The 72089-nt window shown below is 35.8% G+C and overlaps 3 protein-coding genes and 1 pseudogene across 6 annotated transcripts; 1 reads left to right on the forward strand and 3 right to left on the reverse strand.

The window, feature by feature from the left end:
* The first annotated feature begins 1372 nt into the window (after positions 1–1372).
* Positions 1373–9067, forward strand: LOC115953775 (glutamate dehydrogenase 1). Of its 3 annotated transcripts, none has more exons than XM_031071573.1 (10): positions 1373–1495; positions 4849–5006; positions 5749–5862; positions 6245–6466; positions 6593–6667; positions 7030–7146; positions 7526–7776; positions 8068–8143; positions 8227–8313; positions 8599–9067. In XM_031071573.1, the coding sequence occupies exons 2-10, from the start codon at positions 4899–4901 to the stop codon at positions 8782–8784; spliced, it is 1236 nt and encodes a 411-aa protein (XP_030927433.1). In that variant the 5' UTR covers positions 1373–1495; positions 4849–4898; the 3' UTR covers positions 8785–9067. The 3 variants fall into 3 exon arrangements, with proteins under 3 accessions (XP_030927433.1, XP_030927431.1, XP_030927432.1); XM_031071571.1 differs by having other exon boundaries at positions 1407–1495; positions 4853–5006; XM_031071572.1 differs by having other exon boundaries at positions 1412–1495; positions 4882–5006.
* A 285-nt stretch (positions 9068–9352) lies between these two features.
* LOC115951326 (putative H/ACA ribonucleoprotein complex subunit 1-like protein 1) lies at positions 9353–12770 on the reverse strand. Its single transcript, XM_031068527.1, has 4 exons — positions 12422–12770; positions 12164–12312; positions 11966–12081; positions 9353–9829 (listed from the first exon to the last, which is right to left on the reverse strand). The coding sequence occupies exons 1-4, from the start codon at positions 12582–12584 to the stop codon at positions 9661–9663; spliced, it is 597 nt and encodes a 198-aa protein (XP_030924387.1). The 5' UTR covers positions 12585–12770; the 3' UTR covers positions 9353–9660.
* Positions 12771–17771: 5001 nt separating this feature from the next.
* On the reverse strand, positions 17772–29045 carry LOC115952710 (casein kinase 1-like protein HD16). 2 transcript variants are annotated; one of them, XM_031069925.1, is made up of 17 exons: positions 28673–29045; positions 27413–27859; positions 26901–27017; positions 26548–26621; positions 26338–26407; positions 26206–26261; positions 25880–25951; positions 25664–25758; positions 24780–24846; positions 24579–24708; positions 24265–24483; positions 24013–24143; positions 21602–21776; positions 21415–21505; positions 19758–19915; positions 18595–18783; positions 17772–18176 (listed from the first exon to the last, which is right to left on the reverse strand). In XM_031069925.1, the coding sequence occupies exons 2-17, from the start codon at positions 27821–27823 to the stop codon at positions 18117–18119; spliced, it is 2115 nt and encodes a 704-aa protein (XP_030925785.1). In that variant the 5' UTR covers positions 27824–27859; positions 28673–29045; the 3' UTR covers positions 17772–18116. The 2 variants fall into 2 exon arrangements, with proteins under 2 accessions (XP_030925785.1, XP_030925784.1); XM_031069924.1 differs by having other exon boundaries at positions 27413–27890; positions 28673–29044.
* Positions 29046–51222: 22177 nt separating this feature from the next.
* On the reverse strand, positions 51223–55501 carry LOC115951717 (annotated as a pseudogene).
* Between the last annotated feature and the right edge of the window lie 16588 nt (positions 55502–72089).

The following is a 72089-nucleotide window of genomic DNA, read 5'->3' on the forward strand; positions in this document are numbered from 1 at the left end:
TTCAATACTTGTGGTCAGGTCAGCAAAGGAGAGTATGATCTAATTTTAAAAAAGTTGCTTGAAGAGCTTTCATCTTTACCGTAATCTTTTTGGCTGACAAAACCTTAGAAAAAGCAAAAAAGCAAAGATTTGAATAACCCAATGAGATATAAATATATAATTTTTTTTTTTTTTTTGGAGAAAGAATAACCCAATGATAACTAAAGGACAAAACTAGATTTTTAGGTGTTGTACATTTAATTTCTCCAATAAAATTGGTCTGTTAAAAATAATACTATCAATGGTATTTAATAGTATTACAATTTTATGACACAAAATTTATAAACTAATCACAAATAAAGAAAAAGGTTTTTTATTATTATTTTTTTTTTATAAGTGTTAAAATTTAAAGTTTAAACTCTAAATATTTTCATTTAAAACATCAAAAAAAATCCATTGACATCCCTTTAAATTTGATTGTGAAACTTGTATAACACCTCATAATTGTACTTATTAAATCTTTTTTTGTGACATTGTACTTATTAAATCTAGGTACTACCTAAATTTTTTATAAATGAAACATATCTCTCTTTTGTTCCAATAAGAATACACGGATACGGGGTGAGTAGGCACAAACATACAAGTAGGCATTCAAATTGAAGCCCTACAAATATGAAATACCCACCATAATATTAATAACAAGATTCATCAAAAAAAAAAAAAAAAGATTCAAATTTGAAAGCAACGTCTTATTTTATTTTTGAGAATCAAATCAACGACTAAAAGATAAGATTTTATGGCAAGTACTTATAATAATTAACACATTGGCCTTTCATCAACTTTTCCAAATGATGGTATAGTTTTGTATGGGAATCGCGTTGGATTGCACGTAGTTGTATACCCATTTGTGTTGCTAGTGGTTTCTAGTTTGCATTTCCACATCTGATTATTCTCACTTTTCTTTCCCTTGACCGATTGAGAGTATGCAAGTGTGCCACAAGTCGTATCAATAAATTCACAAAACTCTCACTTTTTTATGGGTTCTTAGAGACGTCATAGCAGTCAGTTTTATTTTCAATTTATTTTGATTTTTTAATTCAAACCAGCCAATTATTATTTTTGGTAAAAGACACTTACCATCATGCCAAAGAATGTGTGACAAATGACAATGCTAATTAATGGAAGATGAGTTTGATGCTGTGTGGTAAAGGGTACCATATTCTTTTGAGAAACACGACATGTTGGAGTGTGACGTTGAGGTATTCCATCATCCACTGTTGCTCTTTATAATGCCTGCAAGATTCTGAATTTACATTTAACAGGGTTTTGGAGCTCTCTTGGATTCCTCAGGAATTCGATTCTGATTCCTCGTCTACTTCTCTACTTATATATATATATATATATATATATATTCCTAGATTCGGTGCTATATTAACTTGTATCTTGTGTTTGCTTGCTTCAAGCCCCCCATCACATTCATCATTTGCTGCCAAATTTAGATTGAAGTTCTATCTAGGTACGAAACTTTTGTAACAATCCTCTCTCATGTCTTATTCTATATGATTTTTTCTTTTACAATCGAGGCTTGGTGATCATGTTGTCTCTTTGTGTTTGTTTTTGTTAATGTATATAGGTCCATTTTTATTTAAAATTTTCATGTCTTTGAGCTTCATAAACACTTTTTGAAGCTTTTCCAGAGTGGCACCCTTTGGTGACCTTTGTGAGGAGACTGCTGCTTGGCCCTTCTCAATTACCAAGGGCCAGAGTCCCAAAGATTTGTGACCTTTCGGGGACACTTTTGTTTCATCGATCCTAGACTTTACATCTAAGGAACATGTAATAATTTAGTTTTTTTGGATTCAAGCTTTTGGGTTTGAAATTAGCAACAACATTGTGGCCCCCCCCCCATTTTCTCTGTTGCACTCTGACATTTCCAGTAGACTAGTTCCACCTCTAAATTCTTTTTTAAAGGATGAAAAATTAGAATTACTGCTCACGAATACTACATGATATTTAGTTTTAGGTAATGAGTTTTTTTTTTTTTTTTGAGAGAAAGGTGATGAGTAATTTAATATCGTTATTATTTAATTTCTTTCATATGATTTTAGTCGCAATATCTACCCTAATTCTAACTAGGTATGTTTATGGATTAGGATTTGGGTCAGACTAGCATTATCTATAAATATTTCAAATGTATGTTGAACTTCCCTTTTTAAATTTTTTTTATCAGAAAAAGATTGTAACTCAAATGCCTAAAGCTTAAGGGTATAGATATATTTTTCTTTTCTTTTATGCTCAAATGAAAGGAGAGTATAAATATCAAAGAAAGGTTAAAATCACTTCAAGCGCAATACATTTTTTAGAGATAAATCAAAAAAAAATTAAATAAATAAAATTAGAGTGAAAAAAATAGAGCTGGGCTGGGCCAACTTGAGCACTTAGTGAACCCTATTTGACCCAAGTCCGGAGAATTTAGGCTTGAAGTGAACCTTATTCGAGTCAAAGCCCAAAACTAACATGATTCAAAGGGTTTGCTTGGTAACGTAGGAATTCAGTTCTAGATAGTCTTTTACTAAATAATTTATTAGAATTTTAGCTCTAGTAAATTCATTACGTATTCCCCCAATTTGTTTTACGAAAGATTACTTCTTCTTCTCTTTTCTTTTCTTTTTTTTAATTTTTTTTTTATGATTATTAAAATTTAATTGTTATAATAGGAGAGAGGGAGTTTTGAACCTTGAAGATTTTTATTGAAAATAGTAAGAAGTAACAGTTGAGATAAAAAAAAATAAAAAATAAAAAATCTTGGCACAAAATATTACTTTTTAACCACTAATTCTTAATTATTGTTCTGAATTTTAGTATATTTTATGGCTAGAATGTACAAATCAGATTTTTATTGCTAGTATTTTATTGCATGCCTACTAATTGTAAAATCTTCTTAATACATTCCCTTTTCCCCTTCTTCTTTTTTTTGTTAAATTTTTAAAATTTGCATCTGCTAGCCTGTACATATACGTTTCATAAATGCCACCTCCTTTCCTAGGTAAAGTATACCTTTTAATTTAATTATGGTAAATAATAAATATTTATATATTTTTAAGTGGGAGTGATCCTTTTGCAAAAAGCAAATTACCAACTCATGATTTAAAAAATTATTGGAATAAATGACTACTTAAACTTAGGTCATCCTTGTTTCTCCACAAAAAAAAAAACTTTGGTCATCCTTGTCTTCTTTATTATGTTTCTTTTTCTTCGATTCTATTGTAAAAGAGAAATCACCCCTTTAGGAAATTAACGAACGTAATATAGTGTGTGTATGTGTATATATATATATATATATATATATATATATATAGCTTAAGTTTGAATGTCCCTTTATATTTATAACCTATAATAGTCAAGTTACAACAACAACAATAAAGTTTTGAGATCAAGATTTTTGGGATTAGCTATAGATCTTTAACATATTAATTAAAGTTAGTAATATGTATTATTTTCATCCATTCTATTCTAAGTATAGTGGTTAGAGAAGTCCATTTTACTTTCTTTCAATTACTTGTAGATAGCAAAAAAGAAAGAAAGAAAGAAAGAAAGAAAAAAGTATCAGGTTTACAGTATATCAAATTATATTACGCCACTAGTTGGAAATCTAGAAAAAAGACTGCAATTACATACTTATTAATCACCTGACCTGGAAGTAAGATCACATTCCTTGAGATGAAGACTTGAAAATCGAAATTCTCACGTTTCCCTTGTGCCACATGTGTATATATCCATTTGCAAGATAGAAATCGAGTCAGAACAACGTTTTTTAGTTAGCACAAATGTATTGAATAATACAAGTAATTCTTCTGCTTTGTGATCTTTCGCATAACTTCATAAACTTAATCACTAACATTGGGTTAGATTGATTAAAATATATACTATAGTTCCATATTATTCTCTACATGCATTTAATATTGTTATTAAGATTCTAGAAACATTGCATGTGGTACTTGCCTGCAGGGAACAAATTGATCTATGTGAAATCCTATGGTCAATTTCCTAGTCCTCTTCAAACAGTGTCTTCTTAGATCTTCCTTTTGACATTACATCTTTTTGTTCTCTCTCCCTTCATTGGAATTCCCTTATCTGTTTAATTTTCTAACGGTTATTAAAATGTAATTCTTGTAGTAGATAATTCATTAGAATGGTCTGTCACTATATATATGATTGTCCTTAAGGAAAGATATAGAACCTATGATGTCGTTAAGGAAATATACAGAACCTGAATATTATTTTTAGATTAAATATATGGCTACAATTTTTCTCAAAAAAAAAAAATATATATATATATATATATGGCTACAATAGTTTTACAATTATATCAATTTTGGATGACAAGACATTTGAGGCTTTTTAGCTTTGCTTCTTTTCCACTAGGATTGTAGGATACTTTGATAAAATGTCTTTGGTATCAGTTCAGAGAAATAAAAAGTGAACTTCATACAAACCAAGAAAAAAACAAACAAACAAACAAATATCTTCGTCAAATAGTAGTCTTTTATAATTCTAATGGAAACAATATAGTTTGACGTTGCCACTAAAAATGTTCTGCTCACCAAAATTGTGTCTTGTAAGTGCAAACTATTGCCAATGTTGTCTAGTAACTTTTGCTTAGACACTGTAGGAGGCAACAGCACGTCTCATACGTTTCCTTAGAGAATTATGTTTTCATTTTTTCTCTTATTTTATTCTGCAGCATGTTCCACATTAATGATAAGTGATATATTATTAAGATATTATTAATTAATTAATTATTGTCTTTTATTGACTTGGAGTAAGTGATATATAAATTGATCTATCTTCCTTATTTGCATTTACAAGACAGAGACCTGTCTTCTGTGTTTGGCTCTACAGACAGTTTTCAGACAACCATGAATGCATTAGTTGCAACCAACAGAAACTTTAAGCTGGCAGCTCGGCTTTTGGGTTTGGACTCCAAGCTTGAAAAAAGCTTACTAATTCCTTTTAGAGAAATCAAGGTGATTGAAGCTCTCTATATATTCTCCTAATACAGTTTTCCTCTGATGTTACATATTTTTCAAAATGTAGTTGCTATGTAGTTAGAAAACATACGAAAAGGATCGAGAGAATTCAAGAAAATTTTCATTTTCATTTATAGTGTGATTTTAGTGTCAACAACCCAGATGGTTTGCTCATTCAACCACTTCATATCTTTTTTAATTAGATGTCAAGATTAACTCCAGTATTCACTTCTTTTCTTTCACTTAGAATTCAAACTTACTGTTTTTTCTTCCTCAAATAAGTACAATATGTCAAGTGGGGATAGGATTTAAAAACGTTCGGTTAGTTATTTCAGCTGCATCCTTCATGCTGATTTTAGAAGCTAGGAGGCATTAAATGCTTAAATTTCCAAGACTCTCTAACCTTTTTATTTAATTGTTGTTTCTTAGTTCAGGAAGCCAACGGATAGACCATACAATCATAAATAAACTAATCAAGTCCGCATACATACTGTTCTTATCTTTAAGTACTGCTACACTAATCATGCAGGGAAAGTGTTCATAATTTGATAAATCATTTATTTAGATTCCTCTTTGACTGGTGGGAGTTTATTATATCCTCATGTCATGTTTGGATGACCATGAGGCTGATTTGATTAGATTAAATGTTAATCACTTGCTCAGTTTTCCCACATGTATAACGTTTGATTTAGTTTGTTTGACTCTGATTCTTTTCACTGCTTTTGAGCAAAAATTGCAGGTTGAGTGTACCATACCCAAAGACGATGGCACTCTGGCATCTTTTGTTGGGTTCAGGGTTCAGCATGATAATGCTAGAGGCCCCATGAAGGGAGGCATCAGATACCACCCAGAGGTAATTTACATTCTGATGTTTGAAATCTTTTGAAACTAGAGTTGTAAGGAGTTTCTTTTCATAGGAATGTCATTATTTTGATTAAACAAAAAGCAGTTTTTATGTATTCTTATCATGATTAGTAATTAAGGAATCAAAATATAAATATTCAATAAGGTGACAACAACTTCTCGTTTCTTTTCCTCATTTTAAGTTTTTCCAATATACTGTAAGTTTTTCCAATATGCAGCATTAAGTAGAAATGTCAAAAAAATCCACAGAGGACTTGAATCAATTGTTAAAGTCAAATTTCAGTCCACTTCTGTCCGGGAGTTGACGATACTTCTTGCCACTTATTTTCCTATTTTGGATTTCAATTTGAATAATTCTATGGATGATACAGGTTGACCCTGATGAAGTAAATGCTTTAGCACAATTGATGACTTGGAAGACAGCAGTAGCTAACATCCCATATGGCGGGGCAAAAGGGGGCATAGGATGTGATCCAGGGGAATTAAGCATCTCTGAGCTAGAAAGACTTACTAGAGTTTTCACCCAAAAGATACATGATCTTATTGGAATTCACACGGATGTTCCAGCACCTGATATGGGAACAGGTCCACAGGTCATGCAAAAATTCATTAAATCTGTTCTTTTTATTTTTAACAAGTGGAATAATTGTGCGTCAGGCTTGACATTGTAATGAATTTTGACTGATTTTGGCACTTCCATCTGCTTTGGGGTTAAACAGACTATGGCATGGATACTAGATGAGTACTCAAAATTTCATGGCTACTCACCAGCAGTAGTGACAGGAAAACCTACTGTAAGTATATATATATATAAAGAGAGAGAGAGAGAAATCCAACTCTGCATCCAATTGTGGCTATATTCTTATAGACTCCTAACTTGCCTGATGGCATGAACACAAGTTTCTTCTGTTCAAGGGGAGATTTTGGAGTTTTTCTGGTTATGTTTTTTCAATCCATTCTTAAATATTACCTTCTGAGGTTTTATATAACACATGCACTACAAAAATAATTTCATGTACCATAATAGCTCCCAAGTGCAAGGATAATTATGTGAAATCACTGTGATTTATTCTGTTTCTATAGACTTTAGGTTCAGCACATGATTTAAATGTCCTAAGGCCTTTTTTTTTTATATTACCCTTTTGGTCTAAATTAGGACCTTGGTGGATCTCTAGGCAGAGATGCAGCTACAGGACGAGGGGTGCTCTTTGCAACAGAGGCACTTCTCAATGAGCATGGGAAGAGCATCTCTGGACAACGATTTGTCATACAGGTGCAGCTTCCATACCATACTACTATCCTTTATCATTTATGCTGTGGAGTGATGCTCACATTTAAAATTGAACTTCTGTTGTGAATTGTAGTAATTCATGAACAAGGTTCACAACAACAACAATAATCAAGTTTTAATAACCTTTTATAGTAATAAGTAATAAATAACAAAGTGCTGCAAATGAGCTCTAACTCAACTAGCACCTCCTGCTCCTTATAAGTTCTAGGTGGAAGGTGAGGTCGTGTGTATAGCTTAAGAATAAAAGATAAAAATAAATACCAAGTACCATCTAGGTTGTTCATATTACAAGAGAATGTATCATAAATTCTTTCACAATTTTTTGTTATCATCTAAGCCATCATCATATATTTCCTCTTAGGGTTTTGGAAATGTGGGATCTTGGGCTGCCCAACTGATTAGTGAGAATGGTGGGAAAATTGTTGCTGTAAGTGACATCACTGGAGCCATAAAGAACAGCAAAGGACTTGATATCCCAAGCCTACTCAACCATGCCAAAGAAAACCGAGGAGTCAAAGGTTTCAAGGGTGCTGATCCAATTGATCCCAATACAATATTGATTGAAGACTGTGACATTCTCATTCCAGCTGCTCTTGGAGGTGTTATCAACAGGTTGTTTTCCTACCCATATCTATGTTCACAGAAGATCTTGTTTCTAATTGATTTTGAACTAAAGTGTAACATTGTTTGAATTGGAGAAGAGAAAAAGATTTCCCTCAACCTATATCTACCCAAAATTTTCAGCATCCTTATAATTTCCATATCTACTCGGCTTAATGACTTTTCATCCAGGATACAGAAAGTTCAACCTTCACTCATTACTTTGCCTTTCATAATTGCTATTAGCTTTTTTGGTTGGATATTAATGATGATCATTGCCTAACTTTTGGTAAATGATTGAAGGGACAATGCAAATGAAATTAAAGCCAAATTTATTATTGAAGCAGCTAACCATCCAACTGACCCAGAGGCTGATGAGGTCAGTGCAGTTTATGAAATTTAAAAAACTACAAGAACAACAATGAAAAGGAAAACCTTGTAATTCATAGCAATACCTTGCAGATATTGTCAAAGAAAGGCGTTGTTATCCTTCCAGACATATATGCAAACTCAGGAGGTGTTACTGTTAGTTACTTTGAGTGGGTTCAGGTAGTATTTTTATTTTCCTGTTTTACACTTTATTAGTCCTGGGCAGTTTCCTTACAGGTTGTCACCTACTATTATTTAGTTTACAGAATTTTTTTCATTATTTGCATGTTCATTCTTAAAGAAAAGAGCATACAGATTCAGCAATTTGTGGAGTTTACTCTACAACCATGAATTAACAAAAACACATTTTTCTCCTTTATTTTAGTTAAACATAAAACTGCCATTGACAAATATGTTGGGTTGGTTAATGTAGTTATATTTACTGGGTGGATTTATTAATTGCAGAACATCCAAGGATTCATGTGGGACGAGGAGAAAGTGAACAATGAGCTGAAAACTTACATGACAAGAGGTTTCAGAGATGTGAAGGAGATGTGCAAGACCCACAACTGTGATCTTCGTATGGGAGCCTTTACCCTCGGAGTTAATCGGGTTGCAAGGGCTACTGTTCTTAGGGGTTGGGAAGCCTGAGTTAATTGGTTTACTTTTCAAATAAAGGCTCCAATGATTCTCAACCATATTCCTGTTGAGATCCTTTCGGTATTCCTCTTGAGCGTGTGATTTTACAAAGGGCTTTGTTGTTTACATGCATTCAATAACACTACAGAGTTCAGAGTTTTTTTTTTTTTTTTTGTTTTTTTTTACTAGTTGTATAAGTTTTTCGTTCTTCATTTTAATGTCAGCTTAAGGCTGACAGACTGGTCAGAGTAACAGCAACTCTCTCATTTTATAGCAATAAATCCTAAATTTGAAGCAATACCAGGCACAATGACTTATAATTTTTCTAATGGCTATTCCCAATAATTCTAAACAGCTTCTCCGTTAATACTAGAACAATAAAAAAGAATGTAGTATACCAAAAGGTTTTTTTTTTTTTTTTTGGGAGGAAAAAAACAAGAGTATTGGTGGAGAGAAAGTCCAAAGAAAACCATTAAGTCCTATTAAGACGCACTCAAAATAAACATAGGTTTCTCTCCAAAAAGAAAGGGTGGTTCATCACTAAATGAATGCATATTATAATTACCAAGGAGCACGGATATAGAAGAGAGTTTAATCTTATGCCACACAATGAAGATATTCTGAACATAATGGATTGCAACAAATGCATGCCAAAACTGGACCACTAATCAAATCTAAGGAACATTGACTAAATCACAATTATAATATTCTTGAACTAAATTGCTTCTAGGTACCAACTGCAATTAGAAAAAGGATTACAAATATTCCAATAACATCCAAAAGCCAATGCTAAAATCATCATTTCAAATTTTGACTCTTTTTGGCCCAATGCTTCTTAAAATGACAACGCAAACGAGAAGAGCACTAACAATATTACACATTGGTGTTCTAAAATCTTCCTCTGCCCCTGAAGCCACCAGCACGGCCACCACCTCGAGGAGGACCTCTGCCACCCCTTGGACCACCCCTTCCACGGAAACCTCCTCCACGACCACCACCTCCTCTACCACCACCTCTGCCTCCACGACCGCCTCTACCACCAGCTTGTGCCTGTCCCCTAAAACATCAAGCCACTATTGTCAGATCTCAACAACATGCACAAAATTAACAAAATCTCATGTGAACCATGCAACAACTCCAAACAGATATCACCAATTGTGTTCAAAAGCATGAGTGTACATTCAAGCGATTTAATATAACTCTCCATTCATCCAGTAGTTGGGGAGGCATTCAAAGTGGTGAGCAATTCATATATGATGTGATAATCAATTAACATCTTAATAAAGATAATATTAAGAATCAAGTTGCAGGACTGAATACAAGCACTTGTTGCAGCAAATCAAGAATGAATAAACTGTGCTATAATCAACAGCTGCAAGCAATCAAAATCTTCAACAGTAACAATTGGAGAAAAATGAGTGAAAATATAGTTTGGAGTGAAAATTGCATGAATAGCAGCCAAGGGCTCATTGTGGGTGAAAGTGTATAACTGGAAATAGTGTATCCTAACCAGCAAAAGCATACAAAATGCCTGTGCCACACACATATCCCCAATTGGACAAAGGTACAGTTCCAACACTAGTGACACATCAGACAACAATTGAAATACACACTAATGCATTATCAACACCCCAGTGGCCCAGCAAAGATCTGTATATTTTTTCTTACTGAATATTTTTAGTGTAAAGAGTATTGCTACAATTGATGGATATTTCAAAGGTTAAAATATAGGATAGTAAAGCATTTAACACTAAACCCTCATTTGCTATGCTAAGCTAAATGGAGAGAGAGAGGAGATTGAGGTTGAGGTGGAGGATAAAAAAAACAATGTCATTAATACATGCTAAAAAGCCTAAAATCATGGGAAGCTGTAGGTTAACTATCTAAAAAACGATTTAATATTGTCAATCATGTCTATCCCAACTTCCAAGCCAAATGTTGTTTGTTTATTGGTAAGTTACACGTTGAACCCATGACTTCACTCTCTAGCCTAATCTTACAAGGGAAGGAGGTGACATTTTAGCTAGAGCTCATTGGCAGCTTCCAAGCCTAATATTATTTTAAAATCATTGGAAGTTCCTCTTTATGACATGTTACTAACCATCGATAACTTTCATGGAAAATGCAGTAGATAGGTGGACCCAGTTTCAACAAGTGTATAACAAGCATCCAGTACAATAGCATATATCTAAAAAGTAAATGTTATGAAGGTGTGAAGATGGTACGGATAGTAGGATGCCTTGAAGGTGTCATGGAACAAACAATTATATAAAGCATACATAAAAACCAGAAAAATCCTATCACTTATTTAATCTATCAAAATTAGATGCAAAAATGAGTCCCTTTGCAGGCAAATCCCAAGATATAACAAGCTCATTGTGTAAGCATTTACATGCCAAACAAACCACCATCACTGGCAAAACAAGAAGTAGTAGTCAAGCTTTTAAAAGAGCAACTCAAGAGGCATATCTATTGCTTGAAACTCAAAAAGTGTATAAAATGATACTATATATATATATATATATATAAAGTGAATAAATGATAGACTCATTTAATGAAACTGTAGCACTTAGGCTAGTTTTGCTTTAATGGGAAAATCTAATATAGCATTTCATCAAATCAACTGACCAGACATAACCCTCTGAACATTGACTAGTGTCTTCCTACAAGCTTACATTAAAGCCCAGGCCCTAGCATCTTCCTTCTATGGTGCCGTATGTAAAAAATCAAAATAGACTTATTCCTTTCTTACATATGCTCAGTACAAAGCCTGGTTTCAAATTGCAATGCCTTCATGGCCACCCAACCCCCACCCCCTAAAATAACAAGATTTTAAAAACATAAAACAAAAAACGCTCACTTTGAGTGTTTATTCTTTTTAATGTGAGGTCAATCTTTCATTTTTGCACTTCTAGTGGGATCATATACTAAGTTTCTTCAGTACACACACACACACACACACACAAACTATCAATGATATTCTGAATTGGACAATAGGCTTGTGGACATTCTTATGTAAGACTTAATTCATATCTCTAAGAAAAAAAGTAGTACATTTCTTACACAAAAGTTTTTTTTTTTTTTAATAACCAACAAATCCAAGCTATGAAAAACACCATAGTCATCCGCTGTCAGTCTCACAACCAATATATGCAATTTTCATAAAAGAAAGTGGGCAAGTATAAGAACATACTTAGGCTGTGTGAGAAATCTTGAAAGAGGCAAAAGCTTAGCAGGGTCAATGTAGAATTTATCCCCGGCAGCATATGAAGTTGCCACAATGCCTTCCATCATCTTAATTGAAAATAACTGTCAAAACCATACCACATGTCAAAAACAAACACAAAAAAAAGCAACTTTCCCAAATGAAGAGAAGAAGGTCAGAACTGACAGATTCATTGATGGGGCCAAAGATTTCATCAACTTTGCCAATCTGGGTCTTGTTGTGCAGATATATTGGAGCATTGAAAAAGGGTATCTTCTCATTTGTGAGCTTTGTCACTGCATCACCCTCACATGCATGAATAAATGACGAGACCTCTGCACACGCACAAACAAACAAAAAAAAAAAAAAAACCATTACGTTATTTACTCCTAAAGCTTCATTATTTCAACAAAACACAAACCATAACCATGAAACGAAACAGACCTACGACTTCAGAAGGTGGGCCCTCGTCACGAAAGCCACCGCCTCCACCACGACCACCAAAACGGCCACCTCTAAAACCGCCGCCGCGACCTCCGTCTCGACCACCTCTAAAACCACCGCCACCGCCGCCGCGCCCACGGCCCCCGCCTCTCGGTGGTCTCATGGTTCAGTGATTAAGCAGAGAGAGTGAGTAGTGAGTGTGGCTCCTGAGTTATATACGATAGAGAGGGAGAGGCGCAGTCTCGCAGAATGGGGACTTATGGAGTCATGGGAGAGAAGGGTTTAGGGTTTTAAATGTATGCCTAACTGTTTCAATATTTGAAATGACTCAACTACCCCCCTCATGAAACCCATCACTAGAAATTACTCCTCATTTGACACGGTTCGTAAATCCAACGCCAAAATTTTTTATGAGTTGAGCACTGGGTATAAAAATTCTCCAGTTGCTATTTTATCTCTTTAATCCTTAAAATTATGTTCCATCCGAGTTTGTAATAGCTATTGTAATGGTATAGTTATTCATGTGTAATATCAATTCGGTCATTTGGTTGCATCTTTATTATATGGATTAATTATTATATTAAAATAATTATTCTTTAAATGGAAGAATAGTCATTCCTCTTTAAAATGGATGTAATAACTATTTCTTAGTGCATATAATAGGTTTTAAAATTAATATATTTCTAAAAATATAAAGTTTCCTTATACATCATCTTTTACAAGCTTTCCATATGTAACAACCAAATTTATGAATAGTAATAGTTATTCCATTACAATGTCTTCTATTCCAGTAATAAAGATTACTGTTCCTAATGTAATCTACATTCAATGTACCAAACGTACCCCTATTTTGTATCATCAAACACTATTTTATCTATTTTACCAATTCATTTTAGAATTCACCCTACATTTTAGTTTTTATTTTTACATACAATCCAATAAAATAATATAAATCACCTAATAAAATAATAAAATATATTATTTTCTCTTTCTTTTCTCCTACTATCTTTTTCTCTTCACACAAAACCACAAGATTAAAATAATATATTTTTCTTTACCACCAATGAACAGTAATAGGTTGTATATATGCAACCTTTCTAGTCATAGTTTACAATTTTTTTTGGGCGTAAATGCACTTTTAGTCCCTACATTTTGACGTTTTTCCATTTTAGTCCCTACATTTTATTTTTTCCACTTTTAGTCCCTAAAATCAATTAACGCGTTCCATTTTGGTCATTTCCGTTAGCCCACTACCAGAATTTGCTTAGGTGGCAGCCGGAGGGATTAAAATAATAATTAAAATGCCACATCACCATGACACTTCAACATATAAATTTAAAAAATTAATTTATTAATTTTAAAAAAATTTAAAAACATAAAAATACATCAATTTGAATCAAACACACAAAAAACCCAGAATTGTGGTGACTTTTTTTCTCTCTCTTAATTCTCTCATCTCCTCTCTCTCTCTCTCTCATGTTGCTCTCTCTTCTTTTCAAACCCATTCTCTTCAAGGCTGAAACCCATGGTCATGAACACCATCACTAGAGCCACCTATGGCCGGACCCACTATCATAGTCCACTGCAAGCTACCACCCACTCTTATTATTTCTCTTCCCTCTCTTCCTTCTCTCTCTCATTACAAATCAGCAGATGGTGTCGAGATTGGTGTTTAGGGTTTGGTTGTTTGAAGATCGGCATTTGGGGCGTGGAGATCTGCCTTTGCCGTAGTGGAGATCGGCGTTTAGGGTTTCTATAGGGCGTGCAGATCAGCGTCGGCATGGTGGAGATCGACGGGTTGTGGAGGTTATGGGCCGTGTGGGTTGTGTGGTGGAAGTTTTGGGATGTGTGGGTCATATGGTAGAGGTGGGTTGTGTGGCGGTGGTGTGGTGGCAGTTTCTGGGTTTGGTTGGAAGTTTCTGAAAAAGCAACCCATGGTCTCCACCAAGCAAAACCCAAACCCACAACAAACAAAACCCAGACCCACGGCGAGCAAACCCACGACAAACCAACAGCGAGCAAACGACGAGCAAAATACATGCAAATGGCGAGCAAACCGAAAACCACCAACCCAGATCGCAACCACCGAAGCACAAGACCAACACTCTAAAACCCAGATCGCAAACCGAAAATCACCAACCCAACTACCACCCAAATCGGCCAGCCACCACCATTGAAACCCAAATCGCAACCCACTGACCAAAATCTTAACCCACCGGCCAAATTCTTAACCCACTACACCCAAATCACAAGACCCACTGATCCACAGCCCCTCCAATCCACTGCCAAAAAATCGAGAGAGAGAGTCCAAGAAAGAATAAAGAAGAAAGAAGAGTGAGAGAAGATGATTTTCTGGGTTGTAAGTTGATGGCTGATGACGGATGTTCTTGGTTTGATTTTCTGATGTATTTTTATGTTTTAAAATTTGTTTTTATGTTTTTTAATTTTGTTAAAATTAATAAATTAATTTTTTAAATTTTTATGCTGATGTGTCATTGGTGATGTGGCATTTTTATTATTATTTTAACCCCTCCGGCTGCCACATAAGCAAATTCCGGTAATGGGCTAACGGAAAGGACCAAAATGGAACGTGTTAATTGATTTTAGGGACTAAAAGTGGAAAAAATAAAATGTAGGGACTAAAATGGAAAAACGTCAAAATGTAGGGACTAAAAGTGCATTTACGCCTTTTTTTTTATGTTTACAAACCTGGATGGAGTGGGTTTTGGGTGCCTTGAGTTGTAAAATAACAACTGGGGGGTGTTTACACCCAATGCTAATGCTTAAATGTTGCATATATGTAACTTCATTGGTCACAAGATGTAAACTTAAAAACTAATATTTTATTAACTCTCTCACTTTTCTGTCTTCTCTCTATTTCACTCTTCACCATGTCTCCCTCTTCTCTCTATTTCACTCTTCTCTGTCTCTCCCTCTACTCTCTCTATTTCTTCCTTCTCCATTTCTCCATCTTCTCTCTATTCTCTTTGTTTCTCTCTAATCTATCTTTTCTTGTCTGACACATTTTTGGTTGGATAAAATCGGTGGTGGCTAGGTTTCAGGGGTGGAGATTCAGTGGTTGCTGGGTTGGTTTTGGTGGTGGAGTTAAATTGGTGGGTGGGTTTTGGTGGTGGGTCTTGTTGATGGTGGGTTTCATTGATGGTGGGTTTTGGTGATGGTGGGTTTCAATGGTGGTTGGATTTTAGAGGTGGCAATTCTGTGGTTGTTGGGTTGGGTTTCGGTGGTGGAGTTAAATCGATGGCTAGGTTTTGGTGGTGGGTCATTGTGATAGGTCTCAATGATGGTGGATTTTGGTGACGGTGGGTTTCAGTGGTGGGTTGTTTGGTGGTTGTTATGGGTTGTGCAACGGATGTGGGTTATGGGTTTGGCAAGGTCTTTATGTCTCGTCACTCTCCCTCTCTGTGATTCTGGTGGTTGTGTTGGATTCCAGGTTGTGGTGGTTGGTTTTGATTGTTGTACTAGTGGTGATTGTTGTGAAGAGATAGAAGAGAAGAGAGAGAAACAAATTTTTTATATTATTTGATTGTATAGTTTATATTATTTTAATGAGTTGTATGTAAAAATAGAAATTGGAATGTAGAGTGAGTTGTAAAATAGATAAAGTGGTATGTGAGGATGCAAATATAACTTCTTCTTCTTTTTACATCCCGGATGCTAATGCTTAGTGATTAACGTAAATAGATTTGTGTTAAAATAGGTCAAATAAGAAATTAATCAACTTCATGTCAACCTGTTTAACTCATTGTTAGTGATTTCATCCGTGAAGGCAAATCTCTCTCACTCTCTCTGTTTTGTTTTGTGTGTTTGTGTTTTTTTTTTTGTGTGTATTGTATTATGGGTTTTGACATGGCTCTCTAAAGGATTAACGGTAGAAAGTGCTGCCCTATAATAATAATAATAATAATAATCTTGATTGGTTTCCCAAACATTGATGTTAATAGAGCAATGTGTAACAAGTGGGGTGTCTCATTGATGTAATCAAATTTTAGCTTGATACTAAGCATGTGTTTTAAGGGCAACCTCAAAGGCTTATGTTGGTTTTAACTTTTTAAGTTTGGACTCAATTTTGCTAACAAATGAAGAAGAGCCCAATAGAGCTCAAACAACAAGTTTGGGTTCGAACAATGTTTGTAGGCTTAACTTGAGTTAAAACTTGAACTTTTTATTTTTTATTGTTAGGTCGTGTTTGGTCATTCATTACTTGGCTCAACTCAACTCAATTAAAGCCCTAAATTTAGGTGACCTCTAAAGAAATTAGGCTCTTTAATTATCAAGATTAATTATTGTTTTGTGAGAATAATTAATTAGTTTTAATAATTACAAATTGCTAATTATTCTATAAGGTTAATCCTATGCATGCATGTCAACCAATTAAAAAAACAAAGTCAAGAGTCAAGTTTCTCCCAAATATCTAAGACTCCGGAAATTAGTCCCGGTGGGTTGTGCTGAATAAAATTAGCATATGTTACAGACACAAATTGAGCACACTATAGTCAAATTCCTCGGAATCAAGAACAGACTATGATTTCTCAAAAAAAGAAAAAAAGAACAGACTATGAGAAGCGGGCTAAAGATGACTCAACAATGTTCCTAGCGCATTCCTCGGGCTATCTTTGGACACTGGGTTGCTTTCTCAATAGATGCCTCGGTTTCAATTGGATTGGATTTTTATTGGCTTCTTTCTTTGTATTTTTGGTCCATATCATGCGCTATTGTATCTACTTTTTTTTTCTTATACACTTACCCAGAAGAAGAAAAAAATTCACATTAATTTCACGTGTGCCCATATGTCAATATGTGGGATTTCTAAACTTTCCTGTTTTTATTTTGGCTGCTTGAGAGACACAAGGGCAGCCAAACTTTAAACCATACCCAAACTTTTCAGGGCAGCCCTATTTGGAAAAATCCAACACCCAACCCCACCACCTCCCCCCACCACCACCCCCCAAAATTTTTTTTTTTTTTTTGGAGACCTTAGCAACTAGAAGAGCAGTTCAGTTTGTTCCTGAAGTGGATTTCAATCATTCTCTTTTGAAGGGGACTCAGATTTATTATAAACTCTGACATATTCTCTTCTTTTTTTTTAATCATTTAATTCAGGACACTTCGTCTTTTTCTAGCTCTCTTTAGAGTTTTTGCTTCTGTGATACAATTAGACAAAGTAATGTTGTTGCTCATGCCTCAATTAAGAGCAAGTTTTTTTTTTTTTTTTGGGTGCTTTCAGTTTAAATGGAATCTGTCCTCCAGACATAAATATACATAATGTTGTTGTAGCTGATTTACCAACGCCTTAATATTGGTTGATCTTTCTCTCAATAAGAAAATGCAGTGATGCAAATGGGATTTGTTTCCCATTTTAAAATAATTTAAAAGCACATTGGCCGTTATGAAACACAACTTTGGCAGCAATTGCCATATATATGTTTTTGGCAAACCGTTGTTACCCCAGTAGACCAGATTGGTTAAGGGTACTTTGCTTTCCAACTCTCAATTCTATTTTCTTTTTCCTTTCATTTTTACATTCATCTATGAAGAAGATTTTATATAAGGAGCCTCGATTTTCTTTAACCTGTATGAGAAATCTAACCCGCCCATTCCCATATCAAGCCTGCATAAACCCTCTCAGCCTTCAAAATTCTTCTTTGGGGTGACACCAATTATACACCTCCACAACTTAACACACAGTCCTTCCATAACATATTGAAGCGATGTACAGATTTTTGGACCATTTCTCCTGCAAAAAGTGTTTATATATATATAAGTGAGCAGTCATTATTGCACAACAGGAGAAAAACAAACAGATAAATAAAGCAGAAAAATATGACAAAATATACAATAAAACCACATTAAATCAATTACTCATTTATGAAATATCTTAGGCATGGAAGCACCCTTGTTTGTTTCTATTTCCGTTTTAATTTTCTAATTTCCATTTTCCTTTTCCCTTAAGCAGAATAGCTACTCAATAATGCAGAGACTGCTGAGCAAATCATCTAAACCATCAGTTTTAACAAGCAGTCATTAAATGAATGAGCAACAATCATGTTGGAGTCTAATTAAAGCACACAAACCTCCCTTTGACAAGGGAGCACGCTCAAGCACCCAACCCATTGAACTACTTTTATGTGGGGACAATAAGGGCATGCACCTACCTTTACATGGGTGCTTGGGAAGGCAGAGGTACGCAGAGTTTCTTGAGTTTCATCCATTGTTTTACGTTTTGGTATGCTTAGTATAAAAGCAGCTTGATCAGCAGTGGCAGCCATGGATGTTATCCTGTAACCACTTTCCCATCGCCGATGAATTCCTTCACTTGGATACAAAAAATCAAGCTCCACAACCTTGCACCAATAAATCAACAGACGGGGAAGAGATGGATCAGCTATGTTCAAAAGAAACATAAAAGCTTGGTGTTCATACATTCATCGAGGCTTGAAAAGACATACGGGTAATATTGATTTGAATTGACAGCAAAATTTCAAATTCCATATCATTCCAGTTGACACAGTATTTAACATAGCGATACCAAAACCAGTACAGGAAACCCCTTAGTTTCATATCAGTTCAAATCCCACTCAGTACCAGACAATACTGGCCAGTTTGTGTAGTTCAGGCCATTTTTTTTTTTTTTTTTAATAAAACCTTATTCTTTTTTCTTTTTCTTCTTTTGAAACTTCAGTTTCCCATGTTGTTGGAGATTTTGGCAACAGAAATGAGGGAGGCTGGGAGTCCAAGAGCCGATGGACACCACAGAATTGTAAGGAAGATATGATTGGAAGGTGAAGTAGGATGGGCACCAGGATGTGATGCCATTGCGCACACAAACCCATCCATGGGGAGGCTGCTAACAGAGGATAGAGAGAGAGAGCAGTGAATAGTGATAAAAGGATGGAAATAAGGAAGAGGATAGACTGGTAAAAAAAAAAAAGAGTGGAAGAGATAAGAAAAGGAGATTTTAGTAGAGAGAAAATAAGGAAAATAGTGAAAGAATTTAAAAGAAAACGATCAGTTGGAGAGAAAAGATGTTATGGTCAGAGAGAAAGAGGGAAAAAAAATTGGGTCACTATATTAGAGAGAGGGCGAGGGGAGACAAGGGAGAGAACCAAGATTTTTTTTTTTTAAAAATAAAGTAAAAGTGGGGAAAAAGAGTTGAGGTTTCTTTAGATTTTGAATTTGTGAGCCTAAATAAGTTTTAGGGGCCTTGTTTAAAATAACAAGTTTTGTGAACTTTTAGAATCATAAGATATGATATGGAAAGCTCTAAATGGTCACCAGATCAAAATTTAAAACTTCGATGATAGTAACTTAGTCATACCTGATCAGAATATCCCGCATTCCTGGACATTACAACACCCCAGCGACTGCCAGCGGTTGTCATGGATGTGACATGGAAACCTTCTTTCCACTTCTTATTTATCCACTTGAAAGGAAAAGATTCACTCACTTTGTAAGATTGCTGAGTGTAAGGAGTTCCTGCAAAATATCGGAAACCCATGAGATAAAAAAAGGTATGCCTACTAAATCAGTCATTTAAGGAAAAGAATAACACTGCAAACAAGAAATGAGTTTCCATGATCAACTTTGGGTTTGGCAACTGACAGGACCCAGCATGCCTTGCATCCAAACTAACATCTTCTAGAAGCATAAACAAACATCATAATAGATATTTAGAAGTTTGTTATACAGTAGTCATCATAAAAACTAATTCACAATATCAAGTTGCTGCATCAATTTCAGTGACAACAAAGTTAAGAAATGAAGTGTTGTAGTGCAGTCCTTTAGGTGGAAACATGGGATGGAAATTGGCAATCAAAAAATGCTTGAGATTCAAGCCCTGGAAGTAATAGATAATTTCAATATATCTTGTTGGGATTAATAAATAAATATATGGAGCTGATTATACAAATTAGAGCTGTAGCAGACTTGACTCCTACAAACAATGGCTTGGAGGAAACAAACTTGGTATCTCTACTATACGATCATTAACTAAAATATGTCTACGTTTAACTAATCGGCAGGCTTGGGGAATAGTTGAGGCCAAACTGAATCAAAATTGGGCTTTGACACCAAACTTCTCCTTAAGAGGATGTATGATGCGACCAGACAGGGGGATACATGTTACACCACGATTCTGAATCAGAAGAGAGAGAATAGTTACAAATTCTGTGAAACCACAAAGGGCCATGCCTCAGACTAATCATAAGCCCCAAAACAAGCTGAGAAGCAAGACTTGCAGAATTTATATTGCTAGCTACTCGGTAGCAAAAACCCAAGCAAAAGCACCAAGTCAAAATTTCTGCAAAGAGGTATAAATTAAATATTTGCTGACATAGAATTTGCATGAAATCACTGAAGAATATTTTTGGGTGCTGTATGTCTAACATACACCCATCAAAACATGAATTTAGACAAGGTGACATTCTATAAGATGATAAGACTAAGCACACCTAAAGGTATAACGTTTTAGGCTATCATGAAACAAGATAAAATAGGCGTAATAAAATGAGAATGATGCTTAAAGATACACCGAACAAGACAAGACATGAAACTGAAGACAATAAAGGAGAAACCACTTGATATGCCTTGGGCATGTGAAACAAAGACAGAAATTGCTCCATTGACTATTGATTAGTCAATAAGTAGCATAAAATTGACATTGATAAGAAATGAAAATTGAGAAAGAGCATGCGTGTGCGTCACGCGCGCACACAAAAGAAACCACTTGATATGGCTCGGCCATGTGCAACAAAGACGGTGATTACACCATTCACTAGTGATACAGTCTAGGTTGACGGCTAAGTAAATCAGTAGCATAAAACTCACATAGACAATAATTGACAGACAATAAATGGAAATTAAGAAGGAAGACTGCGAGCACAGGAGTGCACACACAATCTTTAAATTCAGCTATACCCATAGTTCCATACATACAAATAATATACAGTTCTATGACAGCGTAGATAGTTACTAACCTTTGGACATAACAACCAAGGAGCTCCCATTAGCTGCACCAGCGATTGAACTGATATAGAAATTCTTTTCCCATTGTTCCATAATCCAGTCCTGATGAGAATCCAAACAGAATAATAAAGATCCATAAATCTATTATTGTAGAAGCACTCAGAAAAGATGATAGATCAATGCTTTTAAAATAACAACCTTATGCAGGAAGACTGCTGACAGTTCATAAACCTGGGAAGAGAAACCCGTTCCAGCATCCATTATTAGGGCCCAGAGATTTGTTGCTGAGGCCACACAGCTGATATATAATCCATCTTCATTCCCCTTGTCTACATGCTGATGCAACCTTGTATCTGCTACATTGTAATGATATCTGCAATTGAAGAAATTTTTTTATTTAATGCCATGTAAAAGAATCACTGAACCAGCTAATGCATTCAAACCCCAACAAGCATTCACATATGCGAAGTACACCATTTTCCAAGACAAAATTGCTCATGCCTAAACAAGCATGTTTCTATGCACATATCAGATCACATGGATCTACTACATGCATGCATGTACAAACATATTTGACAATAAACAAATGCAAGGGAAAAAGAAAAACAACACAGAGGTCTTCCTAAAAATACAATATGCGTTAAATTCATCACATAATTTGCTTAAAAGTTGAATAACTAGATAACCAACAATCTTTCATAAGAAATCTTTAGTTACAAAAAGTTACTCCTAAGCAAAAGACAAGAGAAATACTAATATTCTCTATAATCATTATCACTACCCTACAACCTGCACCATGTGCGTGTATGATTTGAATTTTTTCACTAATATTTTGATTTTAGAATTTTTACATTATTGACCTCATTTTTATAAACATGACAAAGTAGCACTTTTCCCAAAAGCTTTAGATGTTATTAGAGGGTGAATTTAATCATTTAACCATTATTCTAACACATGAAAATTTTAACTTTTTAAATGGGAGGTAGAGCAAAAACAAGATTCAAACGTAGAAACACCTAGTCTATTACCATGATAAACTACCACTTGTCCCTAAAGCTTAGGCTTTTAGTAGAGGGTGAATTTAATCATTTAACCTTTGTTCTAACTATATATATATATATATATTAGTTTCAGTACTTATAACTACTTGATTAAGTGTATAGGTTTGGATTGTGATTTTTGCTTTTCCTTTTAAATGTAAGCTTGTAAGAAAGCTTGTGTAAAACCTCCTGCAAGATAGGAGGTGACCCTTTTTTGTCATTTTCTTTGCTATCCAGAACCTTACAGCACTTTTCAAACTCTTTTTTTTTTTTTTTTTTTTTTTGCAAATTAGTATATAAACTTAATTGCTTACTTCAAACATTAGGAACTTGCATGGGGATGGGAAGCATTGATCAGTATTTAATGATGGCATATCTGTTTGTAGACACTCTTACCTGTTTAAAGTTAGTAGGTCTAAAAATTAATTCAAAAGGCACAACCTATGAAGTCTTGTAAGATATATCATATGTAAGGTACACCCAGAAAGTAAGAAATAGATATTAGAGGGCATAAGCATAGTATTACAACTCAATCATCCAACAACCAGTTACAGAATTCTCCTAAGCAAAACTATTCAATATTAATTTACATTGAATATAATATTTAGTGTTAAGCGTTAATTTGTATGTGGGACAACATGAGGGCTCTAAAGACAAGACATTTGTGCAATGTTGACTTAGCCACTTGGCATAATATTATGCTACTCTAGGCTCAGGATTGAACTTTTTTTTTTTTTGATAAGTAATATTATTTTAAGCTTTGACTATTATATCTAATAATGATCAAAAAGATCATTTTTTCACTGAAAGAACCAAGCGGAATCATTGATAATGAGGAGATATAACTTTAATGAGATATCTAATGAGAAGTTAATAACAATAATTTTTAATGCATTTAATTATAATATTAATTGAGTTTCTCTATAATAAATTAATATATATATATATATATATAAAGGAAAAAAGACGTGGTGGAAGTAAGCCTAAACACAACCAAATGGCATAATTTTGACAATGCTAGGGTTTCTAGAATTGAAATTTCTCTAAGATTCAGCTTTAATATATTAAATAAGATGAGTTGCTTTACCCCTCTCTATTGCAAAAAAATGTCCACCGTTACCGAGAACAAATTCAGATGGTTTGACATCATATAATTGTTCTAGAACATTTTGCCATTACATGTCATGGAGTATCAAAACCCTTCAAATTGCAAGCAACAAACACTGGAAACAAGAGCTTATACAGGTATTATACAACAGTCTATTAATTAGGTGCATTAAATGAAGTAAAATTCGGGAAAGTTCCAACAAGAAAAACCAACTTGAAAAGAAAATATAGTGACAGAAAAAGGTACAATACTAATGAAATATAGTGGAAAGTGGAAGGACAAAGAGGTACTTAAAATATCAAAGTAATAACGTATATTACCACAATGCAGGAATTTCAGTCCAGAACTTTAACACATGTTGAAAGTAAAGAAAACAGAAACATTCAATTACAGAAAAGAAAAACAAAATTGACTTATCAAAAACAGAAAAGGGATAAGGATAATAGGCATGTAAAATTTACCTTTGCTTCATGGGACGACGTGCATTATACACTGAAATCCACTGGGTAGCAGGACTACCTAATCTTACTTTCTTCTTTGGTTGCTCATCTTCTTCCAAATTTATAAGCAATCTAGCCCGCTTTTGCCCAACCTATTTATATAAAAGACATTAGAAAATAGGTAAGAAACAAAATGTGCAATCTAACTCAATAATATATGTATGAATTTATGGGTGCATGCGTGTGTGTGTGTGCTGTAAGGATGGCAATAACCTTAAGAGCTCCATCAATTCTAATTGGTCTTAACGGCGTGCATGGCTCAATCAGGCTTTCAAAAAAAGATATCAGCTTGGAATAATTTGGCTCCTCATCGAATTTCATATTCGTAACAGCTTCAAGGAACTGCTTGAAAGGGGGTGGACAAAAGCAGCACATCAGCTCTGGAGAAGTAGCCATCTTTTTCTTACAAACAAGAAAACTCTTGTTATCTCCCTGTAAATTTCAAAACAAACAAAAAGGGGTAAAAAGGATATCAGATTAAGCAAAACCTAAAGATGAACTTGTCCAAGCAACACCACCAAATTTACCTGATATCCCTGCCAAGGTAACCTTCCTCTAATGAGAAATATCAACGTATAGGCTAATGATTCGAGATCATCCCTTCGACTTCCTGTCCGACCTAAATGAGCATGTACACTTGCATACCTTATTGTTCCCCTGCCAAAAGAGGTATGCATTCAATATATAATGTTGAGCACATATGAGTAAATATTATGAAACCAACAAACCTGAATATGTCAGGCCTCTGATCATATTCAACATGCTGACCTGACGATGCATCTTTCCATCTGGATGCTGAAACAGAAGCGTGTTAATGGCCCCAGAAATGAATACTCCATTAGAGAAGATAAAATGAAGAAAGGAAAAGAAAGGAAATTACTTTTCCTTGTTTAGTCATTGCAAGAAACTGCAGAGAAAATAAAGAGAATAAAACGAACTTTTAACGATTTCCTTTCTTACCTAACTTTCTATCACGTTATGTTTGGTTGAGAGGAAAATGAATAGAACAGAAAACAATGGGAGGAAAGGAAAGTAAATATTTGTTTGGTTGAAGAAAAAGTAAGGAAAGAAAGGAAGTTCATGGGGGTAACATTTCCCTAGGACCCACAATTTTTTCACCTTTTGAATTCCACCAAATTTGGACAGAAATGAAGATAAGAGAAACAAACTTACTTGATTAATTTACATTGTTACCCTCCCCAAATGCTACCAAATGTCATAATTTTGTTATTGGGTATATAACTGTCAAATTAATATTTATGCCTAACTTTCCTTTTTCAACCCAAACCCAGAAAAGTAAACTCATTTTCTTTTCTTTCCCCCTTCTTTTCTTTTAATCATACTAAAAAAATATATAAAATCATTTCTTGTTTCCTTTCTTCTCCACTGACCATATTTTTTTTCTTTTCCTCTTCCTGGAGAATTTTGTTTTGGTTTGGTTGGGGGGGGGGGGGGGTAGGCACAGGGAGAATGTTGATGTATTTTCCTCACTTTCTTTTCTTTTTTCTTCCCCTTGACAAAAACTCACAGGGTCAAGGAATTCACCCAAGGTTGACATTTGGGGTAAACACACAATAGGAGGGATGAAAGACATCAAACAAGGACAACATACCCAAACCAAGATCTATAAGATATAGTTTCTTCTCATCAGGTGTTCCGGGTTGACCAAGTAAAAAGTTCTCTGGCTTCACATCTCCATGCACAAACCTAGTTCAAGGACAAGGCAAATCATTATAAATGCAAATTAGTTGTGACTTTGACCGATACAGGGGAAAATATGGTGAGCATAAGAAAAAGTGAAAGCATGAGAATTATCAACAGGACTTACCCCTTCAAGTGAAGCTTCTCAAGAATTGATATAGCCTCCACAGCAATGCAGGCAGCCATATTTGGTGACATCCTGTTGCAGATAGTAACAAATTAAAAGTAAAATTTTTGTAAAAGTTAACAATATATATATATATATATATATAGAATAAACGAAATATATTCTTGCTTAGTTCCACTTATTATTTTCCAGCTTATTTGACTAAGTGCATCCTTTTTCTAATTACAGTTCTACTTTTATCCAGTTCATTTATTTGTAAGCTAAATAAGACATCCAAGCAAACACACATGTTCATTGGAAGGTAAGAGAGAGAGTTTATATCTTACGATTGACCAAAAGAATTCCAAACATCCCAGAGACTAGGCCCAAGTATGTCCATGACCTGAAATTTATTAATGTCCATCAGATACAACAAGTTCAGAATTCCTGATGATAAGGAGCTCCAGATCAAATCTCACCAGAATGTAAAAATCTCCTTGGCGACCCTTGTAATGAACCCAAGGAATTCCATAACATCCATTTAGAGTACTTTTTAATATCCCAAAGAAAAAAAAAAAAAAAAAGCAAAAAGAAAATAGGCAAGAATCAGATAATTAATTCAAAACATTTAAAGCTTAACAAATATAGCCTTGATAAGCATATCCAAATGATAAAGACACACAACTTACTTATACACTTGCCACTCATAAGGAGGGCCATAATTGCAGCCTTTACTATTTCGGTGCTCAAACTTCAATGCAACCTGTGAAAAGTACCTTTAAGCCATCACGTCTCATGTGATTCACTTGTTAAAATCCTATAAATAAAACATAAAATCTTATTACACTCCCTATTGCACACTCCATACACACTGCCTGTTGAAATTGTATTTTTAAAACACGATTTCAGTCAAAACTGTGAAATCCAGTTTTAAAAACACAATTTCAGTCCATGTGGCAGAGTATGTACAGTGAATGTGTAATAAGGAGCGTGTGACTATAATTACTCTAAATAAAAATGAGATTGAAGTCTCAAGTCATACCTCAGTCACGTCAGCATCAGTGCCACCACTTACCCTTCTGCCAACATAGACCTGGCCAAAACCACCCTTACCCAGCTTCCTTTCTATCTTATATACAGGAGAATTACCTACTTTCACCTGCACCCAACAGAACCACCATCTTAATAGCGATACACCTTTGAATGAACAACTAGACAATGAGAAATACATTGATTGGAAACTATCTTAATAAGGGTATTGATATCTAAGCTAACAGAATTATCTGCAGAGTGACATGGCACAACAATCGTTGGTTTAATTTTAAAAACAAACATCAACACCATCTCATTAATTTTAAATAGCCCATTCCAAGTCAGTATGATGAGTGGAGTAATGATAGATAGAGAGACACAAGCATTATCAGACGGTAATAGTCATCTAAAGAGAGTATAATCAGAAAAAAAAAAAAAAAAAAGTCATAACAGAAAACCATATTACTGCTATGTTCAAGACACTTCAAAAGATATTGATTAAACCAAGTAAACCAGACATACCCTCTCAGGTACAGGAGTTGTGCTTGCTTCTTCCTCAACCCCCATTACTTTGTCAGCGCTTCCACCCTCCATTCCAATATCTATATCCGCCACTACCTCAACTTGATTATAAAGGGGTTCTGCAGCCCCTAGAGCAACAGCTTCAGGAAGAACCTCACAGGGTTCTGGGTCTAAATCTATCAACCTAATGCCTCGGCCTCTAGCTGCTGCAGTTGGCCTAGTTGGTACTGCCGGTGAAGGCCCTTTTGCTAAAGCGGCATTACCACCACCTCTTCCTCTTCCAGCAGCTCTCCTCCTGGTCCTGTTTTGAGCAGGCAGTAACCAATTATCTCCTTGATCAATCGGCTGTGGGGCAGGGTAAAGATCATCAACTCGTTTTGATCTTCGGGCTCCGCTTCTCAACTCCGGCATCCTCACCCCATGCAAATCACATTCCACTCAGTTCACCTAAATGGCAAAATCCCCTCACTTAGATCATCTGCAGCCAAAAAGATCACCTTATACTACCAAAATTAAAAGAATGTATACAAGGAAAGCTGTTTAAACAACAAAAAAAAAAAAAAAAAAAAAAAAAAAAAAATCAACTTTCCCTTTTCCATATAAACCAACATAGACACAATATTTTTTTTTTTTTTTTGGTTATGAAGTTAAATAATTTTAAATCTTGAAACTTTAACGTAACCTTTGCAGGAAAATCACATTACATCAATTTTTTTCCCCATAATGATGTAATAGTTTTTCAACTACAACAATTACAGTGAATGCATAGATTTTTTTTTAATTAAAAAAAAAAAAACCTACTTAAAGAGGCAAAAAAAATAGAAGGAAAAAAAAGTTGTCTCAGTTGCTGTGTCATGTAGAAGATCAGAGATTAACAGAAAGAAAAATTGCGTACTGAAAAAGCAATAGATAATAAAGAAAGATACTATTTTTGTTAAAACAGAAATTCACCCCCAAAATCTTAATTTGTTTCCCTCAATAACAAAGCCAATGCACTTAAATGCATATATAAACAAATATATGCAAAAATGGACGTACACATTAGCTTATTAAACCAAATTCAACCACAACAAAAATAAATAAATAAATTTTGATCAGTGACATGAATTACAGTGCGCAGGCTTAAAATCTTCAAACCGATCATTGATCTCAACAAAAAAATTAAACATTTTGAAAACAATTTCAAACCGATCACTATCATATAATATCAAAGCTCAACAGCGAAAGCAAAAAAAAATAAAATAAAGCAAAAGCACTCACAGATCGATCTCCGGAAAGAGGAAAAGCAGAAGGATCGGAAGCGAATCGATTCAAGAAAAAGCGATCGATCGCGTTCGGATCTTCATCTTCATCTTCTGCTGCTGCTGCTGCCTCAGTGAAAAGCACACAAACATGTTCTTATGACAAGCGAGAAAATATGGATATTATTAGGTGAGGATTTTTATGTGAGAAAGAAGGAAAGAAAGAGAGAAAGTGATAATGTGTTATTATTTGTGAGAAAAAAATAAAATACAATACATATAAATAGGCATTTATTTATATTTATTATTGTTTGTGATTATGGGGCAATGGTGGTGTGGGTGTTGGTGGTGCCAGTCTTCTTTGTGTTGCGTTGTTGTTGTATCTGTGCGTGTCTTTTTTCTATCTCTCTCTATTTTATCTCCTCTCTTATACCATATGTTTATATTTATTTTATATTATGCGGAAAACATGAGGCATGTAATTGCAAATGTGGCCTTGTAATAACCAAAGGGATATCTCTATTTCTCTCTCTTTCTTTTTTTTTTTTTTTTTTTTTCAACTACTATATAAATTTTGGTGTATTTGTCTTTGCCATATATTTTTCACCTACTCAAATTTGCAACTTTTTTATTCATGGTAAAAAAGAAAAAAAATTTCCCATTTTGGCCAACTTCTTTTTATTAGATTTGGCCTACCCTTTTGGCTTTTTTTTTTTTCTATAATATAAGTCAAGGATAGTCAACGGTACATTATCTTGGTGCCTTTCATCATAATAAAAAAATAAATAGCATTGCAGCTTCCTTTTTGCCTTTTTTATTTATTTATTTTATTTACTGACATATACTTGCTAGATATATTTGTTTTTACTATGATTTTTTCTTGGACTTAGCATGATATGAAACCAAAAGGAAAAAAAAAAAAAAAAGCTTGGTGTGGAAAAAAAAGTTAACACTAATTTGTTAGTCAAACCATAATTAAGGATGATTGGATATTGCACGCTCATCGGCTACAAGATATGTCCAACTTTCCTTTTTAACAATGATAAAGCGTTATACAAAGAAACGTTCCAAACCCAAAACAGCTATATCATCTTATATTCTACGTTTCTCAAAAAAAAAAAAATCTTATATTCTACGGATCGACCAAAAAAAAAAAAAAAAACTATCAAAGTGAATTATTCAATTTCTTTTTTATAAATACGATTGCTTTTCAATTTATGATTTCCACTTCATGATGATTGTTATTAATCATCAATCAAAGATATCAATTAGAGTACGTTTAGTATACTGAATGAAGATTACAATAAGAATTGTAATCTTTATTACGAGAAATAAAATATGTTGTAATGTAATTATTAAACTTATTCATTAGTTTGGTTGTGAGTTATAACATTAAAATAAAACTTAACATTTATTTTAGGGAATTTCTTACTCATACAATTATATTTCCTTAAAAATTTTTATTTTTAAATTTAAAAGAGATATGTGTTATTTTTATGATTTTTTATTTTTATAATTGTTAGATATATATATGGAAAGTTTGATTATTTGAAATATATTAAGTTTTGAAATTATTGCACTTACTAAGGAATAACTAATACAACCTTTTAAAGATGAATAGTTATTCCTCATTTTGAAGAATAGCTATTCATAAGGAATGATTATTCTTTGTAATAAAAACATAACCAAACTAAAACATAACCAAACCATAAAAATAATTATTACATTACAACACCTATTATAGTCTACCAAACATACCCTTAGTGTTTTGTGTAGGCAAGGTTCAAACTTCAAACTTCAAATCTATTATTTAACTTCAAAAGACTTATCCTTTCTTTTTTTTGCACTTTTTAATCTTTTTGTATGTGAAGAGTTTTGTGTTTTAGTAATAATGTCTTGCTCCTAGAAAAATAAGAGTTCAAATTTCCCTATCTCAACTTGTTGTAGGAAAAAAAAAAAGACTTTTTAAAATAAGTTTTGATCAAAAGTCATACAAAAGTTATCCATAATCTGATAATCAATTGGTATAGATTGACTTTTCAAACAATAATCGGAATTCTATGGACATGTTATACAAAATGATTCAACTTTTGTTGTATATTCATATCCTTAAAAAAATGTAAAGGAAAAATGTTATATTTCTTATTTCTTTTTACCTTTTTGGATCTTTTCTACTACCTAGTATTGTTGTAAATTATTTTTATTTTCAATCATTCAAAACATTCTCAATTTTATGAAAAATGAGGAAAATTTTTGATGATGAAAAAAATCAACAGTTGAGTTCCTTGTCGTAGCGGATGGACGATGCTGTGAAGGGAGTCATCTTTGTAGATGAGAAACCTGCAAAATGAACTGAGTGAAAGGGTAACACGTCAGTGTGGCGTCAGCCAAACCGCCTCCGACACTTAAGTCAGTAAGGGAGAAAGATTCTAGAGAGAAAATGAGTACAGAGTGATTTCGTAGATTATTTGTGTGTAATTAGGCGTACCTTGGGTTTCTGTTATCTTCTCTTTTATAGTGGTATGTCTCATTAATGGGCAATAATGTGTTGCATTTATGCTCAATGGCTAATGTGTTATAAAATCTCTGTTTAGAGGGCATAACTCATTCTGTGACTGTTGGTCCATCAATTACATTTTGTCATCAATGATTGTAATAAATGTGTAACATCTTCTCTGGGTGAATGACGACCTTCTTATAATGACGACCATAAATTTCTGGTTCATCAGCTGCCCCCTTGTTCGTTATCTTGTCTTTTAGACGAGATAAGAACAAATTCGTCTAACGCTTCGTATTCTGTGTGTTGCGCATTTATGACGATTTGATGTTTGGGTGGTTGAGCGCCATATGTACGGCTAGGATGTGTTCAACGTGCGAACATGTTTTGGTTTTCCCGTGTGAGTTTTGGAAACTTGTTTTGTGCTTTTCCCTCCTCTTTCCATCCTTCTGTATTTTTCCTTATTCAGTTCTTTGTTCTAGGGTTTGTTTCTGCGAGCTTCCTTTCTCTATTCTGCGTTTCCTGGTAAGTCCTTCGTGCTTCTTCTTCTTTTTTTATTCTTCCATGGTAGACTATTCTACCATTAGAGCGGATTGTCCTTCCATAGCCTTCTTTTTTGCTCATTTGGGTAGTTTGCTTGAGTTTGTAGAGGGGGAGTGTCTTAAAGGGATTAGTTCTTTCATAGGAAAGGACTATCCGTATACTTTTGCTTTTTCTTCCTTGTTTCCTTTAGTTTCCCATTCTACTGAGGTAGCTAGATTGTTGAGGATGTCCAAGGTAAGGTCAAGTGACCTGGAGACGGGGCTATCATTGTTTGATGATCATGTGGTCTCGAGGGCCACTTCTATTTCTACCCCCTATAAAGATTGGAATATCTCGTGTTCTCTCTCAGAGAAGGACAAGAAACGGATTAGGGACAGATTTCAGTTCCCTGATTCTGTAAAAATTAGGATCCCAAGTGACGAGGAAAGAGCTTGTCACTCATATGCTAATGAGGTTTGTTTCTACGAGGCCAATTTTACCAGTGGCCTTTGCTTCCCTGTTCATCCCTTCGTCAATGATCTTTTTTCCTATTTGCATCTTGCTTCAGTGCAGTTGGTGCCTAACTCTTGACGAATCCTTGTTTCTTGTATGGTGGTATGGATGTCTGCCAATGAGGGTGATGTCATTAGGAGGGATGGATTCCTCCATTTTTATCGTTTAAGTAAGTCTAAGGACCCCGCTATTATGAGTTTAAGCCGTGCGATAGGGCTTCTAAGTTAATACTCGATTACCCATTTGGAAACCAAATTTCTTTTTTGTTTTTGGAGTGGTTGGGAGTTCATCCCTGGTGAGGTCTTAGACGAAGCCCCCAACTTTTTTCATAGGTGGGGAGTTCTTGTGTCTGGTGCGTCTTCTTCATCTTTTTAGTTGTTTTCTCTTTTTTTGGGAGTAACGGTGATAGGTGACTTACTTGTATCCTTGTTTTGTAGTTGCCCAGCATCCTTGTCTAAACAAGAGATATCAGCTGCATGTGGAAAAAGTAAAGGAATATTTGGAGACCGTCAAGGATTTTGACGAGCTCGTCTCTCCTCAGTTTTTATTTCTTCACTTTTTAGGTCCAGAACTGTCTACTAAGGTTCGGAGAGACTTGGAAGTTGTGAAAAAGAGTAAGTGCTCCTCTTCCTTTGGCTTTTTATTTATTTATTTATTTTTTTTTATAACCTTTTCTTCGTCCTTTCAGGAATGATGACTAAGTTTAGTAAGCAAAAATTAGCCGAAGTTCAAGAAAAGAAGGCCAAGGGAGGAACCGTTAGTGGCCTCCTGTCCAAGAAGAAAACTGGTGAGGTGGTTAAGCAAGAACCTTTGAAAACACCTTCTCCTGCCAAGCATCCTGCCTCTCCCACTTCGTCACTAGAGATGATTGTCTTTGGTGGAGAGGACGTTAGGAAGAAGAAGTCAGGTGGTAAATCTTTCCTTCATACTTTCTGGGATGATGCTGATGCAAAGGCTTTGAAGGCTCATGAGGCACTCTTTGTGGACGATCTGAGTCCCTTGATGGCGAAGTCGTCTAATGAGGTTATGTCATCTCACATTCAAAAGCTTGTACAAGTGAGCGTTGTAGGCCTTCTTTACTTCTTCTTTTCCTTTGCTATATTTCTGCCAAGGGAGGTTCTTTGCAGGCTTTGGGTGAATCTATGTTCGTCTTTGGGAAGTTTTTGGACTTGGAAAAGAAGGTGGCTACGTCTGAGCCTTTGATCAAGTCTTTATCTGTTGAGATTGAGACGTTCAAGAACAAGGTTGCCATCCTTACTATTGAAGCTGAGAATGACAAGGAGCGCGTGGCGACCCTGGAGAAGCTTATAAGTGGAGAAGGACTTTTGCAAGCTAAAGGACAAGCGGATCAGCGACCTAGAGTTGAAGCTACAGAATGTTGGGGCCACAGCGGTACAAGATTTTAAGGACTCTGACGAGTACTCTGATGATTTATGCAAGTACTACATGGAGGGCTTTGATCTTCTTGTGAAGTGGATGGCAAAGCATCACTCTAGCTTGGACCTCTCTGGCTTTGCTGTTGAGGACGTTGAAAAAGAGCTTATGTCTGATTGTCCTTCTAAGGCCACCGCAGAGAATGTGACAAAGGAAGCCATAAACGTTGCAGAAGGAGTGAAAGAGGCTATTGTTGTAACCCCTGCAGACCCTGTCCCTGAAGATCAGTAACCTTTTTTTTTTTTTTTTCTACTTTCTTTTTCTTTTTATTTTCTTGCAAGGCAAGAACAATATTTCTTTTTGGGCCGGTTGTTTTGGGCAACTAAACAATTCCTTTGATGATGGTAGATAGGTTTATGGACTTCCTGCTATTAGCTGTAGTAGACAACTCCTTTATGCTTGGACAATCTTTTGTGATGATGTTAGTTGAGACTACCTTTATGTTTAGCTTGCACTTGAGCAGCTTTTCCGTACTTAGCTTGTATATGACAGCTTTTTATTGAGTCATATTCGAATGACGGTCTTAGTTGTGTTTGAACAACTTAGTATATATATATATATATATTTTAGGCTGTGTTTAGACAGCTTTTTGTTGAGTTATGTTTGAAAGACAATCTTAGTTGTCTTTGAACAACTTAGTCTTTTTCAGCTGTGTTTGAACAGCTTTTTATTGAGTCATGTTTGAATGACGATATTAGTTGTGTTTGAACAACTTAGTATTTTTTCGCTGTGTTTGAACAGCTTTTTATTGGGTCATGTTTGAATAACGATGTTAGTTGTGTTTAAATAACTCAGTATTTTTTAGCTATGTTTGAACAGCTTTTTATTGGGTCATATTTGAATGACGATGTTAGTTGTGTTTGAACAACTCAGTATTTTTCAATTGTGTTTGAACAGCTTTTTCTTGAGTCATGTTTGAATGACGATGTTAGTTGTGTTTGAACAACTTAGTATTTTTGAGTTATGTTTGAACAACTTTTTATTGAGTCATGTTTGAATGACGATGTTAGTTGTGTTTGAACAACTTAGTATTTTTTAGCTGTTTTGAGCTGTGTTTGAACAGCTTTTTATTGAGTCATGTTTGAATGACAATGTTAGTTGTGTTTGAACAATTTAGTATTTCTTAGCTGTGTTTGAACAGCTTTTTATTGAGTCATATTTGAATGACGATGTTAGTTGTGTTTGAACAACTTAGTATTTTTTAGTTGTGTTTGAACAGCTTTTTATTGAGTCATGTTTGAATGACGATGTTAGTTGTGTTTGAACAACTTAGTATTTTTCAGCTCTGGAACAACTTTTCATTGAGTCATGTTTGAATGACGATGTTAGTTGTGTTTGAACAACTTAGTATTTTTCAGCTGTGTTTGAACAGCTTTTTATTGAGTCATGTTTGAATGACGATATTAGTTATGTTTGAACAACTTAGTATTTTTCAGCTGTGTTTGACAACTTTTTATTGAGTCATGTTTGAATGACAATGTTAGTTATGTTTAAACAACTTAGTATTTTTAGCTGTGTTTGAACAACTTTTTATTGGATCATGTTTGAATGATGATATTGCGCTCTACTCGTGACTTAGAGTCATGGTATTGGAACGTCTTTTAGGTTAACCGTTTTTGTTTCGCCTTGAACGACAATTATATTGGTTGTATTTTAACAACTCTAGTTTAGTCGAATTTGGTAGTTGTGTATCAACAACTTTGATGGCTTATGACGTCGTTAGTTATGCGTGAATCGCTCTTAATTTGAAATATTAATGATGGAGAGATCCTTGAGACGTCTCCCAAGGACAACTCCTAAGTGTTGCACACGTTTTGATAGTGATAGGGCATGAATAATTGTTGTTAAATACGCATTGACAAGTCATTGATGAATACGCATGGATAATGCTTTCATGTATTATTGATCTTATGAATGACGAAAGTAATGGTTGTCCTATGTACTTATATGAAGATTAAGCAACTTGGAAATGTAAAGCATTCCTTATTGGTAGTATTTCTTCAAGTGTTCTATGTTCCATGGTTAAGGCAATTCTTAGCCGTCTAAAGACTTCAGGTACTAGGAGCCTTCTATAGAATGACAGATTACCTCGTAGGGCTCCTAGGCTGGTCCAAGTTTTCCTTGAGATGGGTCTTTTGTTGCTTGTGACACCTTCCTAAGGACAAGGTCTCCTGTGTTGAATCTTCTCACCTTGACCTTTCTGTTATAGTATATGGCCATTGCTTCCTTGTGTTTGGCCATTCGCTTCATAGCTTCTTCTTTGACTTCGTTAATTAGGTCCAGATTGCTATTAAGCTCCTGTTGATTTTTCTGGTCTTCATATGTTTTGACTCGGTAGCTCGTCAGTCCTACTTCCACCAGTATGACGGCCTCAGTGCCAAATGTCAGTCTGAATGGTGTTTATCTTGTTGGAACCCTTGTGGTCGTCCTATATGCCTAAATGACATTTTGTAGTTCTTCAGGCCATGCTCCCTTTGCCCCCTCAAGCCTAGTTTTGATAATTTTGAGCAAGTATCTATTCGTCACTTCTGTCTAGTCGTTAGCCTGAGGATGTCTTGGAGAAGAATAGTGATTCTTGACTTTAAGTCTTGGTAAAATTTTTGAAACTTAGGGTTGTCAAATTGCTTTCCATTGTCTGATATTATGACACGTGGGACTCCAAACCTGCAAATGATGTTTTTCCACACAAAGCTTGTGATTTTAACCTCTGTTATTGTCGTCACTGGTTTTGCTTCTACCCATTTTGTGAAGTAATCAATTGCCACGACCAGAAATTTGAGTTGCTTCTTCCTTAAAGGGAATGGACCCATAATATCAATTCCTCATCAGGCGAAGGGCCATGGTGAGGATATGGGTGTCATCGTCTCTCCTGGTCTCGTCTGGACATTTACGAAGCGTTGACACTTGTCGCATGCTCTAACGATGTTGTACGCATCTTTTTGTAAAGTTGGCCAGTAATATCTTGCTTTTAGCGTCTATCCTACTAACGACCTTGCCCTAACATGGTTTCCACAGATTCTCTCGTGTATCTCGTGGAGTATGTAATCTGTTTCTTCTGAACTGGCGCATCTCAGATATGGAAGTGAATACCCTCATCTGTACAACATGTTGTCAATAATGATGAAGCGAGCTGCCCTGATCTGTATCTTCCTTGCCTTCGTCTTATCTTCGGGGAGCCATCCTTCTTTCAAGTAACAGACGATGGGAATCATCCACTCGTCTTGCTCTTTTATCTTCATAACTTGCTCACCTTCTGTGCTCGGCTACCCCCTTATTTCTACACATAGTTCGAAGGTTACATTGTAATCATTTGACGATGCTAATCTTGCTAGAAAGTCAGCTTTTGAATTTTTGGCTCGAGAGATTTGCACAAAGTCTAGATTGTCAAAGTGCTGTAAGAGTCATTGGACGATCTTTAAGTACTTCTGCATCCTTTATTCTTTGGCTTTGTAATCTCCCTTCACTTGTCCAATTATTAGCTGTGAATCAGCTTGGACGATAAGGTTCCTTGCTCCTAGAGCCTTTGCTAGGCTTAATTCTGTTATTAATGTTTTGTACTTTGCCTCGTTATTTGTTGCTATGAACTATAATCTGACCGCGTACGTCAGTGTTTCTCCTTTTGGAGGTATAAGAACTAGTCCTGCTCCTCCCACTTTTTTCGTGGCTGACCCATCTGTTTGGACCATCCATGTTTCCATAGGAGGGTCTTCTTCCTTATAGGGGTGAACTCTGCAATAAAATTTGCTAGTACTTGGGCTTTGATTGCTACTGAGGCCGATATTCGATGTTAAATTGGCCTAATTCAATTGCCCATTGAATGAGTCGTCCTGCTGCATCTATCTTGTTCATCATCTTTCTTATGGGCTGGTTTATTATGACGACGATGGGGTGTGCTTGGAAGTAAGGATGGAGCTTTCTAAAGGTGACTAGTAATGCCAAAGCTATCTTCTCCATCCTTGGGTAACTTGCTTCTGCTCTTTGGAATGCCTGACTGGTATAATAAAATGGCTTCTGGACGTTCTCTTCTTCTCTAATCAATGCTGAACTTACTACAGTGTTGGATACTACTAGGTAGAGATATAGCTTCTCTCCCATCATTGAGGGACTTAACATTGGTGGCCTCGTCAAGTACTCTTTCAATTTGGCAAGAGTTTCCTCGCATTCGTCAGTCCATTGGAAGGCCTTCTTCAATACTCTAAAGAATAGCATGCACTTGTCTGTTGCCCTAAAGACGAACTTGTTCAGGGCTGCAACCTTTCCTGTCAAGCTCTGCACCTCTTTTATGGTTTTTGGTGACTTGATCTCAATTATTGCTTTCACTTTGTCTGGGTTTTCCTTTTTACCTCGTTGGGAGACAATGAATCCTAAGAATTTCCCTGAAGCAACAGCAAAAACACACTTTGCAAGATTTAATTTCATATTGTACTTACATAGTGTGTTAAAGGTTTCTTTAAGATCATCCAAGTGGTTGGCTTCGTCCTTACTTTTCACCAGCATATCATCCACGTATACTTCCACATTCCTTCCAATCTGGTAAGAGAACATACAGTTCATAAATGTCTAGTAGGTGGCTCCTGTGTTCTTCAGTCCAAAGGGCATAACCTTGTAACAATATAACCATTGGCTAGTGACAAATAAGGACTTCTCTTGATTGTCTTCATCCATAAGAATCTGGTTGTATCCAGAGAATGCATCCATGAAACTCAATAGCTTGTGTCCAGCAGTTGAGTCTACCAGCTGGTTAATCCTTGGTAAAGGGAAACTATCTTCTGGGCAAGCCTTATTCAGGTTTGTGAAATCGACGCATATTCTCCACTTACTGTTGCTCTTCTTTACCATGATCAGGTTTGCTAGCCAATCTAGATAGAAGACTTCCCTGATGAAATCAACTTCTAGCAGCTTCTTTACTTCTTCAGTTACAACTTTATTGCGTTTTGGTGAAAATATTCTCCGTTTCTGCTATATAGGTTTGCATTCTGGGTTGATGTTAAGATGATGTTGTATGATCTTCCTATCAATCCCTGGCATATCCTCGTGTTTCCAAGCGAAGACATCTTGGTTTGCTCTTAAGAAGGAGATCATTTTCTCTTTCTTTGAAGTTGGGAGTGTTGTTTCGATCTTCAATACTTTCATCGAATCTCCTGGGACGATCTCAACTTCTTGTGGTGTTTTTGACGATTCAAGAATGGGTTCTGGTTCATTAATCACCCATGTGTGGTTCTCTCCCGATGCTAGGGCAGCTTGATAGCACTCTCTTGCTAGAACTTAGTCTCCTCTAATTTCTCCTATTCCATGGGCTGTTGGAAACTTCACCTTCAAGTGATATGTCGACGTCACTGCTTTTAGTTTGTTGAGTGCAGGTCTTCCCAAGATGATGTTGTACGTGGAAGGGCAATTAACTATGAGGAAATCGATTTCCTTGGTGACTTGTGCTGGGTAAGTTCCTGTGATCACAGTTAGAGTGACAATGCCTCTTGGGATGATTCTATCCCCTGTTTCCAGAGATGAGGTGAAAGGCCTGATCCTTTTCTTGTCCAACTTCATCTGTTGAAACATGGGCAAGTAGATGATATCTATTGAGCTTTCGTTGTCAATAAGCACTCGGTGAATGTTAAATTCTTCTACTCTGAGCATGATTACTAGTGAATCATCATGGGGTTGTCTGATGCCGTGACTGTCTCTCTCAGAGAAGACAATATTAGGCTCGTCATTCTTTAGCATCTTCATTTGGGGGAGCCGCGAATGGACATTGTTTATTTCTCTCCCCTGTGGTTTTTGCAGGGAATTCAACGTTCCACCTGTCGTTAATCCTCCCAAGATCGACTTTATTTCTCCTGTAGGGGGTTTGCTATTCTTTACCTTCGGAGTCCTGTCCTGGTCGTCCTTCCGTTGGTTCCTGTGGGGATTCGTCTTTTTGACATACTTCTATAACTTCCCTTGTCGAATCAAGGTCTCCACTTGGTCTTTCAAATGCCTACACTCATCGGTGCGATGCCAGTGATCTTGGTGGAACCTACAGTATTTATTCTTGTCTCTCTTTTATATTGGAGTGCTAACTGGCTTCGACCATTGTAGGGCGGGATCGTCTCTTATCTGCATAAGGATCTACTCAATTGGCATTATTAGAGGAGTGAAGTTGGTGAACTTGGGTTTCCTATTTGGAAGCTCCTTCTTTTTCCTTGTGGCCTACCCAACACTTCGCAACTCCTTCTTCTTATTGCGAGTGCTGCTTATTCCTTTGTCTCTCTTCCTCTTTCCCTTCATTTCCTTTGTAAGCACCGTATTTTCTGCATTCTTGTACTTCTGTGCCTTATAGAGCAACTTCGTGACTGTTTTTGGTGGACTTTTAGTAATTGAGAAGAAGAAATCTCCTGGTAACAATCTTGCTTATAAGGTTGTTAGGATGACTCGATCTTTAACTTCGTCTACCTACAGTAGTTCCTTGTTGAACCGAGTGACGTACTAGCTTAGTGATTCTCCTTTTGCTTGCTGAATGTTGAGAAGATAGCCAGTTGGATTTTTGTGCCTCTGCCCACCAATGAAATGACGAACAAAACCCTTGCTGAGTTGTTCAAAGTCTGCAATGGTTCCTGGGGGTATTTTGTTGAACCATACTCTGGCTGCTCCTTTCAGCGTTGTTGGGAATGCCCTGCACATCACTTTGTCTGGGGTCATCTACAATAGCATCAGTGTCTTGAATGACTCAATGTGATCCAAGGGATCTTTGGAATTGTCATATGACTCCAACTGTGGGAGGCGGAATTTTGGTGGGAGGGGACGGTTCAGCATTTCGGTAGTGAAGGGTAAGTCTGTCCTTTGAATCATCCCATCCAGATTCTCTCCGCCTTTGTCCTTCATATCACTTTTTAGTTCGTCCACCTCCTTCCTCATGTTGCAGAGCTCATTCTCCACCCTAGTGGAATCTTCTCCTAAAGTTTTGTCTCGCCTATTGGCTTGAGAATCAGATTCTTCTTCATTTTGGTTTTCGCCTGTTCGTCAACGTTTTGCATTTTAAGACTCCATCGTCTTTCGTAGTTCTTCATTCTGATGAGTTAGCTCTTCCACACTTGCCAAGAGGGCTTGGATTTGTTGTTGTTGCACAACATCTGGTTGAGGTCTGGCTTCTACTTTGATCTCACACTTTGAGGAACTCTTTTGTCACTGGGAGAGATGGCTTGAATGATTAGCGTTCCCACAGACGGCACTAAACTGATGATGCAAAAAATCAACAGTTGAGCTCCTTGTCGTAGCAGATGGATGATAGTGTGAAGGGGGTTGTCTCTGTAGATGAGAAACTTGCAAAATGAACTGAGTGGAAGGATAACAAGCCGGTGTGGCGTTAGCCAAATCACCTTCGACGCTTAAGTCAGTAAGGGAGAAAGATTCTAGAGAAAATGAGTACAAAGTCATTTCGTAGAGTATTTGTGTGTAATTGGGCTTACCTTGGGTTTTTGTTATCTTCTCTTTTATAGTGGTATGCCTCATTAATGGGCAATGATGTGCTGCATTTATGCTCAATGGCTAGTGCATTACAGAATCTCTGTCTGGAGGCCACAGCTCATTCTATGACCGTTGGTCCGTCAATTATGTTTTGTCATCAATGATCGTAATAAATGCATAATGTCTTCTCCGGGTGAATGATGACCTTCTTATAATGACGACCATAAATTTCTAGTTCATCAATTGTTAAGACTCAAAATAAGTGTAAGCTACATCTATATTACACTAGAAATGACTGGTCAAGTAATAATTAGGGTACTTCGTAATCGTTTATTTCTCAAATTAATCTAATAAACACTTGATATTAATTTTTTTTTTTTTTTTTTTTTAGAATGCACTTGATATTAAACTTAGCACAACAAACTTATATAATCCACTTATATAATTCAATCTAATCCACCCCATATGAAGTATCACAATTAAAGCTTTAAATGTTTAATCTCATATAAATTTTTCTGTCATACATATCTATAGCGTTTGTATTTCATAAATTTACAGTTCAATGAATTTCTATTTAAAATATTGATAATATATAATACAATCAACCAATATTATCTAAAGTATATATGAAAAATGGAATGAAGAGTTATGCAAACCTAACGTGAGATTATCTCTCTTTTTTTAATATACAATTATAATGATGTTTAACAAAACTAAATCTTAGCAGATATTACTAGCAATTAGATGAAACTATTTTATGTACATGTATACATATAAATAAATAAATAAATTTATGAGATAGCGTGCAATTATCTCGAGGAACTAGCATATATTACCTCACGCAGTTACGAAAAATAATAAACACAAATACACGTACCAAGTATACACAAAGAGCAGGGTGACAATTGCCTAGAAGCAGTTATGAGAGGTTACCAAACCTTGTTGTAGCAAGACATTTGGCAAGGAAGATTAAGTAGGAAGGGACACATGGAATAATGAATTGGACATAACTGTCAAGGCCTTAAGCATAAATAGAGGCTTATTCTATAAGAAAAATAGATACGCACAACTAAGAACACACCAAAGCATTTATGAGATCATATGTACTTGGATTCCTAGGAAATTAAGTCGTTTTTGAGACCAAGTCCTTCTTAGGCCTTGTAGAAGACTTTTGTTGATGTCCACTTTGGCAAGAAGGTCCAATAACAAGAAAAGCCCAACAATATGGGAGACAATAAGAGAGAAGAATTAGCAAAGTGAGAAAAAAAACCATTAAGCTCGAATGGTAGGAATAATGGTCCATGAGCTTGTAAGATATTCAAAATGCCCTAAAGGAAGCAAGCAGGCCCAAAGGAGTCCAAAGAAAGAAGTAGCGAACCCATGTGAATTATGAAAAATGAAAAGTAAGCAAAAATGGGCCAAAGGAGCCCAAAGGAAAGAATTAGTAAATGGGGTTGGTAAAAAGGCCAATAAACCCGAAAGTAAAGATGTGGTAATTAGGCCGGGGAAGCCCGAAAGATTTAGCAAAAGCCCATGGGAATGAAGGATTAGAATGGGTTGAGGATGCCCAAAGGAATGAAGTAGGCCAAGGTTGCTCAAAGGAATAAAACAAGCCAAGGAAGCCCAAAATAGTATGAGAACAAGCCCAGCAGTAGGACTAGGCTACATGAACTAAGTAAAAGAGAAAGTGCGCAGTAGGCCTAGTAAGCACAAACCAAAATGCAACATGGTGAAGGCAATGAGGTGTCGTGGCAGGAATGTCAGTCGACCCACAAAGAAGACAAGGGTTGGATTGAAGAAGGAAATGCCCATGCCTAAGTAAAACCCAACCTAGAGAGAAAGCAAGATACAAAGAACGAAGACCTAGTAACTCATCCATGCCACAAGAGGTTAAGAATGAGTGGCAGAACAGGCAACAAAGACCAGAGGAGCCCTTAGGCCATGGCAAACGCATGAACGGTAGACAAGCCTTGGACTCACATGGAAGTGGAGCACACTCAAGGCTCAGGCATTACGTACCCAGCCAATACAGGAGCGGTGGGCCATGAGTCAAAGGTAAGAGAGGGTATGGTTTGGCGGTGGGGAGAAGTGGGAAGTCTATTCTAGGGTTCCCGCTCTAGCTTTTTTGGAGGAAATGTCCTTGTAGAAACTTGATTTTGCACCCATGATTTAATCAAGGAAGATGATTGGAGTGACCAATCATATACCCAAAATTCATGATTGCATTACATGCATTAGTTCATTCATTGCATATCATAAAAATGATCTTGAGATTCTAACGTTCGCAATGGTATGCCTGGTATCCAAATCGGACCGTCGGATTGAAAGATATTGCATGATCAAGTTTACACGGTCAACATGCATTGTGTCTAGGTAGAGTCGACCACGCATGATTAATTTAAATTAATTTTGATTAGTTAAACAATTAAAATTAATTAAATAATTTTGTGATTGGTTGATAGTTAGTGTCAAATATAGGATTGCTTGCATGGGAATAAAGGGGTAATTGGATAACAATAAAATTGTAGATAATCTAGACTTTATCAAGATCTATTTTAGAGTATTTATCTACAAGATGATTTTTGTTGAAAAGACTTGAATTATCTAGAAAAGAGTTTAAATTTTAGAATACGGATTAAAAGCGCATCTAAGTGCAAGTCCTGGCTTAAGAAAGCCTAAGAAAGGAGTCCAAAATTCACTCAAACTCAAAAGCAGGATTGGCACCCAAAATTTGGAGTGCCAATTGGCACTTTTGGAGTGTCGAACGGCACTTTCAAAGTGCTGAATGGCATACATTAGGGTTTTGGCCCGATGGCATTCGGGTGATATTAAAACACATCCTTTTTCGATTTTTTAACAATAAGGACGCGTCCCAGTTCATATTCTGATCGTCTAAGCTATTTTTCCGAGTCTTCTAGCCTCTATAAATAGAGACTGGATCTTAAAATTCAACACACTTTTTGACGCTCTCAGATTTCCCCTCTTTCTAACTCCCTTTTCTGATATTCTCTCTCTTACATTAAAGAGGTTTTGAAGGCTTTAGTCTTAAGAATTTCTTTTTTGTAAGCAAGGATTTTTAGGTTTCAAAGACAATTGCATAAATTTCTTTGAACCCTAAAATATTCTCTCGAGAAAAGAGTACGTCCATGCAAGAGGTAGCTTTTCTTTACTTCTTCTTCTTCTATCTCTTTTAATTTTGTGATGCATGAATAAATATGTGTTTTGTTTTATTTTGCAATGCTCATATCATGTGTTGTCGATATTTTCTCTATTAAAATGTGTTTATGATGTTTTTATTGTTAAGATCTATTTTTTATTTCAAAAATTTGCTTGTTATCATATCTTTTTTCAAATCAAAAACTGATTTGCATCTTTATTAGATGCAGATCTGAATTTTTTTTCAATAAAAAAAACTGATTTGCATCTTCAATAGATGCAGATCTGAATTTTTTTAATTAAAAAAAAAATTGGTTTGCATCTTCATTAGATGCAAATTTGATTTTTTTTTTAAAAAAGAAAAAAAAAATTTGTATCTTCCTTTAGATACAAATCTGAATTTTTTTAAATCCAAAAAACTGATCTACATCTTCTTTAGATATAGATCTGATTTTTTTTTTTTTTTTTAACAAAGTGGATTTTGAAATAAAAAAATTCATGAGTAGTTTTTTTTTGTTTGTTTAGTGCATGTAGCACAGGTTTATTTCATGAATAAAGTCCTCTTCTCAAAAAATCTTTTTCTTTATTTTATTTTATTTTATTTTTTTTACACATATAAAAACAGATTTGATTTTTCCTATATACAAATCTAAATTTTTTTTTTGTTATAAAATAGATCTGTTTTTTTTTTTTAATACAAACCAAAAACCAATTTTTCTAGTTTTCAAAAACAAATCTGATATTTTTAAAAAAACCAAAAGACTTTGTTTTATTTAATAAACACAAATCAAAATTTTTTTCTCCAAAAACTATTTTTTTACATGTACAAAAACAAATCTGATTTTTCTAAACCAAATCAAATTTTTTTTATCACAACATAGATCTGAATTTTTTAACAAAGAAGATGATGCATTTATAAATAGACTGTTGTGATTTAGTTTTTCATGTGTGCAACATATCATTCATGTAATGCATAAAAGGGGTACTTCGGTCATGAGAGTTTAGAAGATCAGATTCTGTCTGAGCGGAATGGATGCCTAACACCTTCTCATTTCGTAATCTAGCCTCTGAATTTAGTGTCTTTGGATAGGTAGACCTAGGCTTTATCTTTATTTATTTATTTTTGGGTAGATTGTAACTAGGACAAAAAGCCATGTATTTTTGGTAGATTGTAACTAGGACCCAAAGCCATGTTATATTCTATTTTGTACCTTTTTACTCAATCAATGAGAATGGAACAATTCAATCATGTAAAGTTGTATTTAATTTTTTTTCTTATTTTTTTGTATAAAAAATAAGTGGCGACTTCACACCATTTACCCAAAAAGAGAGGTGCCCTAAAAAAGTACACAAATCTTTTTTTTTGAGAGCACCTAATTTTCCCGGTCTCTCACAGTGGCAACTCCACTGGAGATGTCGAGGGCTAAGTTTCGTATTAGACTTGAGTGACCAAATATGTACCCTTATTTTGCATGGTCTTGCATGATTTGTTGTTTGTTTGTTTATTTATATTTGTTGAGATGTTGTATGATATGTTGTTGTATGATATTTTGTTGTATGTATTGTTTGTTAAAAACTTTCCCTAACTGTCACAGTGTGTGCCATCAAAACAACAAATATGTATGCACCATTTTCAACAACATGTGGTGGTAGTAACCATGGATCACTGGTCTTCATTAGTTTCGGGTACCCAGTGGCAAACTCACCAACTCATGGCCTAAAGTCACTGGATCATTTCTTGTTGACTGTAAAGGACAGACCATGCCGTTTGGACCAACGCAATGTTCATTACATTACAAGTTGGGAGGTGTAACGTCCTAGCTATGGGAAACAATGAAACAACAAACCCACCCTACAACGTAATGACTTAGAACCTACCTTTAGGCCAGTCCATGTTAAAATTGCATTGCATTCATGTTGTGTGTGTTTGTTTGGTTGATTGATTGATGTGGATGGGGACCTAGCTTTGATTAACCTGACCAAGCCTATCATTAGGGGAGAATTTGGTCAAGATCCGAAGGAAGGCTGCAAAGAGAACCTAAGGTCGACACTCAAGTCAGTAGCTCTAGTTCCAAGCCCATTACTCCCATCATGGTACTAAAGCCCATAAGTATAGAAGACACTCTGCTATTGCAACATCACAATCCCATATTTGATCTACAAGACACTTCAAACCCCAATCTAATTACCAAGCACCAACATACGGGGGGAGACACTTTGAACCCCAATCAAACAACCCAATACCTATAAATGGGGGGAGACACTTCTAACCCCAATCAAATGGCCCAACATCCACGTGGGGGGAGATACTTCAAACCCCCACATTTGGTGATTGACAAGCCCACAGATATGGAGATTGATGATGAAGGCATGGACTACATGGATGAAGACAACTCGGTACAGATGTTGATGGAAGAAGGAACTTGTTGGGAGACGCCTACCATCATTGAAGCCATAATTGAGTTGAAGAATTGGGCATGGGGGGGAGCCGCCAATCCCATGGAGGACTCCGTAAAGAAGATCAAGACCGTCAAGTCAGTTACTCTTGCCAAGAAGATCAAGACCATTGAGCCAGTCACCCTCGCCAAAAACATTGTTTTTGTTCCTACTGAGTCTATTTCTACTAGTATTTCTATTCTTGTTAAGTCTGTTTGTGATAGTATTCTAGTTGAGCCTAATTTAGTTAAGTCTATTGAGTTTGTTGAGTCCGTTAAGAACTCTTTTCCTTATAATATGATTGCTGATTCTGCTTATTTCTTAGTTTTGAATGTTTTTATTTCTAAAATTGGTAAAGAAATTCTTAATAATAAGGAATTAAAACAAGGACACCTAGAACCCATTAAAGAAGAAACCCAACCCATTAACCTGGGACTGATGATGAACCTAAAATGATACAAGTGAGCAACACTCTAACCCTTTCTGAGAAAGATGCATTAGTGGCACTGCTGACAGAGTTTAAAAAGGTCTTTGTGTGGTTAGACGAAGACATGCCTGGGATTGAAATAGATATAGTACAACATTGCATTTCAACAGATCCAACCATGAAGCCGCTCAAGCAGAAATTGAGAATGATGAAGCCATAGTGGACTTTCAAGATCAAGGAAGAGGTTGAGAAACAGTACAATGCAGGATTCCTGAGGGTGGTTAACTATCTAGAGTGGTTAGCTAATGTGGTTCCAGTACCAAAGAAGGATGGGAAGGTCAGAATGTGTGCAAATTTTCGAGATCTGAATAAGGCCAGCCCAAAAGATGACTTTCCTTTGCCTCACATTGACATCCTGGTTGACAACACGGCAGGTTTTGCTTTGCTATCATTTATGGACAGATTTTCAGGGTACAATCAGATTAAGATGGCTCAAGAAGATATGGAGAAAACCTCATTTATTACTCTGTGGGGGATATATTGTTACAAGGTTATGCCATTAGGCCTTAAAAATGCTGGTGCTACTTACCAACTTGTAGCCACCACTTTGTTGCATGATTTGATCCACAAAGAAGTAGAGGTTTATGTTGATGATATGATAGTCAAGTCCAAGGATCCAGTTCTTTGAAAGGATCCAGTTCTACAAGTTGCAGTTGAATTGAAAGAAGTGCACTTTTAGTGTAACATCCGGAAAGCTATTGGGGTTTATGGTAAGTCAGAGGGGAATAGAAGTCGATCCAGACAAAATCAAGGCCATTGTAGAGATGAAACCTCCAAGAACTGAAAAGGAGATCTGAGGATTTCTAGGGAGGATACAGTACATTGCTTGCTCACTCCCAAGTGCAGAAGATCGTAGCAATATAATTCTCAGAGTATCGAGGTCGAACCACAAGGAGCAGGGTAAATTCAAAGACAATATAATTAAACAACAATTTGGGTGAAGAAAAAAAGTACTTTTGCTAGGTGATTGTTAATAAGAACAATAATAAAAATGGATTTAATTCAATAATGTAAATATTAGGGCATCGGGGTGTTTCCCTATATCGATATGAAATTCTTTGTGATCTAAAAAATTATATATTTCATAATTGATTGTTTTTATACAATTAAATACTTATGATTCGGTTGAACTAAGACAATTCAAGAACACATTATAACCTAGATTAATAATGCGGTTAGAAAAGTTTTCAGAAAAAACCCATTCACTTTAAAACCTAATTTCTATTTGAAACTATTAGAAATTCATCTAAACAATAAGAAAAACATGATTGAACTTATTGAAAGCATGGAAGAACTAATACATCAAAAGAAATCTAATTGAAAAATCAAATATGTTGTTGATAAAATCCTAGAAAGAATCACATTGAATATTCATACCGTATAGAAGAAACATAGTCCCTAGCCCTAGCAAAGAGTTTAGGCTACCATTAGAGAAAGGAAAATACAAGGTTTTCTCTACAAAATTCGTTTTACATAGCCTCCCTTCAAAACCCTAACGTCCAAAAGTGTCTAACAAAGTAAAACTTTTACTATTTTAATTTTCGTCCAGGTTTACAGTAGTAACTTGTGAGTTAATTTCGGTCTTCAAAATTGAGAATTTTGGATAACTCAAAACTAGAAAGTTGTAGATATTTAAGTCCCAGTTCCAACCCATCTAACCTTGTATCAATTGGATTTTCGAGGAGAGAGATATGCCCAAAATACTGATCAGTGATCAAATCTGATTTTTCCTTTTTAGATTCTGCCCCCTTTTTTTTTTTTTTTTCCTTATTTGAAGCTTTCAAATATGGTAGATGACCCAAGCATTCCAATTGCACCTCTTTAGACATTTAAGCATGGTTCTTTAGCTCCACTTTAATTCTAGTTTGGCCTCCATTCTCTCAATAATTCTTGTAAACTCATCTTTCTCACATGATTTTCTAAAAGTAGAAAATTACACACAATGAATGACATCTTATTCAAGAAATTTTGTAAAGATAAATAATAGGGACTAATGCTAATCATGGCTTAATTATACAAATTAAGCATAGTAATAAGGAGATAATGCCCACATAAATATATAACAAGTATACGTTTTAAGGTGTTATCACACCCCCCAACTTAAATCTTACTAGTCCCTAGTAATCCACAAAGCACCCATGTCTACTGAAAGTGAAAAATTAAAACTAAAATACAAGCCACTTTCGTAGGTTACACGACTGCACTTCCTATATACAGCAAGTCTTTGAACCCTTTGGTCACCCCTAGTGGACGAGTTTACTCTCGTGAGGGTTTGCAGTGACTCTACCCACAAAAGTCAAAGGTTTACTAAAAATTCTTGCAGCAAATGTTAGTATGCTTTATCATTATATCATACAAATGAACTTTCAATTTTTGAGTTGGGATACTATTCATCATATTAAAGAGTTTTCACTAGCTTCACTTTTGGAGTGTGTGTGTGCATAGCCCATCCAATCAAATTGGCTTTTCCAAACATGCATAGACCAAGAATAATCTAGATTAGAGTCTCAACTCCAAAACCTCTCTTAAGTTATCAACACTCTGAAAGAACACATATAGAAGTAATGGCTTTTTTTTTTCTCTCTCTCTTCAAATCACATATGAACAAAAAGGAAAGAAGAAGTTTTAAGAATATCATATGTGTATACAAAAACAGCTGCTAAAACAACGGAAAAAAATCTCTTAGAAAGGATGTTGAATTCCTGGAAACATGAGGTTAATACCATTCTCATCCCTAGTTTTTATTCCAAACACATACCAGCCATGCACCTTTAGGATCAAGTAGGACTTTAAGCTCATTGGTAGTACAATCTTATGGCTAGGTAAAGGCAAACTGCTCTCTTTGAAATATGAGATATATGAATCAAATGCAGAAAATTCAAGTTAAACCCAACTCATAGCAATAACAACCAACTTGAATCAAAATAATCTTTTCTCAACCATATAACCCTTCTGAAATACATGAAAGATGTGTAGGACACCAATGATTTATTGATTGATTATGTATGTCTTCTCTTTCTCTTTCTCTTTCTCTTTTTTTTTTTTCTTCTTTTCATTTTTTGTGTGTGTGTGTGTGTGTGTGTGTGTGGAAGAAAAGAGAGACAATAGTGGTATCTAAATGCTTCAATAGCTCAAAACTTGAACCCCCAAGAGAACACCCATAAATAAAAATGTTTTTTGGTATTGTGGAAATATTTCTCATGGCTCAAATGATGGTGACAATGGTTAATGTTAAGGTAGGCTGATTATTTGTTTAGCTTGTGACAAAAGATTGATGGTCTTAGGCTCTCATCTCCTAAAATTCCACATAAACCAGCATGCCTAAGGACAAAAATAAGTAGGATCATGGTATATCTCCCCATAATGTTTCCAATAGTCAACCAAAAAATATAGAGGTCTTTTTCAAAATTTGAAGTATATGAGAGAAATTTAAGAGTTCAAACAAAGAAATGCTCACACAAAGAAAATTAAGGCTCAAGAACTCTCTATATGGGTTGAGTTTTAGCTTATATCTAGTTTGTTCATGATCCATGCATATCCAACATCCTACCATCCGCTAACCCGGCTATTGTGCTCAAAAGTTTCCAATTGTGCTCTTCATGCAAGAGTTTTAATATAGCAAATAGTATAACCAACTTAGCATTATTCATTCCATCACATGATATAAAAATAAAGCTTATAACTCTTCTGCATTCAAATTCAAGGTTGGTTTTTTTTTTTTTTTTTTTAAGAATTGAAAAGTTGCAACCAAAAAGAAAGAAAAAAAAAATCATGCAAGGTGCAGCAAAATGTGTAGACCTCTCCCCCCAACTAAAATATTGCATTGTCCTCAATGTATCAAAGCCAAAATAAATTCAAGTATAAAGGGAAGAAGTTACCTTAAGCATTTAATTTTTTTTTTTTTTTTTAAATTTCTTTCACACCTGCAAATGTTAGCTCACAAAAAAAAAAAAAAAAAATGCAAAAAGAAAAAAGAAAAAAAAAAAAGAAAGAAAAGAAAATTAAAACAAATGTAGTACAACTTCATAAGGCTCTTTCAGAGTTCATGTAGCATCCCAATAGGCAGGGATCTTTATTGACTCTCCTATGGTATAACTCCCCCTAAGTATGGTTTTAACCTTTGTCCATTTACTTTCAAAATCCTACTATCTTTAGGGTCCTCAACCACTATAGTTCCATGGTTAAACACTTCCCTTGCAATGAAAGGGCCATCCCACCTAGTTTTTAGTTTACTTGGAAATTTATGAAGCCTTGAATCATAGAGAAGGACTTGCTGATTTTTCTCAAAATTTTTCCTCACAATGCTTTTATCATAAAATAATTTCATCCTTTCTTTATAATTGAGAGTGCTCACATAAGCCTCATTCCTAAGCTCTTCTAGCTCATTCAATTGGAATTTCCTCAAATTTTCAGCCCCTTGTAGATCAAAGTTAAAGGCTTTAATAGCCCAATAAGCTTTATATTCCATCTCTACGGGCAAATGACAAGGTTTCCCATAAAGAAGACGATGGGGAGACATTCCTAAAGGTCCTTTACAGGCTGTCCGATAAGCCCCTAATGCATCAACTAGCCTTAAAGACCAATCTTTATGGTTTGGATTGACCATTTTCTCTAAAATTTGCTTAATCCCCCTATTGGCAAGCTTAACTTGCCGCAAGTTTGAGGGTGGTACGGGGTGGACAACCGGTGCACCACTCCATACTTTTTCAACAATGCTTGAAAATAACGATTACAAAAATGGCTACCATTATCACTAATTATAGCCTTTGGCATTCCAAATCATGAGAGAATGTGTTCTCTCAGAAATTTCAAAACCGTTTTATGGTCATTAACCTTGCATGCTATGGCCTCAACCTATCTAGATACATAATCTACCGCCAAGAGAATATATAGATTACCAAAAGATTAGGGAAAAGGTCCCATGAAGTCGATTCCCCACCAATCAAAAACTTCTATCTCAAGGATAGGGGACATCGGCATCATGTTCCTACATGTGATACGCCCTAACTTTTGGCACTCTATACGCCTCTTACAGAATTTGTAAGTGTCCTTAAACATAGTAGGCCAATAAAATCCACACTGCAAGATTTTTGCAGCGGTTTTTCTCACAGAAAAGTGGCCACCACAAGCTTCTGAATGGCAAAATTTTATAACATAATGGGTCTCATTATTAGGAATGCATCTTCTCAAGATTTGATCTGGGCAATATTTAAACAAATAAGGATCATCCCAATACAAGTTTCTTACCTCAACAAAGAATTTTTGCCTATTTTGTGCGGTCTAGTACTCAGGAATGGCCCTCATGACTAGGTAATTCACTATATGTGCATACCATGGTAGCTCAGTAACAACATAAAGTTGCTCACCTCGGAATGAGTGCCAAATAGGCATTTCTTTTAGTCCCTATCAAAAGTAAGTTGGGATAAATGATCTGCCACTACATTCTCCACTCCTTTCTTATCTTTAATCTCAATGTTGAATTCCTACAAGAGTAAAATCCAACGTATTAATCGTGCCTTAGCATCCTTCTTAGAAAGAAGGTATCTAAGGGCAGCATGATCTGTAAAAACAACAATGGGAGCACCAATCAAATATGAACGAATTTTATCTAGAGCAAATACTACAGCTAGTAACTCTTTTTCTGTGGTGGTGTAGTTCATTTGTGCCTTATTTGGAGTTCGACTAGCATAGTATATCAAATAAGGTTTTTTTATTTTTCCTTTGTCCAAGGACTGCCCCTATTGCATAATCACTAGCATCACACATGATTTCAAATGGTAGAGACCAATTTGGGGCTTGCATTATAAGGGCAAATGTAAGCATGTGGACTAGCTTTTTGAAGGCTACTTCACACTCTTCTGTCCACTCAAAATTGGACTCCTTAAGTAGGAGATTACAAAGAGGTCTAGATATAGAACTAAAATTCTTTATAAATCTCCTATAGAAGCCAGCATGCCCTAAAAGGGATCTAACATCTTTTATTGTCTTAGGGGTAGGTAGATTAAGAATTAAGTCTATTTTAGCTTTGTCCACCTCTATGCCTCTAGAAGTCACTAAATGTCCAAGAACAATTCCTGAAATGACCATAAAATGACAATTTTCCCAATTAAGAACTAAGCATTTTTCTTCACAATGGGCTAAAACCAATTTTAAGTTATTAAGACAATCATTAAAAGAGCCACCAAAGACAGATAGTTCATCCATAAACACTTCCAAAAATTTCTCAACCATATCACTAAAAATACTAACCATGCATCTTTGAAAAGTGGCAGATGCATTACATAGCCCAAATGGCATTCTTCGAAAGGCGAAGGTACCAAAAGGGCAAGTGAAAGTGGTCTTAACCTGATTTTCTAAGGCAATCTCTATCTGGTAATAGCCTGAATAGCCATCTAGGAAGCAATAGAACATATGGCCAACTACCCTTTCCAATATTTGGTCAATGAAAGGTAAAGGGAAGTGGTCTTTCCTAGTTACAGCATTAAGCTTCCTATAGTCTACACACATTCTCCAACTTGTAACTAATCGGGTTGGGATCATCTCATTGTTTTCATTCTTGACCACCGTCATCCCAGACTTCTTAGGAACCACCCGCGTTGGGCTTACCTACTTACTATCAGAAATAGGGTATATGATACCTGCATCCAACAATTTAATTACCTCATTTTTAACAACATCTTTCATTGTTGGGTTAAGCCGACATTGGGGTTCTCTAGAAGTCTTACAATCATCCTTTAGGTAAATTTTATGTGTGCAAATCAATGGGCTAATGCCCTTGATATTAGCTATGGTCCATCCTAGGGCTAATTTGTGGTCTCTTAAAACATTCAACAACTTACCTTCCTGTTCCTCATTTAATGCAGAAGAAATAATTACAGGAAAAGTTTCACTTGGGCCCAAATATGCATACTTAAGACCACTGGGCAGTGGCTTAAGTTCTAGTTATGGTGCCTCTTCACTTGAAGGCACAAGCTTTTTGTTAATCTTTTGTAGCTCCTCAAAGTGAGGTCTCCATCCTTCATTAACTGTCATCACCTGTTATTCTTCCAAAACCTGTGAGGAATCCAACAAAGAACAAATTTCAAATAAATGAATATCACTTTTTAAATCATAAGAATCAACAAAATAATTAAGAAGAGCTTCAAGAGGATCAAAAAAGCAATTCTTATTAAACTCTTCTTAAACCACCACCTCAATGAGGTTCATATAAGCACAGTCATCATCCTCATGTGGTTGTTTAGCCACATGAAATATATTTAGCTCCAAAGTCATGGAACCAAAAGTGAGCTGCATCCTTCCATTCCTGCAATTAATTAAAGCATTAGCTGTGGCAAGGAAAGGTCTACCCAAAATAATAGGGGTATGAGCACTAGGATGTAAAATAGGTTGGTAATCTAGAACAATAAAATCAATTGGATAATAAAAGTGTTCAATTTTTACCAACACATCCTCAACCATCCCCCCAACTCCCTTACAGAGCAGTCAGCCAGCTGTAAAGTTATTAAAGTAAGTTTTAACTCACCAAGTCCAAGTTTTTGATATACGCTGAAAGGGATCAAATTGACACTTGCCCCAAGATCTAGCAATGCATGCTCCGTGATGTAATCTCCAATAGTACAAGAGATTGTTGGACAACTTGGATCCTTATACTTTGGTGGGGTCTTATGTTAAATAACTGCACTTACCTATTATGTTAGGAATATGGTCTTCTTCACATGATGCTTTCTCTTGATGGTGCATAGGTCCTTAATTACCTTGGCATATGCAGGCACTTGCTTGATAACATGCAATAATGGCAAATTTATCTTGACTTGTTGCAAATGCTCAAATATCTCAAATGCGGTGTCCAATTTCCTAGGTAATTTTAAGGCTTGTGGAAATGGTGGAGGGATTGGGCATTGTTCAATGTCATCAAGCCCAAGTGACTCAGTTTCATCCTTCTCTTCGTCAACTGGGGTCTCCTTTGATTTCTTAGTTACTAAAGGAGAAATTTTATTAATTTCTTTACCACTCCTCAAAATGGTCACAACTTTTACTTCCTCATATTTATCCCTAGAGCCAATTTTAAGATTTTGATTGATGGGATTGGGTTGAGTTTGGGAAGGAAGCTTCCCTCTCTCTATCCGACTCAATGAATTTGTAAGCCTAGTTATATGACTCTTGGTCTCTCTTACCTCTTCATCTAGCCTAGTGAGCATGGATTCAAACTTTTGATTTTGCTCACTTTGCCTTTGAATGAAAGTAGGTACATCCTCCAAGGAAGGTCTAGATGATGATGATGCATGTGTTGAATTAAAATTCCTTGGAGCCGGAGGATTCAACACATCGTCACTCTTATAACTCAAATACGGATGGTTTCGCATATTTGGGTTATAATATTTAGAATATGAAGAATTATTTGGCCAGTATTAATTAAATGCATGTACTTGTTCTTCTAGCACATTTAAGAATGATGAAAGTGATGCACATTCATTTGTAGCATGGTTTATCTCATGACAGATTTTACACACCTCCATCGGGTCCTCTCTAAAGGTAGCACTAACACTCTTACTTCCTTTCATTTTAAGTGCCTTAATTTCTTTAGTTAACGTGTTGATTTTTGCACTCATGTTATCATCTTCCCTCAACTTGAAAAAACTTCCCCTAGAAGTGGTAGTGTTAGTTCTAGTCCTATCAATGGAGTCCATAGGGCTAGGTCTAGTCCATATGTTAGAGTTTTCAGCAATCTCATCAAGATAATCAATTGCATCTTCGGGTTCTTTTTGTAAAAAGTCCCTTCTGCATGAGAGTTGAACAAACTGTCGGTCCTTAGGTGTAAGTCCTTCATAAAAATAGCTAACCAACCCTCAATCTTCATATCCATGAGTTGGGCAGAAATTGGAAAGATCTTTGTACCTTTCCCAAGCTTGGTATAAGGTCTCATTTTCTCCTTGGACAAAACTAGCTATTCTTCTTTTTACTTGCTGGAATTTGTGAGCAGGAAAATGTCTCTTAAAAAACTCTTGGGCCATCTCCCCCTAATTACCTATAGAGCCTTATCCTTAAGAGAAAAAGGAAAGAAACGTAACTTAGCAATCTCAATAACATTTTGTGCTTAGAAATTGCTAATTACATCTTCAAAAGCTCTAATATGGACGTAAGGATTTTCATTTTCTTGTCGCCTAAAGTTAGAAGTATTGCTAATAAACCTTGTTTCAATTCTACATGCGATGCATTAGGTGGAAACATGATGCATGAAGGAACAGAATTTTGTGTGGGATGCAACAATTCATACATAGTTTTTCTATTCTCCTCATGATTATTACATGTTTCATCACCCATGATTGATGAAGAAGGTGAAGGCAAAGGTGTGTCAAAAAGATTACCAAAGTAAGCCTCAAAAATTTCTAATCTACCTCTCTCGTTTCTAACCCAAATGCTCATGCAACGAATCCACAGTCAAATAAAATAAAATAAAAACAAAATAAGGAAAAAAAATGGAACAAAGTTACCAATAGACAAATTTCCACCAACTATGCTTTGCTCCAAAAAAATTGCCTTTGAACACGTAGCAACTCCCCAACAACAGTGCCAAAATTGCTTGCTCACTCCTAAGTGCAGGAGATCGTAGTAATATAATTCTCAGAGAACCGAGGTCAAACCACAAGGAGTAGGGTAAATTCAAAGACAATATAATTAAACAACAATTTGGGTGAAGAAGAAAAGTACTTTTGCTAGGCGATTGTTAACAAGAATAATAATAAAAATGGATTTAATTCAATAATGTAAATATTAGGGCATCGGGGTGTTTCCCTATATTGATATGAAATTCTTTGTGATCTAAGAAATTATATATTTCATAATTGATTGTTCTTATACAATTAAATACTTATAATTCGGTTGAATTAAGACAATTCAAGAATGCATGATAACCTAGATTAATAATGCGGTTAGAAAAGTTTTCAGAAAAAACCCATTCACTTTAAAACCTAATTTCTATTTTAAACTATTAGAAATTCATCTAAACAATAAGAAAAACATGATTGAACTTATTGAAAGCATGGAAGAACTAATACATCAAAAGAAATCTAATTGAACAATCAAATATGTTGTTGATAAAATCCTAGAAAGAATCACATTGAATATTCATACCGTATAGAAGAAACATAGCCCCTAGCCCTAGCAAAGAGTTTAGGTTGCCATTAGAGAAAGGAAAATACAAGGTTTTCTCTACCAAATTCGTTCTACGCAGCCTTTCTTCAAAACCGTAACGTCCAAAAGTGTCCAAAGAAAGTAAAACTTTTACTATTTTAATTTTCGTCTAGGTTTACAGTAGTAAGTTGTGAGTTAATTTTGGCCTTCAAAATTGAGAATTTTGGAAAACCCAAAACTAGAAAGTTGTAGATATTTAAGTCCCAGTTCCAACCCATTTGGCCTTGTGTCAATTGAATTTTTGAAGAGATAGATATGCCCAAAATACTGATTAGTGCTCAAATATGATTTTTCCTTTTCAAATTCTGCCTTTTTAATTTTTTTTTTTCCTTATTTAAAGCTTCCAAACATGGTAGATGACCCAAGCACTCCAGTTGCACCTTCTTAGACATTTAAGCATGGTCCTTTAGCTCCACTTTAATTCTAGTTTGGCCTTTATTCTCTCACAAATTCCTGTAAACTCATCTTTCTCACATGATTTCCTGAAAGTAGAAAATTACACACAATGAATGACATCTTATTCAAGAAATTAAGTAAAGATAAATAATAGGGACTAATGCAAATCATGGCTTAGTTATACAAATTAAGTATAGTAATAAGGAGATAATGCCCACATAAATATAAAAAAAGTTTACGTTTTAAGGCATTATCATACATTAGCAGATTCATAGCTCAGCTCACCATGATATGTGAACCAATCTTTTGATTGCTCAAGAAGGAAGTTCCTACAGTGTGGAATGAACATTGCCAAGAAGCCTTTGAAAAGATCAAGAATTATCTTATGAAACCACAATTACTTTTCCCACCGGTACCTAACAAGCCATTGTTATTGTATCTCACCACTACAAATACAACAATAGGGGCTTTATTTGCTAAATACCTAGAGGAGACTAGAAAAGAGAATACAATTTACTACAATAGCAAGAAGATGATGCCTTATAAGGAAAAGTATTCACCACTAGAGAAAGACATGCGTAGCATTTGTATGGGCAACCCGCAAATTTAGACATTACATGCTTGCCTACAGGTCTTGTTGATTGCAAGAATGGATCCTTTGAAGTATTTAATGGAAAAGCCTGTACAAGATGGGAAGACAGCCAAATGGGTTTTGCTTTTGTCAGAATTTGATATTAAGTATGTGACTCAGAAATTTGTAAAGGGGAGAGTAATTGCTGATCACTTAGCCCATTGTTCACCATAAGAGGTTGAAGAAATCCAATGAGACTTTCCAGATGAAGATATCATGGGGATTGAAGTAGAATCATGGGAGATGTACTTTGATGGAGCAACAAATCAAAACGGAAGTGGAATTGTAGTTCTCTTAATTTCTCCAAAAGGGACACATATCCCATTTTCTAATAGGCTCAACTTTCCTGCCACCAACAGCGCCACTGAATATGAAACTTGTATCATGGGACTACGAGCAGCCCTACGCCTAGGGGTGAAAGAGTTGGAGGTGTATGGAGGATCAACCTTGATCGTCTCCCAAATTCAAAATAAATAAAAGATCAAAGAGGAAAGGCTGATGCCTTATCATGAATGACTTCAGAGGTAGGCCTCGAAATTTAGTAAGATCCAATAATATCAATATGTGCCAAGGATGCAAAATCAGATTGCAAATGCTTTAGCAACCATGGCATCCATGATGGACGGACCTAAGGAAGATGAAGCTAGGCCAATAGTGGTGGAATAGAAAGAAGAACCAACTTATTGCATGACAATAGAAGAGGGTGAGGAAAAGAATGAGGAAGGTGAATGGTATTCAGTCATCTTACAATACCTTAAGGATAGGACATACCCACAATCTGCAGACAAGAATGACCAACTGACCATCAGGAGGCTGTCTACTAATTACATTATTTGTAGTGAAAGGCTTTACAGAAGATCATATGATGGAATTCATCTCCTTTGTGTAGCCGCTAAGGAAGTACAACAAGTAACTGAAGCAGTTCATGAGTCAAGCTATGGGCCACATATGAATGCACACATGCTGTCAAGGAAGGTAATGAGACAAGGCTATTACTAGACTACTATGGAAGCTGACTGTGTGGCTCATGTTCGAAAATGCCATCAATGCCAAGTCCATGGAGTTTTGAAGCACATGCCACCCATGCCGCTATATACCATGACATCGCCTTGGCCATTCTCTACATGGGGGATAGACATTATTGGGAAGATTCATCCAACAACATCCAATGGCCATGAATTCATACTCGTAGCCATTGATTACTTTACTAAATGGGTAGAAGCCGCCTCATACAAGGTTCTGAATTCAAAGGAAGTTGCTCAATTAATTCAGAGAAATATTATTTGCAAATAAGGGGTACCACATGAAATTATCTCTGACAATAGGTTGCATTTCAAGGGAGAAACAGAAAAGTTGTTGCGATAGTTCAACATTTAGCACCATAAATCTTCACCTTACCGTCCTTAGACTAATGGAGCAGTTGAGGGTGCTAATAAAAATATAGGGCGAATCTTGAAGAAGAGCACAAAAAATTACAAGGATTGGCACCTGCAATTGTCCTATGCACTCTGGGGGTATAGAACATTAATTTGATCTTCTACTAGAGCCACTCCTTATTCATTGGTGTCTAGGATGGAAGCAGTCCTTCCCATTGAAATGGGTGTTCGTTCACTAAGGACAGTATTGTAAAGTGAAATCCCTAAAGCAAATTGGTTGCAAAGCAGGTATGACCAGTTATGCATGATGGATGAAAAGAAACTCAAACCTTGTATCATATTCAAGGTTACCAAAGGAGGCTTAGGAAAGCTTTTGATAAGAAAGTAAGAACCAGAGATTTGAAGTTGGGGGATTTAGTATTGAAAGAGATCCGAGCGTCGATTCAAGATGCAAACGGGAAGTTAAAGCAAAATTGGGCAGGTCCATACATTATCAAGCAGATATACTTCGGGGGAGCAATAAGGTTGATGGATTTAGATGCAAACCCTTTCACTGAGCCAACTAACATGGATCAATTGAAGAAATACCATGTCTAAGGTGGCAGTCTCAAAGCACCACATCTAAAGTGGTTGTAAATTATGCCATTTCCTTTCCTAGGCTTGATAAAAAAAAAAAAAAAAGAGGTAGGTTGAAAACCCGAAAGGGCAACTTACGCAAAAGGAGAGTGAAAAAAAAGAGTGAGAGAGCTTGTTAGGTTGAAAACCCGAAAGGGCGGCCTAGGCAAAAGTTAAGACAAATAAAAGAAAATCGATGAACTACGTGATGACCTAATCCTTTTACAAAGGGGGTATGTAGGCAACCATGCATTGGTCCAATCACAATTTCCCCAAGCCCTCCATTGGCCCATTAAAGCAAAAAAAATTTCCAAAATTCAACCATTCCATTAAACCATGTCATTACACAAATCCAAAAAAGAAAACCAAACCCCAAAAACTTACACCTTAAATAGAACCCTTAACCTGCAACTCCTAAATAATTCCTAAACATAAGAGTTTCACATCAACTTTTAAAATAAATATGTTCAAAGCCAAAAATAAGAACGTCATTTTGTCTTCAGTCTTTTCTCTTTTAGTGAATCATTGATTTCTTCTGTGATAGGTACCTTCTCATCTTTGTCCCTTCTTTTAAATTCATAGTTGTCATTATCACGTTTTTCCCAGTTGTCTATGAGAAACTGCTTTCTCATAGCAACCATGTCAGCTTCTTTGTCAGCAATCTTGTCCACCAACTAGTTAGAGTATTCTGTAATCATCCTATGAAAGTGAACCTTGACAAAAGACTGATCCACTAGGCAGCCATCTCCAAGCCCAACAACATGTTCCTTATAGAATTAGGATTTGTGTCCACAGGAGTGAAAGGTCTTCTTCTTTTTCCATCGGGCATTCCTTGCTCATATTGGAACTACCTTAAGAGTTTATCTGCCTTATAGGATGTGGCCCTTTGCAATCCAACTATGAAGATGTGATCTGATCTTGGAGACCGCAGTAGAGGGGGTGGGCACTTCAACAATAACAATTCCATCAAATTGAGGCATTGGATTTCTTGCTCAAGAATTTCACCCAGTTGCTCTCAATTTGGCACTCGGTTTTGATGACAGTCCTACTAAGAAAATTGCTAAGACCATAATTACCAGCTGTAGGCCTAGTAATTATATCCAGTCGTTCCATCAGCCATATCTGCAAAGTTAAAGGACTCCCAAGAAAATTTTCAGACTCTCCACCATGAAATACAACATCTAGTCCTAGAAGAGTCTTTGTCAAGATTAGAGAAACAGGACTATCACCATCCTTAACTTGACTCACAACACTTATGGTTCGAGCATCCGCAAAACCATGCCTTTCAGAGCAAAGCCAAAATTCTCCCACAAAGCGTAGGGCCAACCCAAAATTATTCTGCATAATGTCGATCACTCCATAAGTACATTTGTTAATCAGCCTTAAAACAATTGCATGAAGATTCACCATACGTCCTTCAACCATACTACTAGTGATGGAAGTAGGAAGACCGAGAGCATCAGATAAAGATTCCTTATGCCTGGGATCATAGGAAACTGCTACGAATTTCTTGCTTGGATCATAGCCTAGAATAGCAAAAAATTATTCAATTGTGGGACAGAGTTCAGCAGTTTTAAACTGGAACACGTGATCTTCAGGATCCCAGAATTTTACAATAGCACGAAGGAAGTCCCACTTGATTTTAATGTTCCTCAAAGCCTTAATTCCCTCTAGTTTATAGGCTGTAAAATTGGTCTTGGTACTGAAATCAAAGCTACGAACCCATCTGTTGATATCATGAATTGTTGAATGAGAAAAATTTTGTTTGTTTGCCATAGATGACTTTTGATTGTGATTATTGTGTTTTGCTAACCTTGATGTAGAGATTTGTTGTAGGAAAGACCACTAATGTAAGCTACATCAGTTCCTAATCAGGTTTTAAATAGGTTTCGAAGAGTTTGTAGCCGAGTAGGAAAGTGTTTCATGGTCACACATAAAGAAAATATTTTTCAAAAAACCCAAAAACACAAAACACACGTCCAAAAAGTGTGAGGAGTCGGCCCACCATGGCGTAAGCGTGGTGGTGTGACCAAGTGCCATTCATCACTCTAAAAGTGCTGAACGGCACTCCTTAAGTGCCAAATGACACTCAGCCCCACCAACGTTCATTCATGCAATTTTATGCAATTTTGCGTTTTCAGGCATTTTTTTTAGGACCGTTAAACACTCAGAAAGTTTTTTTTTTGGTTAAGCTAGGGTATTCAGACATGCCTAACTCATTTGTTTTCAAAATATCATCACCTGCATTATTATTTTCAAAAATTGACCAAATCAAAATTTTTCCAAGCTCATGAATACATGTCTCAAACTAGGGGCATTAAACCATGCCTCATTCATTTTCAAAAAAAAAAAAAAAAACCACCATCATCATCTTTTCATAAGAAATCAAGATTTCAAAAAATCATGCATTCATTTCTAAACTAAGGGCATTTGGCTCCGCCTCATTCAAGTAAATGCAAATTCCATTAAAATTGGTCAAGATAAGTTTAAATTGGTACTACAAGACTTCATCAGGTGAATTCTAAGCTTGTCTCATTTAAAGTTCCAACAAGATCAAAAGCAATTCAAAGGACAAAGAGCTAAAGGCTAAAATTAATAGAAATTTGTCTGAGAAACACTTCTCAATTTTGTAGGATGAGTTGAAAATACAAATCAAACATCATTGGGACTCTGGGTCCGCCTACGAGAAGACCTCCTCAACCCACCTCTAGAGGAACCACCTTTAGTATTTCCCTCTTGACTTGCATAGAATCAGAGGATCATACTGATGGTTCTCAAGTTTAAGGTTTCTAATCCTTTCTTCCAAAGTTCTTCTAGTGGAATCAGCCGCTGCCATTCAACTCACCTGAAAAGTCAGCAAAGTCAAGTGCTATGTCCATTATCAATAAAAAGTCCAAGAAAAAGACACTCAGAAAGCATCATTGCATACCCAACTCGCCTCATTGATCACATATTAGGAAGACTGAGTACAAGCCAACAGTTGCAATCCTTCGATCATATGCATATTTTCCTCCACAAGATCAACATCAACCTGAAGCACAAATCTACCAGATTATGAGCCATCCAACAAGCCAAGAAGAAATAAGGACAAGGAACTAAAAAATTCAAGAACACACCGGATCGGGCCAAGGGATGTTTGGTGTGTACTCTAGCCTATCCAAAGGCATGGAACTATATGTTCCATTAGGAGGATTCATCACTTCATATTGCCATGCCGGAAAATGGGGATAAGGGTGCGTTTGGATACAGCTGAAAACTGAAAACTGAAAAACACTATAGCGAAATAATTTTTAAATGTGTGAATAGTATCGTGGGACCCATTTTTAATGAAAAAGTTGCTGAAAAGTGAAATTTGTGGATTCGTGAACAGTACACGATGTGCTGTGATTGGTCCAAAAAAATTTGAAAAGTCAAAGTTTGCGGCTACTGTTCATTGAACAGTGCATGAACAGTAGCCGCAACACTCAAAACGCTAAAAAACGAGTGAAAAAAAAAAAAAAAAAAAGCAAAACGCAAACGCAGAAGTTTTCATCCCAATCCAAACGCACTCTAAGTCTCCATAAAAGAACTAGAAGAGCTACCGGCATGGTGAGGAAAGGGAATCTCTTCCTCTCCCTCTCCCTTTTCCTCTCCTTCAGAAGATGGAGCTTGAAAAGTCCAACATGCAAATATTGTCACCAAGCATAAATATGGAAAAGGAATATACAAGATGAAAGTTTGACTTCAGAAGGGAAGGGAAATACCGATCTCACAGAAATGCCAACCAAACAACCTTGCAAATGGGTTTGAATGAATTCAGAATAAGTCCTTGGTACTCTTGAAACAACATGGCCAACACGAGCCTGAGCAATCTCTTCATTAGTCAGAAGGTCAGCCAACTGGATGAAGGGACAAGGAGGAACCAGAATTGTTATAGGAGGGTACACATGTTGAACTTGAGGTAACACCCGATCACCAAGATACCAATACCTCCCATGCCCACATTTAAACAATACTTGACGGCTATTCAACTCCAAAGCCCGCTCACACTCATCATATTCCTCACATCCAACCTAAGAATTTAAATATATCTGAAAAATCACCAAAGAACCCAGAATGAGAAAAAGACCAAGCCATAATCAAACACCAAAGACCCCACACACAAAAAGAGAAGGACTCACATTATCAATAGTCAAATTGTTAATCACCATACACCAAATCTCCAAAGAATGCCTGGAGGGTGTTGACAAACGGTATTGAGCAACCAACAGAGAAATCTAGGATAAATGTCATTAACCTCCTCCCGAATTTCAGGACTAACTCCAAAGTACTCATACATCCAGACTTGAAAAATTCACAACTCCATTACAATCTAGCCAAAATAACTTTTCAAAACCCACACATAGCCAAAAATTCCAAACCTCACCTGCCATACAAATGGAGCACCACCCAAGCTTGAGAGACTACGCCTGGAAGGATGAGTCATGAGGTGTAAAAGGGTAGCATAGGCCATACCACCTCAGTCATAATTTTTTATTTGCTCAATATTTCTCAAGCTCCACAAATAGCACAGGTTCATTATATTGCCTAAGTCTGGACACAAGAAAGTCCCAATGAAGAGAAGCATGAACATACGGGTACCCATTGCCATTGTATCACATTTTGCAATGTTCTCATACAGCCACATCAAAGGGACATTTTTACTCCTTATTTTGGAAGGCACTACACCGAAGTTTCTTGATTTCCTTTGGAATGATGGATTCATTAACATGAATTCTTTCACCATCTAACCTCAAGCCTGTGATGACCGAAAAGTCGTAAGGTGTCAACATCAGCTCACCAATACCTAAAAAATGGAAAGTACATGTGGTGTCCCAGAAGCGTTTTGACAAGGCAATGAGTAATTGGAGGTCCTTGTATTCATGAGTCTATTGATTTAATCAAGTTTCAAAGAAAGTACCAGAGCCCGCATCATTGATGATATTCCTGATGTTAAGAGACAACGCTTCCCAAATGCCCTTCAAAATTTGGAGATTACCTCGACTCTTGAGGCTCTGTAACACAAAAATTTAGTTCATCATTCCATGCCAAAATTCTCATGCTAACAAAAAAATCTCATTCCATACCAACAAAAATTTTCCATGACCAAAAAATCATACGCCTAAAAAATTTTTTCCCGCCAAAAAATCAATGTCCCATCAAAATTTTACCATAACCAACAACAACAAAAAATTTTGTGTCCAAAATCAAAAAATTTCCTACATGTCCATGACCATCAAAAATTCCTACATGTCCATGCACAACCAAAAAATCCCAACATGTCCAAAATCATAACCACAAAATTTTTCCATGATCTAACATCACATACCCAACAAAAATTTTTCCATGGCCAAAATTTCATGCTCATAAATCTATTCCATATCCACAAAAATTTTCCAGACCCACAAGTTTATCCATACTCATACCCACAAAATTTTGTCATGTTCATGAAATAAAATTTACACATTCCAACAAAATTTCCCACATGCATCATGAATATATTCATACAAGCCTACAACACAAATTTTTCACAATGTCCATGCCCCCAAAATCCAAGCCAAAATTCATCCAATAACTGACAAATTACCAACATTGCCAAAATTCCATAAGCCACCAACATTGTCCAAATTACACCATGACCAAAAATACAACACTTCCAAAATGTTCCAAAGCCAAGATTACAACATGATCAATCATACAATTCCCCAAATTCCAACAAGATCACACAAAAAAATGACAATGTCTCACCATCAAACTTTCAATGAAACATGAAACAACATTTTGCCAAAAAAAGAAACCAAAGAAAAAACTCACCTTGATGTCCATGGGAGAATATGGAGCATGGGTCTTGGGGTCTTGAAGGAGCTCCTCCTCATCATTCCATTCAAATGATGTATGATATTTCTTGCCATGAGAAGTAAGAAAAGAGGGTCCATTGGAAGAAGATGACATTTTGATGCAAAGAAAAGATGGATTTGAAAATGGGTTTCACCAAAAATGGGTGTGTAGCAAAAATGCTCAAGAATACAAGGATCTAAAAAAATATTGAGATGAGTGAAGGAAGGTTGAGAAGCTTAGAAAAGTGTTTTTTTTTTTTTTTTGAAAAGAAATGGTGAGGTGAAAAAGAAAAGTCAAGTGGAAGAATAAGATGAATAGTGTTAATGGTGGAAGAAAGGTGGAGAAAGGATAAAGCAAAAAATAAAAAAAGAGACAAGAAAAGTGGGGGGCCAAAATTCGGCCCCCACACTTAAAGCTCAGCAAGTTGCTAAGTCAACTCCCAAAAAAAAAAATTCTTTTTCTTTTTCTTCTTTTCCTTTTCTTCTCTTCTTCTAAAAACATAATGAAAAGAGAAGGATCATATCAATTTACAAAAAAAAGAAGAAGAAGAAAAAAAATTCTCGGAGTGGATTAAGAATAAAAGATACACTTTCGAATTCCAAATTTTCAAAATCCAAAATTCCAAAGTTTCAATACAAAATTTTCATTCCTAAGTTCAAAATCTCAAGTTTCAAAATTTCAAGTTGCAAATTTCCAAAATCTCAATGTTCAAAATTTCAAGTTGCAAGTTTTCAAAATCTCAAGTTTCACAATGTCAAGTTGCAAATTTTCAAATCTCAAATTCCATGTGTCAAAATTCAAGATCTCAAGTTTCAAGCTTCAAAATTTCAAGTCTCAAAATTCCAAACTTTCAATTTTCAAAATTCCAAGTTTCAAATTCCAAATTCCAGGTTTCAAATTTTGAGTTTCAAAAAATAAAAATCTTTTTCAAGGAACCACAAAAATCCATCAAGGTTTTCATGCTAATGTAAAATAATTCAAATAAAAAAGGAACTAATGGAAATCACACATCTCAAATAGTGGGACAATAAAGCCCTTATCATTTAAAAACTAATCCCAAATTTTGACTTTTTGCAAACATTCCAGCTAAGGGTGTCCACGGGTCGGGCCAGGTCGGGTTTGTGCCTGACCCGGACCCGACTCAAATTTTTTGTGTGGGTGAAAATTAAAACCGAAACCAACCCGTATTAATGGTCGGATCATCCGGTTCGGGTTTGTCTGGTTTTGGGTTTCGTCGTCGGTGCCGATATTTCGTTGCTGGTGCTAATATTTAGCCAGATCAGTCAAGATCTGGCTGATATTTGGCCGGATCCGTTGAATCTGGACTATATCTTGACGAGATCTCACTGAATCTAGTGGATTTCAAGTAGCTCTTTGTCAGAAAATAAAAAAATATCACCGGATCTGGTGAATTGCAGTGGATTTCAAGTAGCTCTTTGTCGGAAAACCTTTGGATCTCGCCGAATTTTGTTGATTTCATGATCGGGTTAGGTCGGGTGGCACGGGTTTTTAGGGAGGAAACCCGTTAGCTGACCCGAAGGGATTGGACTCTATGGGTGGTGACCCGCCGCCGACCATCGGATTGGTCAATTCGAGTGGTGGCGATTCGGTTTCGGGCAGGTCCGGCGAGTTGAGCGGGTGACGGGGTTCTGTGGACACCCCTAATTCTAGCAGCCATATCAAAGTTGAAAATCCCTTTGATTGACATTCCAACAATCGAATCAAAGTTGAAAAGCCTTTTGATTGACATTCTAATAGTCAGATCAAAAGTTGAAAAGTCCTTTGATTGACATTCCAGCAGTCGAATCAAAGTTGAAAAGCCCTTTGATCGATGTTCCAGTAGTCGGATCAAAGTTCAAAATCCCTTTGATCGACATTCCAGCAGCCAGATCGAGGTTGAAAAGCCCCTTGGTCACCATAGCTCCAGTTCCAAGGTTGAAAAGCCCCTTGGTTACCTTTCTTCAAGATCGAGGTTGAAAATCCCCTTGATCACCCCAGTTTAGATCGAGGTTGAAAAGCCCTTGGTTGCTATAGTTCCAGTTCCAAGGTTGGAAAGCCCCTTGGTTACCTTTCTTCAAGATTGAGGTTGAAAAGCCCCTTGATCACCACAGCTCAAATCGAGGTTAAAAAGCCCCTTGGTCGCTACAGCTCCGATTCCAAGGTTGAAAAGCCCTTTGGTTACCTTTCTTCAAGATTGAGGTTGAAAAGCCACTTGGTCGCCACAGCTCCGGTTCTGAGGTTGAAAATCCCCTTCATTCCCTTTCTTCAAGATTGAGGTTGAAAAACCCCTTGGTCATTACAAATCCGGTTCCAAGGTTGAAAAGCCCCTTGGTTCCCTTTCTTCAAAATCGAGGTTGAAAAGCCCCTTAGTTGCCACAATTCTAGTTCCAAGGTTGAAAAGGCCCTTGGTTGCCTTTTCTTCAAAATCGAGGTTGAAAAACCCCTTGGTCGCCACAGCTTAGATCGAGGTTGAAAAGCCCCTTGGTCATCACAACTCCAGTTCTAAGGTTGAAAAGCCCCTTGGTTACCATCCACATTCAAGATCGAGATTGAAAAGCCTCTCAGAATCATTTCAAAGATCATCAGCTATCAAATATGTCAAGTATTTACAATTTTCATTTTTTTTCAAAAGGTAAAGTGTTAGTTCTATGTTCCAAAATTTTAGGGTCGATGGCTAGGTAATCTTTGAAAATTCAACCTCAATTAAATCATGGCCGCTAAAATCAGTCTTTATTTTACATTGACATTCGCTTTCCAAGCTCTGTCAATGAGGTGCATTCTGTAGACACTTGATTTTGCACCCATGATTTAATCAAGGAAGATGATTGGAGTGAGCAATCATATACCCAAAATTCATGATTGCATTACATGCATTAATTCATTCATTGCATATCATAAAAATGATCTTTGAGGTTCTACTCGCGACGGTATGCCCGGTTTCCAAATCGGATCGTTGGATCGAAAGATAATGCATGATCAAGTTTGCACGGTCAACATGCATTGTGTCTAGGAAGAGTCGACCACGCATGATTAATTTAAATTGATTCTGATTGGTTGATAGTTAGTGTCAAAAATAGGATTGCTTACATGGGAATAAAGGGGGTAATTGGATAACGATAAAATTGTGGATAATTTAGACTTTATCAAGATCTATTTTAAAGTATTTATCTACAAGATAATTGTTGTTGAAAAGGCCTGAATTATCCAGAAAAGAGTTTAAATTCTAGAATACGGGTTAAAAGCGCGTCTAAGTGCAAGTCCTGGCTCAAGAAAACCTAAAAAATCAGTCCAAAACACACCCGAACTCGAAAGCGGGATTGGCACCCATTCAGCACTTTTGGAGTGTTGATCGACACTTTTAAAGTGCCGAATGGCACATATTAGGGTTTTGGCCTAACGGCATTCAGGTGACGTTAAAACACATCTTTTTTGATTGTCTAAGCTATTAGGGTTAAGGACATGTCCTGGTTCGTATTCTGATTGTCTAAGCTATTTTTTCGAGTCTCCCAGCCTCTATAAATAGAGACTGGATCTCAAAATTCAGCACACTTTTTGATGATCTTAGATTTCCCCTCTTTCTGACTCCCCTTTTTGATATTCTCTCTTTTGCTTTAAAGAGGTTCTAGAGGCTTTAGTCTTAAGAATTTCTTTTTTTTAAGCAAGGATTTTTAGGTTTCAAAGACAATTGCTTAAATTTCTTTGAATCCTAAAATATTCTCTTGAGAAAAAGAGTATGTCCATGCAAGAGGTAGCTTTTCTTTACTTCTTCTTCTATCTCTTTTAATTTTGTGATGCATGAATAAATGTGTGTTTAGTTTTGATTTTGCAATGCTCATATCATGTGTTGTCGATATTTTCTCTATTAGAATGTGTTTATGATGTTTTTATTGTTAAGATCTATTTTTTATTTCAAAAATTTGCTTGTTATCATGTCTTTTTTCAAATCAAAAACTAATTTACATCTTCATTAGATGCAGATCTGATTTTTTTTTTTCAATCAAAAAAACTAATTTGCATCTTCATTAGATGCAAATCTGAATTTTTTTTTTTTTTTAAAAAAATGGTTTACATCTTCATTAGATGCAGATTTGAATTCTTTAAAAAAAAAAAAAAAACCAATTTGCATCTTTATTAGATGCAAATATGAATTTTTCAAAATCAAAAACTAACTCGCATCTTCATTAGATGCTAATTTGAATTTAAAAAAAAAAAAAAACAGATTTGTATCTTCCTTAGATACAAATCTGAATTTTTTTATTTAAATCCAAAAAAATTGTTCTACATCTTTTTTAGATATAGATCTGATTTTTTTTTTTTAACAAAGCAGATTTTGAAATAAAAAAAGTCATGAGTAGTTTTGTTTATTTGTTTAGTGCACGTAGCATAGGTTTATTTCATGAATAAAGTGCTCTTCTCAAAAAATCTTTTTCTTGTTTTTTTTATGCATATAAAAACAGATTTGATTTTTCCTATATACAAATCTAAATTTTTTGTTATAAAATAGATCTGATTTTTTTTAATACAAACTAAAAACCAATTTTTCTAGTTTTCAAAAACAGATCTGATATTTTTTTAAAAAAAACCAAAAGACTTTGTTTTATTTAATAAACACAGATCTGAATTTTTGTTTCTCCAAAAACTTTTTTTTTTTTTTTTTTTACATGTACAAAAACAGATCTGATTTTTCTAAACCAAATCAAATTTTTTTATCACAACACAGATCTAAATTTTTTAACAAAGAAGAGGATGCATTCATAAATAGACTTATGTGATTTAGTTTTTCATGTGTGCAACATATCATTCATGTAATGTATAAAAGAGGTACGTCGGTCATGAGAATCTAGAAAACTAGACTCTGTTTGGCGGAATGAGTGCCTGACACCTTCCCATTCCGTAACCTAGCCTCCGAATTTAGTGTCTTTGGATAGGTCAACCTATGCTTTATCATTATTATTATTTTTTTGGGTAGATTGTAACTAGGAAAAAAAGTCATGTATCTTTGGTAGATTGTAACTAGGACCCAAAGCCATGTAATATTCGATTTTGTACTTTTTTACTCAATCAATGAGAATGGAACAATTCAGTTATGTAAAGTTGTATTTAATTTTTTTTCTTATTTTTTTTGTATAAAAAATAAGTGGTGACTCCACACTATTTATCCAAAAAGAGAGGTGCCCTTAAAAAGTACCAAAATCTCTTTTTTGAGAGCACCTGATTTTCCCGATCTCTCACAATCTTGCTAGGATGACATACCACCCAAAAGAGGGAAAGATGAGCTGGAATCACTAGGTGCATGCCATAGGAGTTAGTAAGAAAGAATGCCCAACCCTTATCCAGATAGGAATGCTGCAGAGAGCAAGAAAATAAAACAACATTATTTTGTTTGGGAATAGAACATGGCATGGCCAGCACATGGAAGTGGTGATGGCTAGATAGCTGACAAACCAGTGGTTGGTCTTGGAAGGACATCCACACCCGGACAAAAGTAGTTAAGGGGTAAAACAGTAAAACTCATTACGGTAGGCAGTATAAAAGGGCCTTGGCGGTGCACAGTAAGGGAGGGAGGGGCAAGCACATGAGATAACATAGAGAAATAAGTAAGAACGAGTGAGAAAGAAACGTAGCAAAAAAGATAAGAAAGAAATTAGGTAACATAGAAATCAAAGGGAAAAAATGGAGAGTGAAAGGAAAAACAGAGAGTGAGAAAATAAGAAGTGTAGTAAAGGCATGCACCAATAGGCTACGCCCTTCTCTCCCTCTCAATAGCCTACTCTCTAGTAAGAATCCAGAGATAAGCCATCTTGGCCCATTCTTTCAAAGTGAGCAATTTCTATGGCAGGATTTCCCCCGTGAGATTGCCCACATTGAAGGGTGGTTTTCTTTTTG

Source organism: Quercus lobata, chromosome 7 (assembly GCF_001633185.2).
Source record: "Quercus lobata isolate SW786 chromosome 7, ValleyOak3.0 Primary Assembly, whole genome shotgun sequence".
Taxonomy (NCBI): domain Eukaryota; kingdom Viridiplantae; phylum Streptophyta; class Magnoliopsida; order Fagales; family Fagaceae; genus Quercus; species Quercus lobata.

Excerpts from the sequence above, each read along its gene's own strand:
- LOC115953775 (XM_031071573.1), top strand. The coding sequence starts at position 4,899 with ATGAATGCATTAGTTGCAACCAACAGAAACTTTAAGCTGGCAGCTCGG. Across the intron at positions 6,668-7,029 it reads TAGTGACAGGAAAACCTACT|GACCTTGGTGGATCTCTAGG; the intron begins GTAAGTATATAT and ends GGTCTAAATTAG. Across the intron at positions 7,777-8,067 it reads CTTGGAGGTGTTATCAACAG|GGACAATGCAAATGAAATTA; the intron begins GTTGTTTTCCTA and ends AAATGATTGAAG.
- LOC115951326 (XM_031068527.1), bottom strand. The coding sequence starts at position 12,584 with ATGAGACCACCGAGAGGCGGGGGCCGTGGGCGCGGCGGCGGTGGCGGT. Across the intron at positions 12,313-12,421 it reads CCCACCTTCTGAAGTCGTAG|AGGTCTCGTCATTTATTCAT; the intron begins GTCTGTTTCGTT and ends GTGCGTGTGCAG. Across the intron at positions 12,082-12,163 it reads TTGGCCCCATCAATGAATCT|TTATTTTCAATTAAGATGAT; the intron begins GTCAGTTCTGAC and ends TGGTTTTGACAG.
- LOC115952710 (XM_031069925.1), bottom strand. The coding sequence starts at position 27,823 with ATGCCGGAGTTGAGAAGCGGAGCCCGAAGATCAAAACGAGTTGATGAT. Across the intron at positions 24,847-25,663 it reads TCTTATAGATCTTGGTTTGG|CATCCAGATGGAAAGATGCA; the intron begins GTATGTTGTCCT and ends CTTCTGTTTCAG. Across the intron at positions 21,777-24,012 it reads CGTCGTCCCATGAAGCAAAG|ATATCATTACAATGTAGCAG; the intron begins GTAAATTTTACA and ends CTTCAATTGCAG.